The sequence below is a fragment of the Patiria miniata genome, unplaced genomic scaffold (genome assembly GCF_015706575.1).
Source record: "Patiria miniata isolate m_02_andy unplaced genomic scaffold, ASM1570657v1 HiC_scaffold_29, whole genome shotgun sequence".
NCBI lineage: Eukaryota > Metazoa > Echinodermata > Asteroidea > Valvatida > Asterinidae > Patiria > Patiria miniata.
This window is the reverse complement of record NW_024037068.1, coordinates 15,944,088-16,016,176: the sequence shown is the minus strand read 5'-3', so window position 1 is coordinate 16,016,176 and position 72,089 is coordinate 15,944,088. Positions and strand designations below refer to the sequence as shown.

The following is a 72,089-nucleotide window of genomic DNA, read 5'->3' as shown; positions in this document are numbered from 1 at the left end:
TACATAATAGTAACAATCATTGTTCAACAGAATTTATATATTTTTGTGTTCTATAAGACTCGGGCGAATTATGGTCATAATGCAAGGGTGGGCCTAGAGCCAAATATTAGGGGGGGGGGGGCGATACACGAATCCAAATTGGGGACCTCTCGGGAATTGGGTTACGCTATTGTCCTCTATTGTTCATTGTCCCCTATTGAATGCAGACCACCACCACCACCTGCATCCGCGCCCGTGGGTGGCCGTCTATGGGGTGACCTATGCAATTGCTAATGTCAAAAAAATAAACATCAAAATATTTTTCACGCGTTGGAACTGTCCGTGTACGTTGGGACACAAAATATATACATATGGGTTGGATAAAGATAATCCATCAAGCCTTTCTAATGAATAATGGAGTAATATTTTGTTCAAGTCATTTTCAAAGGAATTGACAAGCAGTAACTCTGGGGCACTGTTACGTGTTTCTATAGAAATACAACGGCATTCATTTATCAAGCTTACATGGACAATGGGTGGTACTTATTCCAGTCATTTTCGAGCCCTTGGGGTAAATTAACAATTTTTAGGCTGTGGCCGTGCTTCTATTTATAATAGCATTACAACGGCATTAATACAGCAACCTTCCTGAATGATAGGATGTTATTTTTTTCAAGTCATTTTCCCAGCTATTGGGGCGAACTAACAATTCAGAGGTTGTTGGACGTGTTTCTATAGCATTACAACGACATTCATACATCCACCTTAATGAATAATGGAATTGTTATTATTTCTTTCCAGACCTTTTCAGTGCAATGTGGGCAAACTAACAATTTTGTGGATGTGGCCGTATTCCGTCGCGTATTGAATGATGATTTTAGGACCCAAATTTAGCACCGAAAATTAACGTGTTAATCACACGAACACGGTAATTTGTCAATTTATACCAGACCATCACAAGACCATCACAAGACCATCGCAAGACCAACACAAGACCAACACAAGACCAATGCAAGACCTCAGGGCACAAGCTATTCAAATGAATTGCAGCAAAGGCATTCCTTTGTTATTTTTCGTGCCCTGTTACTTGTGGCTGGTAATATGAATTGTCTTGTGCTTGCTCTACAATTGGTCTTGTGTCTGGTCTTGTGATGGTCTCGAGTACAGCACTGCTTGTGCACACGTCTATGGGAATACCTCCCAAAGCTATCATTTCACGTAATGATAGGATAAAACCACTCGGCATATGACTCAGGCGTACTTCATGCAATATTTGATTTCATCCTTCTCAGTAATTTTGACAGCAAAGACAATTAATTACCCTCTCTTTCGGTTTCCATCTGCAGTCAGATTAAACATTCATAGCGTCGTTTGTTCCTTGGTAAAGGTTGATTGGAGTTTTCAATTAGCACCGGAACATCATAATGATTATCATTTTATTCACTAGAATGGCAATTGTTGCTTTCTATAAACTCAGGCGAATGATGGTCCTGAATCAAGGGCGGGCCTAGAGCTAAATATCGGATGGGGGGTGGGCACGTGACCAACTGGCATGGGGCTTGACCACATGGGGCCCTGTATGCCCTTTCTTTCGTCATGTTATCAGTATTTCACCAATCCATTTATGGAAGGAAAGGGGATCAATAGCATCGATTAAATAATATATTCACTACTCCTCTGTTGTATTTATTTGATTTGTTTGGTTTTTATTAGACCTTTTTTTAAACTCGGGACGTGCGAGTTAATCAAGGGCATTCCCTCGAACATCAGTTACTTAGCACAGACACTTGCTAAGTTCCAATATAATCAAGATACTGCAGAAGAAAACAATGCAATTTGCTCAACAGCTGGACTGACCTACGTCTTGTAACGTTCATAGCGGCATACAATTTGACCGCAAATGTTCTAGTAGTCTGGTTCCCAGACCAAAAATCAATGTAGAAGTGCAAGGCGAAATCGCATGCATTCATGTGTCACATCCTCAAGCGAGATCTCACAAGCAAGGGGAAGGGTGTCCTTTGCAAAAACATAAGGTTCATGACAAGTTAGAGCGTCAAGTCTATGTACTGTAACGGCGGTGCCGGTGCCAAGACCAACACAAGACCAACGCAAGACCTCAGGGCACAAGCTATTCAAATGAATTGCAGCAAAGGCATTCCTTTGTTATTTTTCGTGCCCTGTTACTTGTGGCTGGTAATATGAATTGTCTTGTGCTTGCTCTACAATTGGTCTTGTGTCTGGTCTTGTGATTGTCTCGAGTACAGCACTGCTTGTGCACACGTCTATGGGAATACCTCCCAAAGCTATCATTTCACGTAATGATAGGATAAAACCACTCGGCATATGACTCAGGCGTACTTCATGCAATATTTGATTTCATCCTTCTCAGTTATTTTGACAGCAAAGACAATTAATTACCCTCTCTTTCGGTTTCCATCTGCAGTCAGATTAAACATTCATAGCGTCGTTTGTTCCTTGGTAAAGGTTGATTGGAGTTTTCAATTAGCACCGGAACATCATAATGATTATCATTTTATTCACTAGAATGGCAATTGTTGCTTTCTATAAAACTCAGGCGAATGATGGTCCTGAATCAAGGGCGGGCCTAGAGCTAAATATCGGATGGGGGGGGGGGCACGTGACCAACTGGCCTGGGGCTTGACCACATGGGGCCCTGTATGCCCTTTCTTTCGTCATGTTATCAGTATTTCACCAATCCATTTATGGAAGGAAAGGGGATCAATAGCATCGATTAAATAATATATTCACTACTCCTCTGTTGTATTTATTTGATTTGTTTGGTTTTTATTAGAAACTACTTGGTTGGGAGAGGCATGGCCCAGGGCGCCCTCGTCCCCCCCCCCTCCCCGATCCACCTTTGTCCAGGATCATGGTTAATAAAAAGAAACCTGATTAGTTTGTATACAAATCCTGAGCAAAATTGTTAGAAATGGCAGATAATTATTTGGTCTATGACCGCTTGTGCATACATTGGGATCTTTATTTTCATCCATGTTTGATGCAAACACGCTCTATGAATGTAAGAACTACTTTTGTGTACCTTTTGTTCCCAGATAAATCGCAAGGTACCCTTAACAGTGTGCTAACAAAATCAGCAAGTTTTAAGTATAATTCCAGTCTTGAAGGCTGTGATAGATCTTACAAATTCTGCTAACCAAGGAATGTTCCAACTGTGTTCCCAATTGTGTGATTACAGAGCTAAAAATAAATTTACTAATTCCTAGAAGCGTGCAAACCTTAGTTACAAAATGTATGCATGCGCACACACACAAATTCTATGCCCACCCGTGAAACATACCAACCGTTACCATGGTATTTTCTGTTTTTATTTATTTTACGCTAAACAGTCTCATCATGGGCCTTCATGACTTGTGTTAAGATTTGGGCAAGCTCTGATTGGACGGTGTTTGACAGTGTCACGCGTCGAGATGTGTGACGATTGGTCAGTTGGCAAGGCTGTCATGCGCGCGCATGAAAATTCGGGTGAAAGCACTTCTAGTAATACGTCATGCTAAGGTAGATTGGAAACCGTGTGTTGTCGCAGTACCATAATACATTCGTTACATCGAGCAGGTGCGTGAACGAAAGACTTTGAGTTCTATGCTCCGACGTACCGACAGTTTAGTTGGGGTCCTCAGTTTTTACGTTGGAAAAAATCCCGATTTCTATTTTGATTTTGTTCGCTTATATATCGTATACATGTTGACTACCTGAACTGGTATCTAATTCAGCATTATGGACTGATAAACCTTTTGTGAAGATGTCATCAACTCCACGACGCCTCTCTTTTCTTGCACTATCTACCTGTCTGTTGGTCGTTGGTACCCACGCAAGCTGCAGTCCGTGCCCGTTCCAGTGGATGTCATTTGGGGACCACTGCTACCGGTTGTTTCTTGAAAGACTTCCTTGGGCGGATGCTGAGAACTACTGTCAGCAATTGTCATCCAGTCGATTCGGGCATGCGCACCTTGTCACAATCAATAGTGAAGCGGAGCAGCAGTTCTTGGTTAAGTATGTTGAAGATACTCGGGTTTCCTATTTGTGGATAGGACTGAGTGAATCTCCGCGGAGCGATGGGTATACTAAGTGGTACCAACCAGGCGAACCGTCTTCAAGCTACGATTGTGTGTTAAGTTATCGGCCTCATGGGTGGTCGTGGTCAACCCATGATTGCACTCATTGGCATTACTTTATGTGCAAACTCTAGAAACAGTTACTATAAAGCAATGCAATGGACTCAATTAATATCAAGACTTACGCATCAATTAACGTTCAATTAAATGGAGCACAGACGTTGTGTGACAGCTTCTGGATTGAACTACATGCCGAACATTGTGAAAGCAAGACCGATACGTCAGGACAAGACGGCCTACAAGTGGTGCACGCGAGATTTACTCTACGGCTGCAGTTCACCGATAGCGGACGCCCTATACAAGATATGACCTTTTTCCGGATTACCTTATCTGGGCTTTTAGTGGCGCTCTTCATGTTTACTGACGGCGTATGTAACAATTGAGTGATGACTTCTTAGACAAAATGGTAAGACAACATGAGAAATAAGACAGGAATTCGAGAAAATAACCTTTTCGCGCTCCAGGAAGACTGCCCTTATAATAGACATGAAATTGGTTGGTGTATATTTTAGCGAAATCAGATTGGGCGATATTGTAAGAACACTGTTTAATCAAATCCACTTTATAGAATTATTGGAGTTTTTCCAAGTAAGATAGTGGCATTGTGCGCAAGTTGGAGGTGTTACGATTTCCCACTCAGCTGGCCCGCACCCGTAACTTCACGATGCATCGTAAGTTACGATGAGTTTCGTGAAATCGACGTCTGGCTCGGATACATTGATATGGAGAGGGAGACGTGCTTCGTGTAGAGTGACGGCTCTGGTGTCGACTTCACGCGATGGGCAAGCGATCAGCCTGACAGCGGAAGAGGGAAAGGCCAAGACTTTGTTGCTATAAGACAAGAATACACCTGCAGGTTGAGTCGTCATTTCATTTGTGAACTACTGAAAAGTAGGAAGGTCGTTCCTTGTATCTGCATTTGCCCTTTTGACATAGGGCGAAAGAAATAGGAGGTCGCAAATCTGTGGGACAATGTCGGTAAATTACAAAAACGTTTATTAACTACATATAACGCCCTCCTATTATGTCCATCATATTTCGAAAAGGCTAATGGAATTAAAAGCAGAGTGAGTATGGATTCATCGCTTGAAATCTAAAGCTTTACTCGCGTTTAGGTTATTGTGTGTCAACGTTTGGAAGTTACAGCTAAAACGTTAAAAAGTGTTCACAAATGTTATTGGTTCTCGACGTTTGGAGAGTGAATACCAACTTTAAAAGGCAATAAACTCGCGTTGGGTTTCATCTAAGTAACGGTCGGTTTAGTGCACATCAACGTTATTAACACGTGCTGAGTTATTGCTTCTCAGTGTTCGTACCTATTTTAGTACGTGTGTTGTGATGAAGACGTGCGGCCGTTTTTATATACTGCATTTTTTAAGTACCAGGAATGGACTAGATTGTAGCGTTCACTTTTACTGATAGCTCCACGGCAGAAATAGAAAAATGACCTGGACAAGTGACTCAGAGAAGTGTCAGTCTGACCCAAAAGTGAGTCAGGTCATATCGGACCCGGATTCTAGGTCGAAATAGACCCTGGACATATAAGAGTGTGTTACATGACGTTTGATGATAACCAGATTGTGTTCACTTTAAGATTCAATATTTTTAAAACGGGCTGGCTATTGCTTAAGCCCAAGAACATTGTTAGAAGGAAATGTTCAATTCATCACACACTGATATCAAATGATTCAAACAGTGTCACGAGATTTGTAACTAGCACTGTATGCCGTTAAAGCACATTTGATTTTTTTTCACCAGAAATAACACGTAAATAATTAACATATCCATTGGTCGGACGAAAAGGGCTTGTTACGCCCTTTGTGTTGCGTTTCTTTTCACGATGTGCTTTGTCAAACATTGAGGTATTGAAACAGGTTTTATCCACTTAAGGGAAATTTAAGTTTGCAATGTTTGCTTTGTATTTTAGCTCACAAGATGATTTTCAAAGTTTGGGATGTTCAAAGTTTGTGATTTGAAAAAAGAACATTTATACAGATAGTAAAGTTTTGAATTTAACCAATTTTAAGGGAAATGTATCATAATTGTCATTTCAATGTTTGGTTAAAATAGTTGGCAATGAAATTAAAAAGAAACAAATTTAATTGAATAAAATAAGTTAGATTGTAGCATTCGGTAACTTTGGATGCATCCTGCAAATATTTGGAAAATGTGTTAGCTAAACTGAAAAATGATGGCACCTTTTAACTTTTAATAGAAATAGCATTGATTCAGAAGGTTTTACATATTCAAGTAGTTTGAAGCGATTGTGTAAAGTTAGAGAATGTTTCAATCCTGTTCATGCATGTAACCAATACTCTAAAATGCGTTTACTCAAAATATATATATTTAAAAATATATATAGCGACAACACATTCGGTCAGTTTGCAAACTCATGTGAAATATTGTACATTTCGTAAAAGTGCATAATGTTCTACCTGTCGCACTGTGAAGATTCAAAACATTCATTGCACCAATTATTTGCAAAATGTTTAAAATTGAAAAAAGAAATTGACTGGAACTTGATTTGAACCTGCAACATCCGGATTGCTGTTTCGGTGCTCTACCAACTGAGCTATCCAGCCCTGTGTTGGCGGTTCCCCCTTTGTCAATGTCTTTGTTCAAAGGGCGCTAGTAAGAAGCCATAAACCCACATGGGTATTACTTTAGCCGTCCGTTTACTTTTCAATGCATTACTGAGTGAAATATTTTGAAAAAAAGAAATACATAGCTGTCACAGTGTGAACTTTGATATGTATTTCCTATTAAAGGTGAGGGTGTAGTTTAAAGAAAGTTTACCCATTTTGAGGGACATTTATTATATTTGACATTTTCGGTGTTTATCATAATTTCAAGTTTGAAAGTTGAAATGTATTGTGTATTCAAGGAGACGGCGTAGTTTAAAGAAATTTTACCCATTTTAAGGGACATTTATTATATTTGACATTTTCGGTGTTTATCATAATTTCAAGATTAAAAGGTGAAATGTGCTGTGTATTCAAGAAAAAGGCGTAGTTTAAAGACTTTTGACCCATTTTAAGGGACATTTATTATATTAGACATGTTCAATGTTTATCGTAATTTCAAGATTGAAAGTTGAAATGTATTGTGTATTCAATGAGACGGCGTAGTTTAATACATTTTACCCATTTTAAGGGACATTAATTATATTTGATATTTTCAGTGTATTTCGTAATTTCAAGTGACGGTTAACATGTGCACAATAGATAGTGAAATTTTAAACAAATTGCGTCAGCACACAAGTGACATTTCTTTTTTTAATCCTCTAATTATAGTTAGCGCAGTTTGTTAAGATTTTACTAAAATGCAGTGAATTTCTTTCTGAGAGACGATTCATGTATATCATAACAATTTCAATTCAGCAAAGTTTCAAATCTTAATCATTTGGCAAAGACATGGATTGAAATTTATCGAAGTTAAAAGACATTTGATTAGTTTTCAGAGAAATTCACTTCACTTACCATGAGAACGAATGATTAGTGACTATACCATAATTTTCAAGTTACTAAATACACATAATTATGTTTCTTTTTAAAATTGTTATCACCTGTCCTGCCCGATAAATAGACCTCCCACACAGTGGCATGTTGGAGGGCAGTGAGTGTGTTCTGCGAAGGTATGAGCATACCAATATAACAATTCAGCCCTCCAACATGGCTGCCATGCATACGGTCTATTTTACCAGGCGTCAATTTGGAGTGCATTCCTAATCGCCCAGCAGTTAAGTTAAGGTACATTCAACAACAAAAATAACCAATTTGTGATAGTGATTGTTACCTCTTCATCAGTTTAAAAGTTCTTTTTAATAAAAATTACACTGGTAGTTTAAATTTTGAAGACTGTTTTTTATTTCACCTTCATAATTCTAATGTTATACAGGTTTTTCCACTAACTTTAACACTTGTAAACTTTAAATTCCGTGGAAGGAGTCTTTAAGTTCGTCCCTGAGCGAAGTTCCCAAAATCGGAATTACTAATGGAACCCGACCTCGATCTGAACGAAATCAAAGTATCTTTCCACGTAATTAAATGATACGAGTGTTTAAGTAACTAGGCAAACCTATGGCAACAAACGTTTCAAAGTTAACCCGTTATTGCAGGTTGGTGTATGCAAAATGTACTGTTGTTTCCGCAGAAGCTTGTATAATCAGTCAGTGTAAAAAAAATTGAAAACAGTTTCAAAAACAACTCTACATATATTGTTACATACAATTTTTGCGAAGTATTTGATTTATTTGGGGGGTTTTTTTGGGGGGGGAACTAAAATTTGGTATTTTATGGGAAACCTGGGCTCGTTTTGGGGTCAATTTTCCAGAGACAGACTTACCGACCGACCGACCGACCGACCGACCACGAAGTGACAAGTAGAAGCTCCTGCCAGAGCTTAGAAACACACTCGTCATAATCCGACTTCAGTAAGATAGTCCCAACACTACCACAATCTTGAGTCCAATGGCGAATCCAGATTGGGGACATGCTACTACTCTCTCACCACCACCCCCCTCCCAAAAAAAAATAAACCTGAGGAGTGAATAAGACTGTTGTACTCATCCGTAAGCAGCAAAACAAGGTAAACATATTTCCTTTCCCGCCCCCCCCCCCAAAAAAAAACACAATGCTGCGTCCGCCGACAATCCTTCCATGTCCATCTTTGTGGTGTCATTAGTGTAATTTTTTTCCGGAGTCCATGGAAGTGATGCGTACCTACAAATTCGAAAGACCGAGGCTATACAAACAGTAATCGGTGTCAAATAAAAGTGTAGATCAAAAGGGCTGAAATTGCATTGAGCAGCGGCGATTTCTTGTCAACATTGGGGGACCAGCAGCCTGAGAAATTAAACAAGCAAGAGTGGGGGACGGACACCGTCTGACTATAGAGGTCGCTGTTCAAAGATGTGATAATGCACAAAAAGTAGTATTCGCGTTTACTACCATTATTTTCGTGAAAAGGCGTTTATGCACAACAACATATTTAACAGCTGTAACACTATTATGGAAACCACAGTGGAAATTTAGGCAGTGCTAATATTGATCTTGATTCCCTTTCATGTTCTACTTGCCGTTAGTTACGCTCACAAAGTAACCGGCATACACGCCCAATTCCGTTCTATAATTGGTTACATGTTGGACATAAACTTGATGGTTTGAAATTAAAAAAAGGAAGAGTGGAAGCCGTGCACATGACTGCAAGCTCGTATTTCCGTAAAATTCGGATGAAATTAGGCCTTACAATTGCTCTATTTTGCAATGAGGCGCAGGCATCTCATTCCAAAATGGCGATGGGCTACAGTACTACTTTTAAAGGTGATGATCTTTCGATGGATTGTTCTCCCAAAAGCCACTGGTTAACACCAAAAAATTGAACAGAAAATGAAATATGATGAAATAAGCTATAATTTGATGTGTGTCTCAAACACCTTGGAGAGTTGTGAGTCCCTGAATTTCGGAAGTGGGTGTTTCCATCACTTGGGTTTCTATGGCAGTTTATTTACTGTCTGCAGACACGTGACTTTCTTCGTGAATCTGATTGGTCAACATCAATATTGCGTCCAGTGAAATCGAAGTGCTGCCCGCACACCTCTCCGTTGACATCGGATCCAGTGAAATCGGATGCGAAAGAATCATACGTGTTTACGGTCAGATCGGTCCGAATTTTCAGCGCACACCTCAGTTTAATTATTATGATGGCCCGATGATCCGATGAACCGGTAAAATAGGAAAGGCGAGTGCCGGGTTTATCCCACAAATGCCTACAAGTTTTTGCAAATGTTTCGGGACCCTACGCTGTGTAGACATCTATTGTTCACATTTCTAGACATACTGGAATTTGTATCCTTGTTGAGTCATTTCTTTGTTCTCGTGTACTAAAGTTTTTGAGTTTGAAAGTGAAGTTTCAAAATGATGCTATTTTAACCAGAATTAATTTCCTGGGCCAAAATAAGGAACTTAATATCCCTTACATAAAAAAATCAATTGGCGACTAATCGACACACCTTGAAAATTCCTAGTTTTTGAGTAAAATCAATATATCTATTTTGTGATAACCTTGTGGAGACGAATTCACCGATAGGAATTGCCCTGACGAGACGTGTCCAATCTTTTGTTCCCTATTGTGCACAAGTCTCCAGAGGGTACCGTGTAACAGATCACGCTTGCTCACACCCACACACAGTGCACTTTATTGTATTGCGGTGATATCACTAATTGGGTAATCATCTTTAGGCGCGCTTCGGGCAATATTTCTTTTCACCGTTCTCAATTATCGAGATTGGGCCTTCATACTAAGCTCTGCTGGTTTGATAACGAGGACAATTAATGACTCTCTCGTTCGATCTCCATCTACATTAGATTGATTAACTTCCATGACGTAGGTTGTTCCTTATTGACAAGCCTGATATCCGTGATCACTCGCGAAACATACCAACCGTTACCATGGGATTTTCTGTTGTAGATTTTTACGCTAAAATATTGTGAGGATTTGGGCAAGGTCAGTTTGGACGACGATTGACAGTGCCACGCGTGAACGCGTAAAAGGATTGGTCTGTTGGCAAGGCTATAATGCGCGCGCATGGAAATTTAGGTGAAAGCACTTCTAGGTAATACGTCATGCTAAGGTGTGGCAGATTGGAAACCGTGTGATATCGCAGAACCAAAGTCCATTCGCTTCCTCGGGTCCGTTTTATTTGGCAGGTTCGTGAATGAAATACTTTGAGTATTATGCTCCGATGTACCTACAGTTTCACTGAGCTTCCCACATTTTATCTTGGATAAATATCCCGTACCCTCTTTGGATTTGTTCGCTTATATGCTGTGTACATGTTGACTACATGAACTGGTTTCTAATTCAGCATTATGGACTGATAAACCTTTTGTGAAGATGTCACCAACTCTACCACGCCTCGCTTTTCTTGCACTATCTACCTTTCTGTCAATCGTTGGTACCCACGCCAGCTGCAGTCCGTGCCCGTTCCAGTGGATGTCATTTGGGGACCACTGCTACCGGTTGGTTCTTGAACGACTTCCTTGGGCGGATGCTGAGTACTTCTGTCAGCAGTTGCCACCCCGTCGATTCGGGCATGCGCACCTTGTGTCGATCAACAGTGAAGCGGAGCAGCAGTTCTTGGCTGAGTATGTTGAAGAGACCCAGCAAGTATATGTTTACGCTTGGTGGATGGGACTGAACGATATTGAACGCGAGGATGTGTTCGTCTGGAGTGAATCTTTGCAGAGCCCTGGGTATACTAAGTGGATTCCACCCCTCTCTAATGAAGACAGCAGCTACGATTGTGTTTACAGTCATCGGTCTCGAGGGTGGGCATGGCGCACCTATCCTTGCACTTATCATCGGTACTTTATATGCGAACTCGAGAAACCGTAACTATAAAGCAGTGCGATCGACTCATTTAAAATCAAGACTTTCTGAAGGTGAGTTTCCCCATTAAACGCATCATTTAACCTTCAATAAACGCTGTGTATGATAGAAACTACATGCCGAAATTTACATGCACTTCCGGTATTATCTTTAAAAAGACGACCTAGTGGTGTAGGCCCTACATGCAGTTTACTCTACGTGAATTCACCGATGGTGGGAGCCCTATAGCACCAAATTGTGTCTATTTCTGGATCACCGTCCTGAGCACTGTTCTTCTGGCGGGGGGGGGGGGGGGGGCAGCTGGAACCATCTGTCCATGGGGGCGCTGTTCAAAACCACGATTATGCACACAAAGGGCCAATAAATGGTGCTTTTCAGGGCGATACATGTGCGAAAATCTGAAAAAAGGCACCCAAAACGGCGGATGCCACAAAAAAGGGCACCACTTCTTTTTTTAAAAGAGTACTTGTTCAGAAAAAAAGGCACTTCTTAAAAAAAGGGCACTCTTTACAAATTATTGGGGGTAAGCCCGTTGTAAAAAGGGCATTTGAATGGAAAAGGCAGTCTTTACAAAATAGTTGGGATTTGGGGGGGAGGGTCAATACCCCCTCCCCCCCCCCCCTCGCTGGATTATGCGAACCTATGTTCTGCATGACTGACCGAAAACAGTACAATGTCATCTCCCCATTTTTGTATTATGAGACATGCAGACATAATAGGCCCTTGACAGCACATCAAAGTCGCTAAACTTCTCCCTCCGGGGAGAGCTAGAGTTAGTTATTGTGTAGGTTAAGTTGCGAACGTTCGATATCAGTTTTCATCCTAGCGAGAATTAGGGTTAGTCGACAGAGTAGTATTTCAGATCCAGTCTATCTCCTGTCAAGGTCGGTTGCCTCGCTGGTAACAATAGCCGCGAGCGTCATAACTCATAGCGAGGAACCAGGACCAAGGAGTATTATGCACATTTTTACCAAATATTGACTAGAAAAATTCGCATGTTGATATTAGTGCGCAGGTGTAAGTTACGTCACCAGCAAACGACTTATCCTAGATCAAACTTGTTGAGGTAGGTTGAGGACTTCCTTACGCTTTCTTACGAGAGGCCCCAAATGTGATTGTTATCAACACTGAACTTGACTTATTTAAGTGGCCAAATCCTACCGCCTTACCACGACATTACCTTTACAGTAGGTGGCGCATGTTTACTGGTGTCGTCTATAAAAACTGAGTGATGAAGACAAACTGGTGAGGCAACCAGATGAAATAAACCGAGAATTTGAAAACAAAAATGCTTTGCCTGAGGATCCTCATCAAAACATCCAGCATGTTAGCGATATCAGAGTGAGCGATATTGAATTAGAGAAAACTGTTTATAAACCAAATACACCTTAAAAAATCCCCCCAAAATCGGAGTATTTCAAAATGGGACGGTGGACTGTGCCCCGATAGGAGGTGTTACAAACTCACACTACAGCTGACCCGTACCCGTAAACACTCGAAGCATCGTTCAACAGATCTGGATAGCTCATTGGATGTTCGAAAGTGCAGTCCGCCGTATGACCACTCCCATCATAATAATAATGGAATTGTTAGAACTACAAAATCAAATAAAAAGGCGACAGATTTTGCTCATCGCAGCTGCATTAGGGCGACACGCCTTATTGAGGCGACAGATTCGTGTCGCCCTATTGTTAAAACGACCTTAGGACGAGGAATTTTAATGTCGCAGGCCAAAACATAAGTATACCGAATTGCGGGGAGGCAGGATGAGGTCAACCTGGGTTAGGTGACATTTTAGCTTTGTGCACAAGTGCTTTTTTAGTACTAGTAACAAATATTTGACCTATTCATCACATTTGAAATTGAATGTTTTCCTTTTCAATGAATAGATTTATCTTTGATTCGACAGAGTAAATTATGTTTAATGTTTCATTATACTTACGACGAGTGAAAAGATCCACAAGTCTTGATGTTCACACGCGCGATCTAAAACCGTACCGGCCTCGCGCGGGGTTGATGTGGAGTTGACGTATCTGCGGAGGAAGCCGTAAACACCTTTATTAAATGGCAGCTAAGCGATCAATAAGTGGTGAAATCATGTTACTCTTGCGCAAAGTGATATATCCAATGCCTTATTTTTAATGAAAGCATGCACTTCCACCTTTCAACCGTTACTGGTTTTTTTTTTTATTATTCCATTCTCGATTTTACCTATTATTTTTAAGGATCGAAAGAAATTTTGACCACTTTTTTTTTAAAATACACGTTTTACCAACGCCCCCCCCCCTGCACACACAAACAATTAAAAAAAACCTCTATACGCAACTGCTTACGCGTGTACATGTTCAAGCAGATTGCATGAGGATCGATTCAGCTGCCAGCAACCTTTACTCTGATTCAAGTTCAATCTTTTTACCGGTTCTTTCATTATCACAGCTCCTTGGAGCTAATTAACTTTAACTATCAGATCGCAGACCACATTTCAAAGCGATTAACGGCAGGCCTTGGAAAATCATAAATATTGACGAAAGTCTGCTGTGGAAAGTGGATACAATGAGAAGGATGAGACGCGTGCAGGGATGAGACAATCGTCACTTTTCACGTCTAACCCCCCCCCCCCCCTAATCAAAATGGCCTTGCTATGTTACGCGTGTACATATACAAGTAGAATGCATTTATGATCGATTCGGCTGCCAAACAACCGCTACTCTGCTTCACGTTCAATCTTTGTTACCGGTTCTTTCATTACAACAGCCTCGTGGATAATTACTTTTTGTCAGAGCGAAGACCCCATTTCAAACCAATGAACGGCAGGCCTTCGCAAGTCATACAATGATGGACAGAACGAACAGGGGGTTCGCATTCGTCTCTTTCATGATACTAAACTCGCTAGGTATTTAATGCTTCTTTTCATTGATCTTCATGTTGTCTTTTGAGCAAGCATTGGTGTCGGCGCGGCGTCGGTAAGCTACCGACTCTCAGATCTAAAGTGGGGAAGCGGTATTAAGTAAGTCTGAGTAAACACCTGCGCTGCCTGTTTGAATTTTCGGAGCTCGTCTGCGTGCCTCCACTTCAAGAACACAAAACGCAGTTCAAGTCGTAGGCCAGAGCACCATTTTTTTACACAGCGAAACACCTCAATGTGGTCGTAGAAGACAACATTTTTGCAATATTCACCCAAAGCTTGCATGGAAATAATTTGAGGTATTCTCGACCAAGCAGTCGTTCGGATGGTTGAATTTTCATCTCTCAAGTACGGAGTCCTTTTCGGTAATCTTCGCTTATTTCGTTTTCTTTTCACTCCTTACACTCGACAGCTGCCGGGCAGAACATTGCATCCCATGCCCTAGCTCTGGGTAGCATTCGACGGAGATTGCTACCGACTGGTCACTGAAAAGTTGCCCTGGAAGCTGAAAACTACTGTCGGGAATTGTCCAACTCTGATTGGTTTCCAGCGCACCTTGTATCCATCAACAGCTTAGAAGAACAGCAATTTATAGTGGAGCTTTTTAAAGCTTTTTATCCATTGGAAGAATTGCCTTCTATAAAGGCCTGGCTCGGATACAACGATATGGAGAGGGAGACGCGCTTCGTGTGGAGTGCCAGCTCTGGTGCCACCTTCACGCGATGGGCAAGCGATCAGCCTGACAACGGAAGAGGGAAAGGCCAAGACTGTGTTGCTATAAGACAAGAATACAATTGGAAATGGGATAATATGACTTGCAGGTTTGGTCGTCATTTCATAACTGAAAATGCCAAATGGTCGTAAATAGGACGATCGTTCCTTGTATCTGCATTTGCCCCTTTGACATGGCGAACGAAATAGGAGGCCGCAAATCTTGGAGTGGGCCAATTTGAGTAAATTACAAAAACGTTCATTGACTACAAATAACGCCCTCCTGTTGTGTCCACCATATCTCAAATAGGCTAATGGAATTAAAAGCAGAGTGAGTATGGCTCCATCGCTTAAAAAAAATAGCTCGCAATATGTTAATGTGTGTCAATACGTTTGAAAGTTGCAACTAAAACGTTAAAATTAGCTCACAATTGGTTATTATTTTTAAGGGGTTTCCAGGGGTTCTCGGATAGCGAAATATTACTGCCATATATCACTAATCAGTCGCACTCTTATAAAAGTCCTGGGTCAGATTCAACTCAGATTCCGAGTCAAATTTGACCTGGCACTATTCTGGGTCAAAATCAGAATTGTTTGTGTAAAAAGACTCTTTTCTAGGGCCATTTAACTAACAAGTTTTCGTGACTTTTTTCCGGGCTAAATGACCCGGACAAGTGACTCAGAGAAGTGTCAGTCTGACCCAGAAGTGAGTCAGGTCATATCGGACCCGGATTCTAGGTCGAATCTGACCTGGACATTTAAGAGTGTGTTAATAAGAGCCAGATTGTGTTCACTGTCAGATTCAATAAGTTTCAAAAGCGGCTGGCTAAGGTGCTTAAGCCCAGGGATATTGTTAGGGGCAATGTTGATTTCATCACATACTGACATCAACGACTCAAACAGTGCAGCGAGATTTGTAACTAACACCTTATGAAATAACAGGTAAATAATTAACATTGGTCCGACAAAAAGGGCTTCTTTTGCCCTTTGTGTTGTATTTGCATGCATTTTGTTTTCCTTTTCACGATGTGCTTTGTCAAACATTGAGATATTGAAACAGGTTTTATCCGATTAAAAGGACATTTAAATAAGCAATGTTTGCTTTTTAGTATAGCTAATAAGATGATTGTGATTTTCTCAGTTATCATATCGTCTGTTGTGTTTATCGATGCCAACTTGGAGAATCGGTCTTAAAAGTGCATCGGCTTAAAAATTGAATATTAAAAAGAAATAGTATAGAGATATACAGTTTTGAATTTTACCCATTTTAAGGGAAATTTTACGTGATTGTCATTTCAATATATAGTTAATATAGTTTGCAAGAAATTGTAAAAAATGCATGTTAAATATATTATAATTAGGTTAGAATTGTTGAATTCAGAAATGTCTGATTCATCCTGCAAAAGTCTCATAAATTGTTATCTGTAAGAAAATGCAAAAATAATTAAATCTATTACGTTTAAAGCATTGATTGAGAAGATTTTACATATTCAATTAGTTTGAAACGACAGTGCGAAGTTAGAGAATGTTTCAATTCTTTTTATTCCTGTAACCAATAATTATTTTTAAATGAGTCAACTAAATATATCTAAAAAAAAAAGAAAAAATACACATAGCGACCACACAGATTTAGTCAGTTTGCAAACTTATGTGAAATATTGTACAGTTTGTAAAAGTGCATTGTTCTATCTGTGGCATTGTGAAGATCTGAAACATTCGTTGCACCAATTATTTTAAGTTGAAAAATGAAATTCACTAGAACTTGGTTTGAACCTGCAACCTCCGGATTGCTGTTCCGGTGCTCTACCAACTGAGCTATCCAGCCCTGTGTTGGCTGTTTCCCCCTTTGTCAATGTCCTTGTTCAAGGGGCGCTAGTAAGAAGCCATACACCCATATTACTTTAGCCGTCTGTTTACTTTTCAATGCATAACTGAGTGAAATTTTTTTTTTTTTTTTAAAGCAGCTGTCATAGATTGAACTTTGAAAATGTATTTCCTATTAAAGGTGAGGGTGTAGTTTAAAGAAAGTTTACCCATTTTGAGGACATTTATTATATTTGACATTTTCGATGTTTATCATAATTCGAATATTGAAAGTTGAAATGTATTGTGTATTCAAGGAGACGGTGTAGTTTAAAGACTTTTACCCATTTTAAGGGATATTTATTATATTTGACATGCTCAATGTTTATCATAATTTCAAGATTAAAAGTTGAAATGTGCTGTGTATTCAAGAAAAAGGCGTAGTTTAAAGACTTTTGACCCATTTTAAGGGACATTTATTATATTAGACATTTTCAATGTTTATCGTAATTTCAAGATTGAAAGTTGAAATGTATTGTGTGTTCAATGAGACGGCGTAGTTTAAGACATTTTACCCATTTTAAGGGACATTAATTATATTTGATATTTTCAGTGTATTTCGTAATTTCAAGTGACGGTTAACATGTGCACAATAGATAGTGGAATTTTAAACAAATTGCGTCAGCACACAAGTGACATTTGTTTTTTTAATCCTCTAATTATAGTTAGCGCAATTCGTTAAGATTTTACTAAAATGCAGTGAATTTCTTTCTGAGAGACGATTCATGTATATCATAACAATTTCAATTCAGCAAAGTTTCAAATCTTAATCATTTGGCAAAGACATGGATTGAAATTTATCGAAGTTAAAAGACATTTGATTAGTTTTCAGAGAAATTCACTTCACCTACCATGAGAACGAATGATTAGTGACTATACCATAATTTTAAAGTTACTAAATACACATAATTATGTTTCTTTTTAAAATTGTTATCACCTGTCCTGCCCGATAAATAGACCTCCCACACAGTGGCATATTGGAGGGCAGTGCGTGTGTTCTGTCAAGGTATGAGCATACCAATATAACAAATCAGCCCTCCAACATGGCTGCCATGCATACGGTATATTTTACCAGGCGTCAATTTTGAGTGCATTCCTAATCGCCTAGCAGTTAAGTTAAGGTACATTCAACAAAAAAATAACCAATTTATGATAGTGATTGTTACCTCTTCATCAGTTTAAAAGTTCTTTTTAATAAAAATAACACTGGTAGTTTCAATTTTGAAGACTGTTTTTTTTTTACCTTTATAATTATAATGGTATACAGGGATTCCCACTTACTAACAATTGTAAAATTTAAATTCCGTGGAAGGGTCTTTAAGTTCGTTCCTGAGCGAAGTTCCCAAAATCGGAATTACCAATGGAACCCAACGACGATCTGAAAGACATTAAAGTATCTTTTCATGTTATTAAATAATACAAGTGTTTAAGTAACTAGGCAAATCTTTGGCAACAAAAGTTTGAAACTTAACCCGTTATTGCAGGTCGGTGTATGTAAAATGTTCTGTTGTTTCCGCAGAAGCTTGTATAAGCAGTCAGTGTAAAAAAAATGGGAAAATTATATTGTTGAAGTTTATATATTTTGTGTTGTGTTAAAATAGTTTCATTTTCAAATTTTAAAAATATAATTCGCAATTGTACCGACGCTTACGTTATACTAAGATGACACATCAGTTTGTCGCGCTACATTTCATCAGACGCTTTTGTGGGTAATTGACGTATCGCCGTTTGCGAGTTAGCCACGCCCCTTAGACAACCCTATGGAATTTTTGTGCACTTAATTTTGTTTGTCTCAGATTTTGCACGTTCCGCATTCATTTGTATATCATGTAATTGAACGATATTTCACAAGCTGCGTTGACGCGATTCTAAGTCGATTCTACAGCGATAGGTCAACTTCACGAAGAGTTACATTCAATATTTGCATAGTATTTATTTATTGATTTATTTATTTATTTATTGTGAAAACTGACATTTGTTTTTTTTATGGGAAACTTGGGCTCGTTTGGGGGTAAATTTTTCCGGAGCCCACGGAAGTGATGGTACCTAAAAATTCGAAAGACCGAGGCTATTCAAGCAGTAACCGGTGTCAAATAAAAGTGTAGATCAACAGGGCTGTAATTGCAATGAGTAGCGGTGATTTCTTGTCAACGTTGGGGGACCAGCAGCCTGGGAAATTATACAAGCAAGAGTGGGGAGGGACACCGTCTGAAAATAGAGGTCGCTGCTCAAAGATGTGATAATGTACAAAAAGTATTATTCGCGTTTACTCTCATTATTTCCGTAAAAAGGCGTTTATGCACATCAACATATTTAACAGCTATAACTCTATTTGGGAAACCACAGTGCAAATTTAGCCCGTGCCAATATTGATCTTGATTCCCTTTCATGTTCTACTTGCCGTTAGTTACGCACACAAAGCAAGGGCGGATCCAGAAGACAATTTTTTGGGGGGCCAAAAAAACATTTGGTCCCCCCAAAAAGTGGGTCAAAAAATTACGGCGTGGGGTTCGGGGCCCGCTTAACCCTAAAAGGGCCGGGGGGGGCGGAATCCGCCCCCCCCCCCTCAACATTTTCCGCGATAGCTTCTAAAAAAAAATTTTTCGCGACCCGAGCTATTATGACTTTTTAGCCTTGAGCTTTGCGCATCTTTTGATACCAAAAACATAAAAATCGGACCACGGGTTTGCACGTAGCGAAAAATTTTCCGGCGCTACGCGCCGTGAAAACTGAATTTTCACATATAGGTCGTGTACACCGAGCAGAATTGGCATTCATACATATGAATAATTAATTAGCCATACTTCCAAAACCCTTTGACCTATAGTCATGAAATTTCTTGGGCATGTTGAGGAAGAGTTGTTCTATGCATGTAGTGAGTTTCAAAAATTTTCGTCACTCGATGGCCGAGATCTTAGGGGGGGGGCGGAATCCGCCCCCCCCCCGGCTGAGAGATGGTCAAAATAACCCGGCCCCTTTAGGGTTAAGGGCCCCTAAATTTTTTTGATTCTAGATGCTCTGTGGTGCGATCTGAGGCAATTTCTGACCACTTTTACCAATGTTTTTTTTTAGGAAAAGATGGTGGTGTAGTCATTGCCTGCCTTTATTGCGACGTCACATAAAAAATAAAAAAAATAAAAAATCGTTTTTTGGGGGGCCATGGCCCCCTTTGGCCTCCCCCTGGATCCGCCCTTGACACAAAGTAACCGGCATACACGCCAAATTCCGTTCTATAATTGGTTACATGTGGGACATGAACTTGATGGTTTGAAAATAAAAAAAAAGGAAGAGTGAAAGCCGTGCACATGACTGCAAGCTCGTATTTCCGTGAAATTCGGATGAAATTAGGCCTTACAATTGCTCTATTTTGCAATGGAGCGCAGGCATCTAATTCCAAAATGGCGATGGGCTACAGTACTACTTTTAAAGGTGATGATCTTTCGATGGATTGTTCTCCCAAAATCCACTGGTTAACATCAAAAAAAAAATGAACAGAAAATGAAATATGATGAAATAAGCTATAATTTGATGTGTGTCTCAAACACCTTGGAGAGTTGGCAGTCCCTGAATTTCGGAAGTGGGTGTTTCTATCACTTGGGTTTCTATGGCAGTTTATTTACTGTCTGCAGACACGTGACTTTCTTCGTGAATCTGATTGGTCAACATCAATATTGCGTCCAGTGAAATTGAAGTGCTGCCCGCACACCTCTCCGTTGACATCGGATCCAGTGAAATCGGATGCGAAAGAATCATACGTGTTTACGGTCAGATCGGTCCGAATTTTCAGCGCACACCTCAGTTTAATTATTATGATGGCCCGATGATCCGATGAACCGGTAAAATAGGAAAGGCGAGTGCCGGGTTTATCCCACAAATGCCTACAAGTTTTTGCAAATGTTTCGGGACCCTACGCTGTGTAGACATTTATTGTTCACAACTCCAGACATACTGGAATGTGTATCCTTGTGGAGTCATTCCTTTGTTCTCGTGTACTAAAGTTTTCGAGTTTTAAAGTGAGGTTTCAAATTGATCCTATTTTAACAATAATTAATTTCCTAGGCCAAAATTAGGACTTAATATCCCTTACGTAAAAAAAATTCAATTGGCGACTAATCGACACACCTTGAAAATTCCTAGTTTTTGAGTAAAGTCAATATATCTATTTCGTGATAACCTTGTGGAGACGAATTCACCGATAGGAATTGCCCGGACGAGACGTGTCCAATCTTTTGTTCCCTATTGTGCACGTGTCTCCAGAGGGTACCGTGTAACAGATTACGTTTGCTCACACCCACACACATTGTGCACTTTATTGTATAGCGGTGATATCACTAATTGGTTAATCATCTTTAAGCGCGCTTCGAGCAATATTTCTTTTCACCGTTCTCAATTATCGAGATTGGGGCTTTATACTAAGCTCTGCTGGTTTGATAACGAGGACAGTTAATGACCCTCTCGATCGGTTTCCATTTACAGTAAGATTAATTAACTTCCATGGCGTCGGTTGTTCCTTATTAACAGGCCCAATATCCATGCTTACTCGTGAAACATACCAACAGTAACCATGGGCTTTTCTGTTGTAGATTTTTACGCATAACAATTAGATTTGGGCAAGGTCAGTTTGGGCGTTGATTGAGAGTGCCAAGCGTGGAGTATGAGGATTAGTTAGTTAGCAAGGCTGTAATGCGCGCGCATTACAGCCTTTCAGGTGAAAGCACTTCTAGTTGATACGTCATGCTAAGGTGTGGTAGATTAGAAACCGTGTGTTATCGCAGAACCAAAGTACATTCGCTTCCTCGGGTCCGTTTTATTTGGCAGGTTCGTGAATGAAATACTTTGAGTATTATGCTCTGACGTACCTACAGTTTCACTGCAGGTTTCCACATTTTATCTTGGATAAATATCCCGGTCCCTGTTTGGATTTGTTCGCTTATATGCTGTGTATATGTTGACTACATAAACTGGTTTCTAATTCAGCATTATGGACCGATAAACCTTTTGTGAAGATGTCACCAACTCTACGACGACTCTCTTTTCTTGCACTATCTACCTTTCTGTCGATCGTTGGTACCCACGCCAGCTGCAGTCCGTGCCCGTTCCAGTGGATGTCATTTGGGGACCATTGCTACCGGTTGGTTCTTGAACATCTTACTTGGGCGGATGCCGAGAACTACTGTCAGCAGTTGCCACCCCGTCGATTCGGGCATGCGCACCTTGTCACGATCAACAGTGAAGCGGAGCAGCAGTTCTTGGTTAAGTATGTTGAAGATACCCAGCAAGTAACCTATTGGTGGATGGGATTGAACGATATTGAACGCGAGGGAGTGTACGTCTGGAGTGAATCTTTGCAGAGCCCTGGGTACACTAAGTGGATTCCAAGCTACCCACATTTAGGCGGCAGCCACGATTGTGTTGCCAGTCATCGGTCTCACGGGTGGGCATGGTTCAACCATCCTTGCACTGCTCATTGGTTCTTTATGTGCGAACTCGGGAAACCGTAACTATAAAGCAGTGCGATCGACTCATTTAAAATCAAGACTTTCTGGAGGTGAGTTCCCACATATTAAACGCATCATTTAACCTTCAATAAACGCTGTGTGACGGCTTTATGATAGAAACTTCATGCCGAAATTGTAAAAGCACTACGAGTATTATCTTAAAAAAGACGACCTAGTGGTACATTCCCTACATGAAGTTAATTCTAAGTCAATTCACCGATGGAGGGAGCCCTATACCGTATTACCGAATTATGTCTATTTTTGGATCACCTGATCACTGTTCTTCTGCATGACTGACCAAAAACAGTATATTGTCATCTCCCCAGTTCTTTTACTATGAGACATGCAGACATAGAAAGCCCATCAAAAGCGCTTAACATCTCCCTCCAGCTAGAGCTAGAGCTAGCTATTGTGAAGGTTCAGTTACGAACGTTCGACATCAGTTTTCATCCTAGCGAGAATTATGGTTAGTCGACAGAGTAGTTAGGTCGAGTATTCAGAACCAGCCTATCGCCTTTCAAGGTTGGTCGCCTCGCTGGTAACAATAGCCGCGCGCATCATAACGCATAGCAGGGAGCCAGGCAAAGAAGTGTTGTGCACGTTTTGACCAACTTTTGACTAGAAACATGCGCATGTTGATATTAGTGCGCAGGTGTAAGTTACGTCACCAACAAACGACTTATCCTAGATCAAACTTGTTGAGATAGGTTGAGGCCCCCAATGTGAGTGTTATCAAAACTGAACTCGACACATTTAAGTGGCCAAATCCTACCGCCTTATTACGACATAAGCTTTGCAGTAGCTGGCGCATGTTTACCGGTGTCGTCTATGAAAAGTGAGTGATGAAGACAAACCGGCGAGTCAACCAGATGAATTGAACCGAGAATTTGAAAAGAAAAATACTTTGCCCAAGGGATCCGCATCAAAACATCCCGCATGTAAAGACTACTTGGTTGGATTTTATGTTAGCGATATCAGAGTGAGCGATATAGTATTAGAGAAAACTGTTCAACAAAATGCACCTTCAAAAAAAAAATCGGAGTATTTCAAAATGGGGAAGTGGAATGTGCCCCGATAGGAGGTGTTACAAACTCACACTACAGCTGACCCGTACCCGTAAACACTCGAAACATTGTTCAAAAGATCTGGATATCTCATTGGATGTTCGAAACTGCAGTCCGCCGTATGACCACTCCCATCATAATAATAATGGAATTGTTAGAACTACAAAATCAAATAAAAAGGCGACAGATTTTGCTCATCGCGTCTGCATTAGGGCGACACGCCTTACTGGGGCGACAAATTCGTGTCGCCCTATTGTTAAAACGACCTTAGGACGAGGAATGTTACTGTCGCAAACCATCTAGATCGATTCCTTGTGGTCCAAAACATAAGTACACCGAAATTCGTGGAGGCAGGATAAGGTAAACCAGGATTAGGTGACATTTTAACTTTGTTCACAAGTGCTATTTTATAGCATTAGTAATAAATATTTGACCTATACTTCACATTTAAAATTGAATGTTTTCCTTTGCAATGAAAAGATTTATTTTTGATTCGACAGAGTAAATTATGTTTAATGTTTCATTATACTTATGACGAGTGAAAAGATCCACAAGTCTTGATGTTCACACGCGCGATCTAAAACCGTACCGGCCTCGCGCGGGGTTGATGTGGAGTTGACATTTTTGCGGACGAAGCCGTTTAAGCACCTTAATTAATTGGCAGCTAAGCGATCAATGAGCAGTAAAATTATATACGCAACTGCTCATGCGTGTACATGTTCAAGCAGATTGCATGAGGATCGATTCGGCTGCCAGCAACCCTTACTCTGATTCAAGTTCAATCTTTTTACCGGTTCTTTCATTATCACAGCTCCTTGGAACTAATTAACTTTAATTGTCAGATCGCAGACCACATTTCAAAGCGATTAACGGCAGGCCTTGGAAAATCATAAAATATTGACGAAAGTCTGCTGTGGAAAGTGGATACAATGAGAAGGATGAGACGCGTGCAGGGATGAGACGATTGTCACTTTTCACGTCTAACCCCCCCCCCCCCCCCCCCCCCCCCCCCGCCTCTAATCAAAATGGCCTTGCTATGTTACGCGTGTACATATACAAGTAAAATGCATTGTGATCGATTCGGCTGCAAAACAACCGTCACTCTGCTTCACGTTCAATCTTTCTTACCGGTTCTTTCATCACAACAGCCCCGTGGATAATTACTTTAATTGTCAGATCGAAGACCACATTTCAAAGCGATGAACAACAGGCCTTCGCAAGTCATACAATGATGGACAGAACGAACGGGGAGGGGGTCGCATTCGTCTCTTTCATGATACTAAACTCGCTAGGTATTAACGCTTCTTTTAATTGATCTACCTGTAGTCTTTTGAGCAAGCAGTACGTGGTGTCGGCGAGGCGTCAGTAAGCTACTGACTCTTAGATCTGAAGTGGGGAAGCGGTATTGAGCTAGTCTGAGTAAACACCTGCGCTGCCTGTTTGAATTTTCGGAACTCGTCTGCGTGCCTCCACTTCAAGAAAACAAAACGCAGTTCAAGTCGTAGGCCAGAGTACCATTTATTTACACAGCGAAACACCTCAATGTGGTCGTTACAGAAGACTACATTTTTGCAATCTTCACCCAAAGCTTGCATGAAAATAATTTGAGGTATTCTCGACCATGCAGTGGTTCGGCTGGTTGAATTTTCATCTGGCAAGTACGGCGTCCTTTTCGGTAATCTTCGCTTATTTCGTTTTCTTTTCATTCCTTACACTCGACAGCGGCCGGGAAGAACATTGCATCCCTTGCCCTAAGCGCTGGGTAGCATTCGGCGGAGATTGCTACCGACTGGTCACTGAAAAGTTGCCCTGGGTTGAAGCTGAAAACTACTGTCGGGAATTGTCCAACTCTGATTGGTTTCCAGCGCACCTTGTGTCCATCAACAGCTTAGAAGAACAGCAGTTTATAGTGGAGCTTTTGAAAGCTTCTTATCTATTGCAAGAATTGCCTTCTGTAAAGGCCTGGCTCGGATACAACGATATGGAGAGGGAGACGCGCTTCGTTTGGAGTGCCAGCTCTGGTGCCAACTTCACGCGATGGGCAAGCGATCAGCCTGACAACGGAAGAGGGAAAGGCCAAGACTGTGTTGCTATAAGACAAGAATACAATTGGAAATGGGATGATATGACCTGCAGGTTCGGTCGTCATTTCATTTGTGAACTAAAAATGCTGAATGGTCGTAAGTAGGAAGATCGTTCCTTGTATCTGCATTTGCCCCTTTGACAAGGCGAACGCCATATGTCGGCGGTTCCCCTATATGTCAATGTCTTTGTTCAAGGGGCGTTAGTAAGAAACCATTTAACCCGTATGTGTATCATTTTAGCTGTTCGTTCACTGTTTGATACATTATTGATTGAACATTTTTAAAATAACACTACGTAGCTGACATAAAATGAAAGTTGAAAATGTTTTTCCTATTCAAGGAGAGGGCGTAGTTTGACATTTTCCTATTTTAAGGGATATTTATCTTATTTGACATTTTCAGTGTTCATCGTAATTTCAATTGACAGTGATTTGGACACAGTCATCAGTTTTAAGTCATTTTTTACTAACCAAAAATGAACACAACCGTTGCGACTCCACACTGCTAGTTTAAAGTTTTAAAGACCGTTTAAATTAACCTTCGTTATTATAATTTCATGCAGGTTTTCCCACTTACTTTAACATATATCATTTAAATTCCGCTATATTTTTAGTTTTATTTCCAGAACGGATTTCCCAATATCTACCCGATTTATAACGCTTCATTCGTGAAATACACTCCACCAAATATAAAATATATTGCTGTAAATTCGAAATGGAGTACGAAGGCACTCTGGGATGAAATAAAAGCATCTTTCTAGGACATCTAATGAAACGTTAAAGTAACTTGGAAATCCTATAGCTAAAACGTTCGATACTTGAACTGATATTGCAGGTCAGTGTAGGTAAAACAGTAATAAATTGTTTCCCCAATAGTGGGGCTGTTAAGGTCAAATATGTGATACAATTGTATCACTCAACAATTTCAAGAACAATTGTTATAAATAGTGTATGTAAAGGTCATTGACCTCTCAAAGGTCACCAGAGGTCAAATATGAAATGTCTCCACATCTCAAAATGTTCTTCATGGCATGAAGAACCAACGTGCGATGTTTCATGATTCAGTCACAAGGTGCACAATCGCACGTTTCACTCACAATTGGACGTATATAGCTGTCAGTGTACAATGAAATGTTGAAGTTTGTTCAATCTTTGTGTTGTGCTTAATGTTGTTCATTTTCAGGTTTTGAAACTATAATTCGCAATTTCACTGACGCTTGTATTAGAAAAAGGTGACACATCAACTTTTTGCGATTTTAATGAGACACTTTCAGCTCGAGCTTGAAACAAGCACAATCTCTCAAGCTTGTTTGAGAAGATTGCCTTTATATATTTTTGTTAAAAATGATTCGTGAACGTTAAAGAACCGTTTATCTTCAAACAAATCGCTTTTAAATGAATCCAAAATTTAAGTAACACAACAGAACACAACACAATACAACAGAACACAACAGAAACCAACAGAAAACAACAGAACACAACACAAGATAACACAACACAACAGAACCCAACATAACCCAACACAACTCCACACAACCCAACACAACAAAAGTATTTATATTTTAGGAGATCTTACCAAGTTGCTTTTGAGCGATATCTTTCTCCCTGAGGGCAATGTACTTGAATCCATCACCTGTGTCTAATGATTCCACAATAATCAGCGATTGTCATGTGTTTTTGGTTGGATGGCTGGATGATTGGCATTGCCTGTGTTACCATAACACAGGTATAACGAATGCCCTCAACAATAATGCACTCTGAATGGTTCAGCAACGTCAGACGAAGATACTAATTAGCAAGAAATTACCTTCAGCAAACCAAACGGGGAAAAAATACTTGAAACACCAAACAAATTAGATACTATCAAAACATTAGTTTCTCCAGTCCCAAGTATGAAAATGTGGAGTCAGATGCTTATTCCTTATGCATGAGCGCTGTGAGTCTAATTACTTTCTTAAGGTTTTCTGCGTATACCTGATTGTGCTGTACACTGAACCGGCTCTTTATTGCGATTTGTGAGGCGCTGATTGGACACTGATTGGCAGTATCACGCGCCGAGGCGTGTGGCGATTGGTCACTTGGCAAGGCTGCAATGAAAATTAACAGTTTCATGCGCGCATGAATATTATCATGAAAGCTCTTCTAGTTTATACGTTATATTAAGGTCTGGCATATTGGAAACCGTGTGTTTATCGCAGTACCAAAATCACATTCGCTTCATCAACGGACCCGTACATGGACGAGGCATATTTAGATTTATGCTTTTGAACTGCCGGTAGTTTAACCGAAGTTCCGGCTGTTATCTGCGATAACATTCCCATCCCCTTGTGTGATCTGATCGCTTATAGGCCGTGTATACTGCTTTGAAATAACGATGGACTGATAAACCTCTTCTGAAGATGTCACCAACTCTACGATGCCTCGCTTTTCTTGCTCTATCTACCTTTCTGTCGATCGTTGGTACCCACGCTAGCTGCAGTCCTTGCCCGTTCCAGTGGGTTTCATTTGGGGACCATTGCTACCGGTTGGTTCTTGAAAAACTTCCTTGGGTGGATGCTGAGAATTACTGTCAGCAATTGCCATCGAGTCGATTCGGGCATGCGCACCTAGTCACGATCAACAGTAAAGCGGAGGAGCAGTTCTTGGCTACTATCTGAATATACCCAGCAAGCAAGGTTGTACATTTGGTGGATAGGACTGAACGATATGGAACGCGAGGGTGTGTATGTCTGGAGTGCATCTTTGCAGAGTTCTTGGTATACTAATTGGAATACAAACCAACCTAATTCAGGCAGCAGGTCCAATTGTGTTTATACTTATCAATCTTGGGAATGGTACACATCTCTTTGCAGTAATTTGTTTTACTTTATGTGTGAGCTCCAGAAGCCGTAACTATAAACATCCGATCGACTCATTTACTAGCAAGACTTTCTGGAAGTGAGTTTTCCCCTAGCAAACGCATGAATAACTCTAAATAGAACCGACAACAAACGCTGTGTGACGGCTTCATGATAGAAGCTACATGAAAAATTTGCAAGTAAAGACAGGTTTGCATCAGTACAGAACGGCCCAAAGTGGTGCACACACAGTTTACTCTGCGGCTGCAAGTAACCGATAGCGGGCGTCCTGTACCAGATACAGGCAGCAATCATTTAGAAATTGTCTGAAATGTCAGAGAGTTCGCTGGATTTAGTCTGAATTGTGTGATTACAGAGCTAAAACCAAATTTACTAATTCCTAGAAGCGAACAAACCTTAGTTACAAAATGTATGCATGCGCACACACATAAAATTCTATGCCCACCGGTGAAACAAACCAACCGTTACCATGGTATTTTCTGTTATTTATTTATTTTACGCTAAACAGTCTCATTAGATGGGCCTTCATGACTTGTGTTAAGATTTGGGCAAGCTCTAATTGGACGGTGTTTGGCAGTGCCAAGCGTCGAGGTGTGTGACGATTGGTCAGTTGGCAAGGCTGTCATGCGCGCGCATGAAAACTCGGGTGAAAGCACTTCTAGTAATACGTCATGCTAGATTGGAAACCGTGTACCATAGTACATTCGTTACATCAAGCAGGTGCGTGAACGAAAGACTTTGAGTTCTATGCTCCGACGTACCGACAGTTTAGTTGGGGTCCTCAGTTTTTACGTTGGAAAAAATCCCGATTTCTATTTTGATTTTGTTCGCTTATATATCGTATACATGATGACTACCTGAACTGGTATCTAATTCAGCATTATGGACTGATAAACCCTTTGTGAAGATGTCGTCAACTCCACGACGCCTCTCTTTTCTTGCACTATCTACCTGTCTGTTGGTCGTTGGTACCCGCGCCAGCTGCAGTCCGTGCCCGTTCCAGTGGATGTCATTTGGGAACCATTGCTACCGGTTGGTTCTTGAATACCTTCGTTGGGCGGATGCTGAGAACTACTGTCAGCAGTTGCCACCCCGTCGATTCGGGCATGCGCACCTTGTCACGATCAACAGTGAAGCGGAGCAGCAGTTTTTGGTTAAGTATGTTGAAGATACCCAGCAAGTATATGTTAACCGTTGGTGGATGGGACTGAACGATATTGAACATGAGGGAGTGTACGTCTGGAGTGAATCTTCACAGAGCTCTGGATATACTAAGTGGTATTCAAGAGAACCAAATTCAGGCAGCAGCAGCCACGATTGTGTTTACAGTTATCGGTCTCACGGGTGGGCATGGCGCACCTATCCTTGCAATGCTCATTGGTACTTTATGTGCGAACTCGAGAAACCGTAACTATAAAGCAGTGCGATCGACTCGAACATCTAAAATCAAGACTTTCTGGAGGTGAGTTTCCACATATATTAAACGCATCATTTAAGCTTCAATAAACGCTGTTTGGCGGCTTCATGATAGAAACTACATGCCAAATTTAAAAAAAACACTACAGGTATTATCTTTAAAAAGAGGACCTAATGGTGTAGTCCCTACATGCAGTTAATTCTACGTCAATTCACCGATGGCGGGAACCCTATACCGTACTACCTAATTATGTCTATTCCTTGATCACCTGAGCACTGTTCTTCTGCATGACTGACCAAAAACAGTATAATGTCATCTTCCCAGTTCTTATATTATGAGACATGCAGACATAAAAAGCCCATCAAAAGCGCTAAACATGTCCCTCCAGCTAGAGCTAGAGCTAGTTATTGTGTAGGTTTCGTTGCGGACGTTCGACATCACTTTTCATCCTAGCGAGAATTATAGCTAGTCGACAGAATGGTTAAGTCGAGTATTCAGAACCAGCCTATTGCCTTTCAAGGTCGGTCGCCTCGCTAGTAACAATAGCCGCACGCATGATAACGCATAGCAGGGAGCCAGGTAAAAGAAGTGTTGTGCATGTTTTGACCAATTCTTGACAAGAAACATGCGCATGTTGATATTACTGCGCAGGTGTAAGTTACGTCACCAGCAAACGACTTATCCTAGATCAAACTTGTTGAGGTAGGTTGAGGACTTTCTTACGCTTTCTTACGAGAGGCCCAAAATGTAAGTCTTATCAACACTGAACTCGAGTAATTTAAGTGGCCAAATCCTACCGCCTTACCACGACATTACCTTTACAGTAGGTGGCGCATGTTTACCGATGTCGTCTATAAAAACTGAGTGATGAAGACAAACCGGTGAGTCAACCAGATGAAATGAACCGAGAATTTGAAAAGAAAAATGCTTTGCCTAAGGATCCTCATCAAAACATCCCGCATGTAAAGACTAATTGGTTGGATTTAACATAAGCGATATCAGAGTGAGCGATATTGAATGAGAGAAAACTGTTTAACCAAATACACCTTAAAAAAAATAATCGGAGTATTTCAAAATGGCAAAGTGGAATGTGCCCCGATAGGAGGTGTCACAAACTCACACTACAGCTGACCCGTACCCGTTAACACTCGAAACATCGTTCAAAAGATCTGGATATCTCATTGGATGTTCGAAACTGCAGTCCGCCGTATGACCACTCCCATCATAATAACAATGGAATTGTTAGAACTACAAAATCAAGTAAAAAGGCGACAGATTTTGCTCATCGCGGCTGCATTAGGGCGACACGCCTTATTGAGGCGACAAATTCGTGTCGCCCTATTGTTAAAATGACCTTAGGACGAGGAATTGTATCGTCGCAAACCATCTAGATCGATTCCTCGTGGTCCAAAACATAAGTACACCGAAATACGTCGAGGCAACATAAGGTAAACCTGGGTTGGGTGACATTTTAGCTTTGTTCACAAGTGCTATTTTAGCATTAGTAATAATTAGTTGACCAATTCATCACATTTGAAATTGAATGTTTTCCGTTTCAATGAATAGATATATCTTTCATTCGACAGAGTAAATTATGTTGAATGTTTCATTATACTTACGACGAGTAAAAAGATCCACAAGTCTTGATGTTCACTCGCGCGATCGAAAAGCGTACCGGCCTCGCGCGGGGTTGATGTGGAGTTGACATATCTGCGGAGGAAGCCGTTTGAGCACCTTTATTAATTGGCAGCTAAGCGATCAATAAGCAGTGAAATAATATCAAGTTACTCTCGTGCGAAGTGGTATATCCAATGCCTATTTTTTTTTAAATAAAAGCATGTACTTCCACCTTCCAACCTTCTTTTTTTTTATTCCATTCTCGATTTACTTATTTTAAGAATCAAAAGAAATGTTAACCACTTTTTTTTAAACATACTCGTCTCTCCCCCTCCCCCCTATATACGCAACTGCTCATGCGTGTACATGTTCAAGCAGATTGCATGAGGATCGATTCGGCTGCCAGCAACCTTTACTCTGATTCAAGTTCAATCTTTTTACCGGTTCTTTCATTATCACAGCTCCTTGGAACTAATTAACTTTAATTGTCAGATCGCAAACCATTTCAAAGCGATTAACGGCAGGCCTTGGAAAATCATAAATATTGACGAAAGTCTGCTGTGGAAAGTGAAAACGGTGAACAAGGATGAAACGAGTGCAGCGATGAGACGAGTGCCACTTTTCACGTCTAATCACCCCCCCCCCCCCCCCCATCAAAATGGCCGTGCTATGTTACGCGTGTACATATACAAGTAGAATGCATTATGATCGATTCGGCTGCCAAACAACCACTACTCTGCTTCACGTTCAATCTTTATTACCGGGTCTTTTATCATAACAACCCCGTGGATAATTGCTTAAATTGTCAGATCGCAGACCACATTTCAAAGCGATGAACGACAGTCCTTCGCAAGTCATACAATGATGGACAGAACGAACGGGGGGTTCGCATTCGTCTCCTGCTTGATCTAAATCTTTTGAGCAAGCAGTGGTGTCGGCGCGGCGTCGGTAAGCTACCGACTCTCGGATCTGAAGTGGGGAAGCGGTCTGAGTAAAAACCTGCGCTGTCTGTTTGCATTTCCGAAACTCATATGTGTGCCTCCACTTCAGGAAAATAAAACTAAGTTCAAGTCGTAGGCCACTGGACCATTTTTACACTGCGAACTCAATGTGGTTGTTACAGAAGACAACATTTCTGCAATCTTCGCCTCAAAGCTTGCTGGAATGAATTTTCATCTGGCAAGTACGGCGTCCTTTTCGGTAATCTTCGCTTATTTCGTTTTCTTTTCACTCCTTACACTCGACAGCGGCCGGGAAGAACATTGCATCCCTTGCCCTAAGCGCTGGGTAGCATTCGGCGGAGATTGCTACCGACTGGTCACTGAATATTTATAAGACACATGCATTATTTATTAGTTATATACTTACAGTCTACCTATGGTACAACGAATATGAACAATACACACGGACTACTGACACAAACACACATGTACAAATGTATACGTAATTTAAGCGTTAATTCGTGTTGCTAGGACAACGCTGACACCGTGGATAATTACTTTAATTGTCAGATCGAAGACCACATGTCAAACCGATGAACGGCAGGCCTTCGCAAGTCATACAATAATGAACAGAACGAACAGGGGTTCGCATTCGTCTCCTGCTATGCTTGATACTAAATCTTTTGAGCAAGCAGTGGTGTCGGCGCGGTGTCGGTAAGCTACTGACTCTCGGATCTGAAGTGGGGAAGCGGTATTGAGTTAGTCTGAGTAAAAACCTGCGCTGCCTGTTTGAATTTTCGAAATTCGTTTGTGTGCCTCCACTTCAGGAAAATAAAACGCAGTTCAAGTCGTAGGCCAGTGGACCATTTTTACACTGCAGAACACCTCAATCTGGTCGTTACAGAAGACACAATTTATGCAATCTTCACCTCAAAGCTTGCATGTAAATGATCTTGAGGTATTCTCCACCATGCGGTCGTTCGGCTGGATGAATTTTCATCTGTCAAGTACGACGTCCTTTTCGGTAATCTTCGCTTATTTCGTTTTCTTTTCACTCCTTACACTCGACAGTGGCCGGGCAGAACATTGCATCCCATGCCCTAAACTCTGGGTAGCATTCGACGGAGATTGCTACCGACTGGTCACTGAAAAGTTGCCCTGGGTTGAAGCTGAAAAGTACTGTCGGGAATTGTCCAACTCTGATTGGTTTCCATCGCACCTTGTGTCCATCAACAGCTTAGAAGAACAGCAATTTATAGTGGAGCTTTTGAAAGCTTCTTATCCATTGGAAAAATTGCCTTCTGTAAAGGCCTGGCTCGGATACAACGATATGGAGAGGGAGACGCGCTTCGTGTGGAGTGCCAGCTCTGGTGCCAACTTCACGCGATGGGCAAGAAATCAGCCTGACAACGGAGGAGGGAAAGGCCAAGACTGTGTTGCTATAATACAAGAAAACAACTGGAAATGGGATGATATGACCTGCAGGTTCGGTCGTCATTTTATTTGTGAACTAAAAATGCTGAATGGTCGTCAGTAGGAAGATCGTTTCTTGTATCTGCGTTTGCCCTTTTGACATGTGGCGATCGAAATAGGAGGCAGCAAATCTTGGAGTGGGCCAATTTGGGTAAATTACAAAAACGTTCATTGACAACAAATAACACCCTCCTATGTGTCCACCATATCTCAAAAAGGCTAATGGAATTAAAAGCAGAGTGAGTATGGCTCCATCGCTTAAAAATATAGCCGGCGTTATGTTTATGTGTGTCAACGTTTGAAAGTTGCAACTAAAACGGTAAAATTAGCTCACGATTGGTTATTATTTTTAAGGGGTTTTAAGGGTGTCTCGGATAGCGAAATATTACTGCCATATATCACTAATCAGTCTGCACTCTTAAAAGTCCTGGGTCAGATTCAACTCACAATCCGAGTCAAATTTGACCTGGCACTCTTCTGGATCAAAATCAGAAGTGTTTGTGTACAAAGACTCTTTTCTAGGGCCATTTAACTAACAAGTTTTCGTGACCTATTTTTCCGGACTAAATGATCCTGACAAGTGACTCAGAGAAGTGTCAGTCTGACCCAGAAGTGAGTCAGGTCATATCGGACCCGGATTCTAGGTCGAATCTGACCTGGACATTTAAGAGTGTGTTAATAAGAGCCAGATTGTGTTCACTGTCAGATTCAATAAGTTTCAAAAGCGGCTGGCTAAGGTGCTTATGCGCAGGAATATTGTTAGGGGCAATGTACATACTGACATCAAACGACTCAAACACTGTAGCGAGATTTGTAACTAACACCTTATAAAATAACAGGTAAATAATTAACATTGGTCCGACAAAAAGGGCTTCTTGTGCCCTTTGTGTTGTATTTGCATCTGTTTTGTTTTTCTTTTCACGATGTGCTTTGTCAAACATTGAGATATTAAAACAGGTTTTATCCAATTAAAGGGACATTTTAATAAGCAATGTTTGCTTTTTAGTATAGCTAATAAGATGATTGTGATTTTCTCAGTTATCATATTGTCTGTTATGTTTATCGATGCCAACCTGGAGAATCGGTCTTAAAAGTGCATTGGCTTAAAAATTGAATATTAAAAAGAAATAGTATAGATATATAATGTTTTGAATTTTACCCATTTTAAGGGAAATTTTACGTGATTGTCATTTCAATGTATAGTTGTATTGTTATCTGTAAGAAAATGCAAAAATAATTAAATCTATTACGTTGAAAGCATTGATTGAGAAGATTTTACATATTCAATTAGTTTGAAACGACAGTGCGAAGTTAGAGAATGTTTCAATTCTTTTTATGCCTGTAACCAATAAATATTCTAAAATGAGTTAATTCAATATTTTTCAAACAAATATACATAGCGGCCACACAGATTTGGTCACTTTGCAAACTTATGTGAAATATTGTACAGTTTGTAAAAGTGCATTGTTCTATCTGTTGCATTGTGAAGATCTAAAACATTCTTGCACCAATTATTTTGCAAAATTTTTACAGTTGAAAAAAGAAATTGACTGGAACTTGGTTTGAACCTGCAACCTCCGGATTGCTGTTCCGTTGCTCTACCAACTGAGCTATCCAGCCCTGTGTTGGCGGTTCCCCCCTTTGTCAATGTCTTTGTTCATAGGGCGCTAGTAAGAAGTCATAAACCCACATGGGTATTACTTTAGCCGTCCGTTTACTTTTCAATGCATTACTGAGTGAAATATTTTGAAAAAAAGAAATACATAACTGTCACAGTGTGAACTTTGAAATGTATTTCCTATTAAAGGTGAGGGTGTAGTTTAAAGAAAGTTTACCCATTTTGAGGGACATTTATTATATTTGACATTTTCGGTGTTTATCATAATTTCAAGTTTGAAAGTTGAAATGTATTGTGTATTCAAGGAGACGGCGTAGTTTAAAGAAATTTTACCCATTTTAAGGGACATTTATTATATTTGACATTTTCGGTGTTTATCATAATTTCAAGATTAAAAAGTGAAATGTGCTGTGTATTCAAGAAAAAGGCGTAGTTTAAAGACTTTTGACCCATTTTAAGGGACATTTATTATATTAGACATGTTCAATGTTTATCGTAATTTCAAGATTGAAAGTTGAAATGTATTGTGTATTCAATGAGACGGCGTAGTTTAAGACATTTTACCCATTTTAAGGGACATTAATTATATTTGATATTTTCAGTGTATTTCGTAATTTCAAGTGACGGTTAACATGTGCACAATAGATAGTGAAATTTTAAACAAATTGCGTCAGCACACAAGTGACATTTCTTTTTTTAATCCTCTAATTATAGTTAGCGCAGTTTGTTAAGATTTTACTAAAATGCAGTGAATTTCTTTCTGAGAGACGATTCATGTATATCATAACAATTTCAATTCAGCAAAGTTTCAAATCTTAATCATTTGGCAAAGACATGGATTGAAATTTATCGAAGTTAAAAGACATTTGATTAGTTTTCAGAGAAATTCACTTCACTTACCATGAGAACGAATGATTAGTGGCTATACCATAATTCTAAAGTTACTAAATACACATAATTATGTTTCTTTTTCAAATTGTTATCACCTGTCCTGCCCGATAAATAGATCTCCCACACAGCGGCATATTGGAGGGCAGTGCGTGTGTTCTGTCAAGGTATGAGCATACCAGTATAACAAATCAGCCCTCCAACATAGCTGCCATGCATACGGCATATTTTACCAGGCGTCAATTTTGAGTGCATTCCTAATCGCCCAGCAGTAAAGTTAAGGTACTTTCAACAACAACAACAACAAATTATGATAGTGATTGCTACCTTTTCATCAGTTTTAACGTTCTTTTTAGTAAAAAATAACACTGATAGTTTAAATTTTGAAGACTGTTTTTATTTTACCTTTATAATTATAATGGTATACAAGTTTTCCCACTTACTTTAACACTTGTAAAATTTAAATTCCGTGGAAGGAGTCTTTAAGTTCGTTCCTGAACGAAGTTCTCAAAATCGGAATTATCAATGGACCCCAACGACGATCTGAACGAAATTAGAGTCTCTTTTCATGTAATTCAATGATACAAGTGTTTAAGTAAGTAGGCAAACCTATGGCAACAAAAGTTTGAATGTTAACCCGTTATTGCAGATCGGTGTATGTAAAATGTTCTGTTGTTCGAAATATTATATTGTTGAAGTTTATTTATAGTGTGTTGTGTTAAAATAGTGTTCATTTTCAAATTTAAAAAATATAATTCGCAATTGTACCGACGCTTACGTTATACTAAGATGACACATCAGTTTGTCGCGCTACATTTCATCAGACGCTTTTGTGGGTAATTGACGTATCGCCGTTTACGAGTTAGCCACGCCCCTTAGACAACCCTATGGAATTTTTGTGCACTTAATTTTGTTTGTCTCAGATTTTGCACGTTCCGCTTTCATTTGTATATCATGTAATTGAACGATATTTCACAAGCTGCGTTGACGCGATTCTAAGGCGATTCTACAGCGATAGGTCAACTTCACGAAGAGTTACCTTCAATATTTGCATAGTATCTATTTATTGATTTATTTATTTATTTATTTATTGTGAAAACGGAAATTTGTTTTTTTTATGGGAAACTTGGGCTTGTTTGGGGGTAAATTTTCCGGAGCCCACGGAAGTGATGGTACCTAAAAATTCGAAAGACCGAGGCTATTTAAGCAGTAACCGATGTCAAATAAAAGTGTAGATCAACAGGGCTGTAATTGCAATGAGTAGCGGCGATTTCTTGTCAACGTTGGAGGACCAGCAGCCTGGGAAATAAGACAATCAGGAGAGGGGGAGGGACACCGTCTGACTATAGAGGTCGCTGTTCAAAGATGTGATAATGCACAAAAAGTAGTATTCGCGTTTACTACCATTATTTCCGTGAAAAGGCGTTTATGCACATCAACATATTTAACAGCTATAACTCTATTTGGGAAACCACAGTGCAAATTTAGCCCGTGCCAATATTGATCTTGATTCCCTTTCATGTTCTACTTGCCGTTAGTTACGCACACAAAGCAAGGGCGGATCCAGAAGACAATTTTTGGGGGGGGGGGGCCAAAAAAAAATTTGGTCCCCCCAAAAAGTGGGTCAAAAAATTACGGCGTGGGGTTCGGGGCCCGCTTAAGGGCCCCTAAATTTTTTTTGATTCTAGATGCTCTGTGGTGCGATCTGAGGCAATTTCTGACCACTTTTACCAATGTTTTTTTCAGGAAAAGATGGTGGTGTAGTCATTGCCTGCCTTTATTGCGACGACACATAAAAATAAAAAAAAATGGTTTCGTTTTGGGGGGGGGGGGGGGGGGCATGGCCCCCTTTGGCCTCCCCCTGGATCCGCCCTTGACACAAAGTAACCGGCATACACGCCAAATTCCGTTCTATAATTGGTTACATGTGGGACATGAACTTGATGGTTTGAAAATAAAAAAAAGGAAGAGTGAAAGCCGTGCACATGACTGCAAGCTCGTATTTCCGTGAAATTCGGATGAAATTAGGCCTTACAATTGCAATGGAGCGCAGGCATCTAATTCTAAAATGGCGATGGGCTACAGTACTACTTTTAAAGGTGATGATCTTTCGATGGATTGTTCTCCCAAAATCCACTGGTTAACATCAAAAAAAATGAACAGAAAATGAAATATGATGAAATAAGCTATAATTTGATGTGTGTCTCAAACACCTTGGAGAGTTGTGAGTCCCTGAATTTCGGAAGTGGGTGTTTCTATCACTTGGGTTTCTATGGCAGTTTATTTACTGTCTGCAGACACGTGACTTTCTTCGTGAATCTGATTGGTCAACATCAATATTGCGTCCAGTGAAATCGAAGTGCTGCCCGTACACCTCTCCGTTGATATCGGATCCAGTGAAATCGGATGCGAAAGAATCATTCGTGTTTACGGTCAGATCGGTCCGAATTTTCAGCGCACACCTCAGTTTAATTATATGATGGCCCGATGATCGGATGAACCGGTAAAATAGGAAAGGCGAGTGGCGGGTTTATCCCACAAATGTTTTTGCAAATGTCTCGGGACCCTACGCTGCGTAGACATCTATTGTTCACAACTCCAGACATACTGGAATGTGTATCCTTGCGGAGTCATTTCTTTGTTATCGTGTACTAAAGTTTTCGAGTTTGAAAGTGAAGTTTCAAAATGTTGCTATTTTAACCAGAATTAACTTCCTGGGCCAAAATTAGGACTTATTATCCCTTACATAAAAAAAATTCAATTGGCGACTAATCGACACACGGTAAATTCCTAGTTTTTGAGTAAAATCAATATATCTATTTCGTGATAACCTTGTGGAGACTAAAATTGCCCTGACGCGACGTGTACAATCTTTTGTTCCCTATTGTGCACATGTCTCCAGAGGGTACCGTGTAACAGATCACACATGCTCACACCCACACACATTGTGCACTTTATTGTATAGCGGTGATATCACTAATTGGTTAATCGTCTTTAAGCGCGCTTCGGGCAACATTTCTTTTCACCGTTCTCAATTATTGAGATTGGGGCTTTATACTAAGCTCTGCTGGTATGATAACGAGGACAGTTAATGACCCTCTCGGTCGGTTTCCATTTACAGTAAGATTAATTAACTTCCATGACGTCGGTTGTTCCTTATTAACAGGCCCAATATCCATGCTTACTCGTGAAACATACCAACAGTAACCATGGGCTTTTCTGTTGTAGATTTTTACGCTTAACAATTGGATTTGGGCAAGGTCAGTTTGGGCGTTGATTGACAGTGCCAAGCGTGGAGGAGTATGAGGATTAGTTAGTTAGTTGGCAAGGCTGTTATGCGCGCGTATGAACATTGAGGTGAAAGCACTTCTAGTTGATACGTCATGCTAAGGTGTGGCAGATTGGAAACCGTGTGTTATCGCAGAACCAAAGTACATTCGCTTCCTCGGGCCCGTTTTATTTGACAGGTTCGTGAATGAAATACTTTGAGTATTATGCTCCGACGTACCTACAGTTTCATTGAGGTTCCCACATTTTATTTTGGATTAATATTCCGGTCCCTCTTTGGATTTGTTTGCTTATATGCTGAGAAAATGTTGACTACTTGAACTAGCCTCTAATTCTACATCTTGAGTGAAGATGTCACCAACTGTACGGCGCCTCTCTTTTCTCGTCCTGTCTACCTTTCTGTCGATTGTTGGTACCTACGCCAGCTGCAGTCCATGCCCGTTCCAGTGGATGTCATTTGGGGACCACTGCTACCGGTTGGTTCTTGAAAAACTTCCTTGGGCGGATGCTGAGAACTACTGTCAGCAGTTGCCACCCCGTCGATTCGGGCATGCGCACCTTGTCACGATCAACAGTGAAGCGGAGCAGCAGTTCTTGGCCAAGTATGTTGAAGATACCCAGCAAGTACGTGTTCACTATTGGTGGATGGGACTGAACGATATTGAACGCGAGGGTGTGTTTGTCTGGAGTGAATCTTTGCAGAGTTCTGGGTATACTAATTGGTATACCAACCAACCTAAGTCAGAGAGCAGCTACGATTGTGTTAACAGTCATCGGTCTTACGGGTGGACATGGCGCACCAAACCTTGCACTCAGCCTCGGTACTTTATCTGCGAACTCGAGAAACCCTAACTATAAAGCAGTGCGATCGACTCATTTAAAATCAAGACTTTCTGGAGGTGAGTTCCCACATATTAAACGCATCATTTAACCTTCAATAAACGCTGTGTGGCGGCTTTATGATAGAAACTTCATGCCGAAATTGTAAAAGCACTACGAGTATTATCTTAAAAAAGACGACCTAGTGGTACATTCCCTACATGAAGTTAATTCTAAGTCAATTCACCGATGGAGGGAGCCCTATACCGTATTACCGAATTATGTCTATTTTTGGATCACCTGAGCACTGTTCTTCTGCATGACTGACCAAAAACAGTATATTGTCATCTCCCCAGTTCTTTTACTATGAGACATGCAGACATAGAATGCCCATCAAAAGCGCTTAACATCTCCCTCCAGCTAGAGCTAGAGCTAGTTATTTTGTAGGTTCAGTTACGAACGTTCGACATCAGTTTTCATCCTAGCGAGAATTATGGTTAGTCGACAGAGTAGTTAGGTCGAGTATTCAGAACCAGCCTATCGCCTTTCAAGGTTGGTCGCCTCGCTGGTAACAATAGCCGCGCGCATCATAACGCATAGCAGGGAGCCAGGACAAAGAAGTGTTGTGCACGTTTTGACCAACTTTTGACTAGAAACATGCGCATGTTGATATTAGTGCGCAGGTGTAAGTTACGTCACCAACAAACGACTTATCCTAGATCAAACTTGTTGAGATAGGTTGAGGACTTTCTTACGCTTTCTTACAAGAGGCCCCCAATGTGAGTGTTATCAAAACTGAACTCGACACATTTAAGTGGCCAAATCCTACCGCCTTATTACGACATTAGCTTTGCAGTAGCTGGCGCATGTTTACCGTTGTCGTCTATGAAAAGTGAGTGATGAAGACAAACCGGCGAGTCAACCAGATGAAATGAACCGAGAATTTGAAAAGAAAAATACTTTGCCCAAGGGATCCGCATCAAAACATCCCGCATGTAAAGACTACTTGGTTGGATTTTATGTTAGCGATATCAGAGTGAGCGATATAGTATGAGAGAAAACTGTTCAACAAAATGCACCTTCAAAAAAACAAATCGGAGTATTTCAAAATGGGGAAGTGGAATGTGCCCCGATAGGAGGTGTTACAAACTCACACTACAGCTGACCCGTACCCGTAAACACTCGAAACATCGTTCAAAAGATCTGGATAGCTCACTGGATGTTCGAAACTGCAGTCCGCCGTATTACCACTCCCATAATAATAATAATGGAATTGTTAGAACTACAAAATCAAATAAAAAGGCGTCAGATTTTGCTCATCGCGGCTGCATTAGGGCGACACGCCTGATTGTAGCGACAAATTCGTGTCGTTCTATCGTTGAAACGACCTTAGGACGAGGAATTTTAATGTTGGAAACCATCTAGATCGATTCCTTGTGGTCCAAAACATAAGTAAATCAAAATTCGTGGAGGCAGGATAAGGTAAACCTGGGTTAGGTGACATTTTAGCTTTGTGCACAAGTGCTATTTTAGCATTAGTAATAATTATTTGACCAATTCATCACATTTAAAATTGAATGTTTTCCGTTTCAATAAATAGATTTATCTTTGATTCGACAGAGTAAATTATGTTTAATGTTTCATTTTACTTACGACGAGTGAAAAGATCCACAAGTCTTGGTTTTCACACGCGCGATCGAAAACCGTACCGGCCTCGCGCGGGGTTGATGTGGAGTTGACATTACTGCGGAGGAAGCCGTTTAAGCACCTTTATTAAATGGCAGCTAAGAGATCAATAAGTGGTGAAATTATATCATGTTACTCTTGCGCGAAGTGATATGTCCAATGCCTATTTTTTAATGAAACCATGCACTTCCACCTTTCAAACGTTACTATGTTTTTTTATTCCATTCTCGATTTTACCTTTTTTAAGGATCGAAAGAATTTTGACCAAAAAAAAACTCTATACGCAACTGCTCACGCGTGTACATGTTCAAGCAGATTGCATGAGGATCGATTCGGCTGCCAGCAACCCTTACTCTGATTCAAGTTCAATCTTTTTACCGGTTCTTTCATTATCACAGCTCCTTGGAACTAATTAACTTTAATTGTCAGATCGCAGACCACATTTCAAATCGATTAACGGCAGGCCTTGGAAAATCATAAAATATTGACGAAAGTCTGATATGGAAAGTGGATACAATGAGAAGGATGAGACGCGTGCAGGGATGAGACGATTGTCACTTTTCACGTCTAACCCCCCCCCCCCCGCCTCTAATCAAAATGGCCTTGCTATGTTACGCGTGTACATATACAAGTAGAATGCATTATGATCGATTCGGCTGCCAAACAACCGCCACTCTGCTTCACGTTTAATCTTTGTTACCGGTTCTTTCATCACAACAGCCCCGTGGATAATTACTTTAATTGTCAGAGCGAAGACCACATTTCAAACTAATGAATGGCAGGCCTTTGCAAGTCATACAATGATCGACAGAACGAACAGGGGGTTCGCATTCGTCATTCGCTTTCATGATACTAAACGCACTAGGTATTTAACGCTTCTTTTAATTGATCTACATGTAGTCTTTTGAGCAAGCAGTGGTGTAGGCGCGGCGTCGGTACGCTACTGACTCTCAGATCTAAAGTGGGGAAGCGGTATTAATTAAGTCTGGGTAAACACCTGCGCTGCCTGTTTGAATTTCTGGATCTCGTCTGCGTGCCTCCACTTCAAGAAAACAAAACGCAGTTCAAGTCGTAGGCCAGAGTACCATTTTTTTACACAGCTCAATGTGGTCGTTACAGAAGACAACATTTTTACAATCTTCACCCAAAGCTTGCATGGAAATAATTTGAGGTATTCTCGACCATGCAGTCGTTCGGCTGGTTGAATTTTCATCTGGCAAGTACGGCGTCCTTTTCGGTAATATTCGCTTATTTCGTTTTCTTTTCACTCCTTACACTCGACAGCGGCCGGGCAGAACATTGCATGCCTTGCCCTAAGCGCTGGGTAGCATTCGACGGAGATTGCTACCGACTGGTCACTGAAAAGTTGCCCTGGGTTGAAGCTGAAAAGTACTGTCGGGAATTGTCCAACTCTGATTGGTTTCCAGCGCACCTTGTGTCCATCAACAGCTTAGAAGAACAGCAGTTTATAGTGGAGCTTTTGAAAGCTTCTTATCCATTGGAAGAATTGCCCTCTGTCAAGGCCTGGCTCGGATACAACGATATGGAGAGGGAGACGCGCTTCGTGTGGAGTGCCGGCTCTGGTGCCAACTTCACGCGATGGGCAAGCGATCAGCCTGACAACGGAAGAGGGAAAGGCCAAGACTGTGTTGCTATAGGACAAGAATACAATTGGAAATGGGATGATATGACCTGCAGGTTCGGTCGTCATTTCATTTGTGAACTAAAAATGCTGAATGGTCGTAAGTAGAAAGATCGTTCCATGTATCTGCATTTGGCCCTTTGACATGGCGAACGAAATAGGAGGCCGCAAATTTTGAAGTGGGTTAGTTTGTGTAAATTACACTGCCAAATATCGCTAATCAGTCTGCACTCTTAAAGGTTATTTGAGCTACATATTTAAAGTGGTACAAAGACATTGACTTGAGCGGGGTTTGAACCTGCGACCTCCGCTGCGGTCTCTATACAACTGAGCTATCCAGCCATATGTCGGCGGTTCCCCTGTTTGTCAATGTCTTTGTTCGAGGGGCGTTAGTAAAAACCATTTAACCCGTATGTGTATCATTTTAGCTGTTCGTTCACTGTTTGATACATTATTGATTGAACATTTTTAAAATAACAATACGTAGCTGACATAAAATGAAATTTGAAAATGTTTTTCCTATTCAAGGAGAGGACGTAGTTTGAAGACATTTTCCCATTTTAAGAGATATTTATCATATTTGACATTTTCAGTGTTCATCGTAATTTCAATTGACAGTGATTTGGACACATCAGTTTTAAGTTATTTTTTATTAAACAAAAATGAACACAACCGTTGCGACTCCACACTGCTAGTTTAAAGACCGTTTTAATTAACCTTCATTATTATAATTTCATGTAGGTTTTCTCACTTACTTTAACATATATCATTTAAATTCCGCTATATTTTTAGTTTTATCTCCAGAACGAATTTCCCAACATCTACCCGATTTATTACGCTACATTCGTGAAATACACTTCACCAAATATGAAATATATTGCTCTTAATTAGAAATGGAGTACGACGGCATTCTGGGATGAAATGAAAGTATCTTTCTAGGACATCTAATGAAACGTTAAAGTAACTTGGAAATCCTATAGCTAAAACGTTCGATACTTGAACTGAAATTGCAGGTCAATGTAGGAAAAACAGTAATAAATTGTTTCCCCAATATAGTGGGGCTGTTAAGGTCAAATATGTGATACAATTGTATCACTCAACAATTTCAAGAACAATTGTTATAAATAGTGTATGTAAAGGTCATTGACCTCTCAAAGGTCACCAGAGGTCAAATATGAAATGTCTCCACATCTGAAAATGTTCTTCATGGCATGAAGAACCAACGTGCGATGTTTCATGATTCAGTCACAAAGTGCACAATCGCACGTATCACTCACAAGTGGACGTATATAGCTGTCAGTGTACAATGAAATGTTGGAGTTTGTTCAATCTTTGTGTTGTGCTTAATGTTGTTCATTTTCAGGTTTTGAAACTATAATTCGCAATTTCACTGACGCTTGTATTAGAAAAAGATGACACATCAACTTTTCGCGATTTTAAAGAGACACTTTCAGCTCGAGCTTGAAACAAGCGCAATCTCTCAAGCTTGTTTGAGAAGATTGTCTTTATACATTTTTGTTAAAAATCATTCGTGAACGTTAAAGAACCGTTTATCTTCAAACAAATCGCTTGTAAATAAATCCAAAATTTAAGTAACACAACAGAACACAACAGAACACAATAGAACACAACAGTACACAACAGAAACCAACAGAAAACAACAGAACACAACACAACACAACAGAACACTACAGAACAGAGCACAACACAACACAAAACAACACAAAACAAAACAACACAACACAACACAACACAACACAACACAACAGAAACCAACAGAACACAACAAAGCAGAACCCAACACAATCCAACACAACACAACACAACACAAGTAAATATATTTTAGGAGATGTTACCAAGTTGCTTTTGAGCGATATCTTTCTCCCTGAGGGCTATGTATACTTGAATCCATCACCTGTGTCTAATGATTCCACAATAATCAGCGATTGTCAATTTTTTGTGGTTGTATTGGCTAGATGATTGGCATTGCCTGTGTTAACTACGAACCTTTTGGACCATAACGAATGCCCTCCGAACAATAATGCACTCTGAATGGTTCAGCAACGTCAGACAGAGATACTAATTAGCAAGAAATTACCTTCAGCCAACCAAACGGGGAAAAGAAATACTTGAAACACCAAACATATCACATACTATCAACAAATTGGTTTCTCCAGTCCTGCGTGTGAAAAAATGGAGTCAGTTTATTGAATGCAGCAACCAATTAGCAATCCAGATGGTTATTTTTGAGCAGAGAGTAATGCAATATGAAACAAAAAACAGACCAAAGGTGGAAAGCGACAAAGAATTGATTATTCAGACTTGTTTTCCAAAGAGCGCATGCGTGGTGTTGACCAATCATAAATGCAGATCACGTCTGTCCATGTATCCCGGGGTTCTGGATGTAGAAAGACGCGAGATACGAAAAATGAAAGTATTTGGAGACGGTATATTCGCATCGGCTTTAGGCGTTTTTGTGCAATATTATGTTTCTATCCGTTCGCGGTTATTGAGATGAGGCCTTATAGACTCTTTGTATGAGCCTTCATTTGTTAGGATTTGGGCAAGCTCTGGGCCCAATTTCTTGTCTCTGCTTTGCGTTACCGAAAAATCCCTGCTTACTTATAGCAGAAAAGTCCGTGCTTACGGTAAGCGTATTTCTCGCGTTAGGATTTGTAAGGATTTGGGCAAGCTCTGGGCCCAATTTCTTGTCTCTGCTTAGCGTTACCGAAAAATCCCTGCTTACTATAGCAGAAAATTCCGTGCTTACGATAAGCGTATTTCTCGCGTTAGTAAGGAATGTTTGCTTCTGCGCATGCGTATATCCCGTAACTAAGGATTCTGCGCTTATGGGTTAGCACAGACTTGTTCTGCTAGCGCGGTAAGCACACAATTTGTGGGCGTCAGCGCAGAATTATGTGGTTAGCAGATCAGAGCCAAGAAATTGGGAACTGCTTGACCGGTGATTGGCAGTGCACGCGCCGAGGCGTGTGGTGATTGGTCACTTGGCAAGGCTGTGATGCGCGCGCATGAACATTAAGGTGAACGCAGGTTAAACGTCATTTAAGGTGTGGCAAATTGGAAACCGCATGATATCGCAGTACTAAAGTAGATTCGCTTCATTGGGACAGTTCGTGAACGAAAGACATTGAGTTCTCGGGGTGCTAGTTTAAGGGGTGTTTTAGTCAGACGCTATAAACCGGTAGACCCTATGTGTAATATACTTCAGATGTTCACTTTTTAATGTATTATTGAGTGACATACTTTGATTGAAAGTTGAAATGAATTGTATATTTAAGAAGACGGCGTTGTTAAAAGATATTTTACCCAGTTTAAGGGATATTTATTGTATGTCATTTTCAGTGTTTATCCTAATTTCAAAATTGAAAGTTGAAATGTATTGTGTATTTACGTCGTACTTTAAAGACATTTACCCATTTTAAGGGATATTCGACATTTTCAGTAGTTATCATAATTTCAAGTCACAATTAAAATGTACACGAGTCACGATAGATAGTTGAATTGTAAACAAATTGCGTCAACTCACAAGTGAAAATAGATTTCGTATATCGTATAATTATAGTTAGTACAGCCGTTAAACTTTTGCTTAAATTCGGTGAATTTTATTCTGAGAGACAATAGCATAACATGTTCATGTTAGAAATGTTTCAAATCTTTATTAATGGGCGTAATATCATTGATTGAAAATAATCAAGGTTTGAAGACAGAGATTAAAAGTGGAATGTCTATTTAAGGAGACGGCGTAGTTGAAAGACTTGTTACCCATTTCAAGGGATATTTGTTATATTTCACATTTTTAGTGTTAATTATTAGTTAAAGGTATTTTACCCATGTCAAGGGGCATTAATTATATTAAATTGTCAGTGTTTTTATGGTATAAGATTGATAGTGGATTGAAAAAAAAATTGTCCTCAACTATGTTGTATCGTTTAATTATAGTTATCGCAGCTTGTTAACAATTTGCATACATTCGGTAAATATCATTCAGAGAGACATTTTAATGTATATATAGCACAACAGTTCCAAGTTAGAAAAGATTCCAAACCGAGTGATGAGTTTAATAATTGATTTGAAAATGATTGGGTTTGAAACATTTGAATATTTTCTGGGAAGGGTAATATACACTTGCCAAAAGAACGAATGATAAGCGACTAAGCCATGATTTACAAATTACAAAATATAAATGTATGTTTCATTTGTGAATTTACTATACCTGTCTTGCCCAATAAATAGATCTCACAAACAGAGGCCATATTGGAGGGCAGTGCCTTTGTTCTGCCAAGATGAGAATACCTATGTAACAAATCAACCCTCTAAAATGGCTGCTGTGCATACGGTCAATTATACGTCAATGTTTAATTTGCCCAGCATTGAAGTTAAGGTTTATTCACCCCCCCCAAAAAAAAAAATTCTTGAAAGTGAATGTAAAATTTTCAACAGGTTTAAAGTTGAAAATTTGCTTAATAAGCAAACATTATCCCAACCGTTTCGCCATAACACTGCCAGTTTCAATGTTATAGACTGGTTTCATTGACCTTTATGATCATAATGCAATATTGAGTTTCACACTCTCGTGAATAGTACCATTTGTGAGATAATTAGTGTCAGAAAGTATACCTTTGGGGGACATGTCTATATGGGGAAACATAAAGTGTCTCCCTAACGCCTCAGCTCCTATTCAGAGGCAGCATTTCTCCGTCGCAAATAGGCTCGTGGTCGAGGTGGTATAGGGCCTAAACACCAAAAACTCTGGCGGTATAGGGAGAATTGGGGTTAGGGGTAAAAAACAGTCTACGAGAATGTCTCTATGAGGGAACTATTTTCAGTGATATTGCTTACTCTAACACATATCATTTAGATGCCGTGGAAAGACACTTTAATTTGTTCCAGAACGATTTTTTTTTCAATTCTGGGCGATTTAGAGCGCAACATTCATGAATAATTCACATGAATAATTCACCAAATATGAAGTATATTGGTGTAAATTCGAAATCGGAATTACCAATGGAGCCCTACAGCGTTCTGGGCCAAAATCAAAATATATTTCCATGGAATATGAATGTTACAAGTTTTAAAGTGACTGAGAAAACATATGGCAACACAAATCGATAGTTGACAAGTTATTGCATGTCACTGGATGTCAAATACTAAACGGTTCCACAGAAGCTTGTATATCGCCGTGAGTGTAAAAAATAAAATGAAAACATTCAATTGTGAAAGTTTGTTCATTTTTGTGCTGTGTTCAAATAAGAATATAATTCGCAGTTATTTTAGTGACACATCAGATTATCGCGATGCTTTCTTTTTCTTCATTAGACACTTTCGTGGTTAATGGAGCTGAAAGTGCGTCAACTTGTCTTTGAGCTTCCGGATTTTGTCTTTGAGCGTCCTATGGGCCTTTTACAAGGGGTTGCCCTTTCTCTTACTAAATTTTTGACACAATGATTTCTAATCACAAGGCGTTCCACAAGAAAAAAAAAGAGAAATCATTTGGAGATGGGTAAAAACGAAATTTACTGACGACCTTCTGATTTCCGTACCTAGGTCTCCTTGCTCGATCACGGTTGTTTTAACCTGCGTGAGAACGAAAATGATAACGACGCAAAGAGTTACATACCTACATCCAATGGATTTAAAATTTTGTCAGGCTTGTTTTAATAAAGTCTTTATAAACGGTCATTTTAGATTTGTTTGTAACTGCGAATTAGTCCTTTAAGTTAACTCAAAAGACATTTTAGTCTCCCATTTTCTGAAGTAATCAATGTACCAAAAATAATTTTAAAAACTCTGACTTTTACACGCAGAAATTCCTATTCGAGGGGTCCGGACGCGAGCCATCAGGGGAAAACATCTAGGCTCTATACTTGCAGCACTTTTATTGGGGTTAATGGGTTCGTCATCTCTTTCTGTGTGTTTGCTGGTTAAAATTTAACTGCGCAAATATGGGGGTTTTTACCAATGGGCGAACGTAACTGAGGGTTGGTGTTGATTTGGTGCCTCCACACTCCAAGACATTGTGTTGTCCATCCCTCTTGTGCCCTATCTCCCGCCCAGTATTTGGGGAAGGAAAATTGATCTTTTCATGGTTAAAATCCAAAGAGCCTACCCCTTCCCCCTCCCCCGGCTGAAAATTTTCTGGTCCCAAACTACATCCGCGTACATGGTTGTTTAGCGCCCTCTGCGATACTTTTTTGATACGTACGCAGGTATATCATTATTTGTTTCCCTCACGTTTCGGCGAGCAGTGCGATAGCTCAGTCGATACAGGGTCGTGATTTTGCACCGCGATGTTGCGGTTCCAATCACCGTTTTGTACCCGATTTTGTTCTTTTCTTTTCTAACCTGAGGCCTCGGAGGATTTTGTTTTAAAGGGAAATAATGCCCGAATTTCATTACGTGCGGATTCATTTTTTTTTCTAATTTTATATTTTATTCTCATGTTTTTAGAAAAGTAAAGTGTAAACGCCATAGCGCACACCCATATGCGGATGTCGTTCAGGAGAAAAAAAAATCGACCCCGGCTCTTGCGTGGTACAAACGTTCAAACCAGGGGCTATAGATTGTGGTTCCGGCTCCTTTTCTTTGTCATATCGGCACGAGGTGCAAGCATAAAGTGCATGCACAGGCTGCATCCGAATCAGTTGGCTAGAGCTAGGTCTAGGTCTGCGCCCATTGAAAATACGCGGGGACGCGCTGACAATAGACGTAGCCATAGCTCTGGAAGCCCCTTTCGGACACGGCCTGACTGGTCAGGGGCGTGGCGTGACTGATTTGAATGGGTTGTAACAAAAAAATTGCCGGCAGACCCTCTGTGCTGAAAGGTGGGCAGGAAGTTTTTTTTCTGACTATTGGAGGCGCTGTTCAAGCAGACGATCGTGGACATTTATATTGGACAATAGTTGGCGCTCTTCGTGGCGGCATTTTCGGCAATAGACACACAATTTCGAAGACAATACAACGATTGTGTCGACAAAACACAATCAATGGATGGGGGTGACACCCCCTTGTCAAGCGACACCCGTGGGACAGGTTCTTGTTCTGTATTGTGATCAAATGTATTTACTGACCGAGGCTCTAAATGCCAACTGAGAGAAACTATTCCAGAAGTGTCTACCATGTACCACCTACCCCAATTAGGTCTGTATTCCGTCTCTCGAAAAAAATCGTGGTTCGCCAACAAAGTAACGCTAAAAACGACAGAGGTCCTAGAAGTTGACAAGAGTGTATGTCTTAAATAATATCACTGCAACAGTGCTCTTAATTGTCCGGAATATACATGGACCAATTTAATGATAAAAAATACTAATAAAAAAATGCTCTATAGTTTTCATATAGAGGTTTCATAGAGTAGGAAATCTGTCCAACAAGAAGTCCAACTGTGAAATTGTGATAATCTCTGCAAAAGTCCTAAGGTTCGCTAGTTATGGTCAAACGCAATTAAGAAACTTCTTGGTGTTGGCTCCTGTCTGTACATCAGCACGATAGAGAATAATTTCATCCCTAACGCACGCCAACAGAGACACCCACACGCACTACGACGTTTTTGCCTGCAATATTGTCCCTCCTTTCTTTGTACTTAGGAAAACCTCCCATATGTTTTGTACACGAATCCAAATTGGGGACCTCTCGGGAATTGGGGACGCTATTGTCCTCTATTGTTCAACGTCCCAAGTTGAATGCAGACCACCACCACCACCACCAGCATCCGTGCCCGTGGATAGCCTTCTATGGGGTGACCTATGCAATTGGTAAATGTCAAAATATAAATATCAAAATATTTTTCACGCGTATCGAACTTTCCGTGTACGTTGAGACACAAAATAGATGAGATAGAATATACATATGGGTTGGGTACAGATAATCCATCAAGCTTTATAATGAATAATGGAGTGGTAATTTGTTTCAGTCATTTTCAAAGAAATTGGAAAAAAAGGTAATTCTGCGGCACTGTTACGTGTTTCTATAACATTACAACGGCATTCATTTATAAAGCTTGCATGAATAATGGATGGTGATTGTTCCAGTCATTTTCGAGCACTTGGGGCAAATTAACAATTCGGAGGTTGTGGCCGTGCTTCTATAGTATTGCAACATTCATACGTCAACCTTAATGTATACTAGAATTGTATTTTTATTTCAGTCATTTTCCGAACAATTGGAGCAATTTAACAATTCTTAGGCTGTGGCCGTGCTTCTAAAGCATTACAACGGCATTCATACACGAACCTTACTGAATAATAGAATGGTATTTTTTTCCAGTCATTTTCTGAGCGATTGGGGCAAATTAACAATTATGAGCCTATTGAGGTTTTTTCCATAACATTACAATGGCATTCATCCATCAAGCTAAATGAAAAATGGAATTGTAATTTTTCCCAGTCATTTTCTGAGCGATTTGGGTAAATTAACAATTTTGAGGCTGTGACTGAACATGTTTATATAATGCAAATACGCATAGCGACAACATAGATTTGGTCAGTTTGCAAGCTTGTGTAAAAATTGTACATTTCGTAAAAGTGCATCAGTTTGAAACATTATTAAAACTATTATTTAAGTTAACCATTTCAAGTTAAACAAAGACGTTGACTGAAGCTTAGTTTGAACCAGCGGCCTCCGGATTGCCGTTCCGGTGCTCTACCAACTGAGCTATCCAGCTAGTTGGGTAGGAAGAAGGGGGGTATCGTGCACCCTCGGAAATCAATTTCTTATCACCGTCTCTAGCTCAGAAATAAAATGCGTAGAAAAATTCAAAAAATGTCCCACGTATTGTTTTTATGCAAATTAGTGCCGCCATTACCGAAAAATCAATTTTCACTATATCTTAGCCAATATTGTGGATAACTGAACAAATTAAGTGTCTAAACCCATGTTTTCAAGGTCAGAGATCACAATAAAACTATTCTGGAAGTGACCACGTGTGTCTGTGGCATAGAAAAATGCAAAATAATGCCGCTTATACCGGAAAATCATGTTTTTGGCATATATCGGCCAATATGGCACATAACTACACAAGTAAGGTGTATAAACCCATGTTTTGAGGGTCGGGTATCATTAGAAGACCACTCACGAAGTAACTACGTGTGTCCTGGGCAGGTAATAATGTAAATTCTATAGTGCCGATTAATCAGAAATGTGATTTTTTTGCCACAATCTTAGCCAATATTGCAGCTACATGTTGACAGATGGGTTTTTGATAAGCAGTAATGATGAAAGTTGATCTTATAGTGGAGCTGCTAAGAGAAAAATCGTGCACTCTGTGGTAAAAGCATGAAATTCGGCAGGTGGGGTCAAAATAGGCTAAAAATCATTTTAAGATCGGGACCCATCCTGGATCTTGCACATTTTGGGGGCGGAGCTTGATTTTTCAAAAAAAGGGGGTGCAAACAATACAACTCATGCAAACTGTATTTAACATCAAATTTCCTTTTTTTTTTACGCTTTGAAATAAACTTAAACATGAAATAAGACATTCTAGCATTCTAACACCTGTTAATTTTCCACCCATTTTGTGGGCGTGGTCTAAATGGTAAAAGAGGCGGTATATATTAGCAGTTTGGTTCTAATATGGAAAACATCATTCAGTTTGGTGGTAAAATTCTGCAAATTGGCATGTCAAATTGAAATGGGCGAACATAATTTTTAGAGGTGAACGCATCTTGGATCTTGCCCATTTTGGGGGCAGAGCTTGATTGTTCAAAAAGGGGAGTGCAAAAAAAAAGAAAACTCAGAAAACTGTATTTTACATTCACTTTGTAAATTCTAACATTTTAACGTTTTATTTTCACCCTTTTGCGGGCGTGGCCTAAATATGTAAAGAGGCGGTACATTAGAGCAGCTTGATTCAAACGAGGGAAAATCATCTTTTTTGCTAGTAAAAATTTTGTCAGCGTGATAACTTGAGATATACTTTACATATGAACTTCAAATTTGGTTTGTAGATTGTCCTTGGCAATCCTAAGAAGCCTTTTGCATTTGGGGCCAAAAGGTCAAGGGTCAAGGTCGCAGTGGCTAAAACAAAAGAAATTTTGTCAGCGCGATAATTGAGAAATACTTTACATGTGAACTTCAAATTTGGTTTGTGGATCGTTCTTAGTCATAGGTTTATCGTATTGGGGGTCGAAAGGTCAAGGGTCAAGGTCACAGTGGCTAAAACAATAGAAATCTTGTATTTATTCTGAGATCATAGGGTTTAGGGATTAATTCATATAAAACCTACACAAACGTGTTTGCTTAATTTTCATTCATACAGCGAGTAAATGCTTCAAAATTGGAAGTACCAGTAAAAGCAAATGCCATGTTTCATTCATACGAACATGGTATCATTTGTACTTTATGAACTTTGTTAATATTAATTTTTCGCGATTAACATATAATAAATGCTGTAGCTTTTGCGTAGAATTATTTGCTTTATAATTTCAAGGTTGCCCCAACTCAGCCTTGTGAATGACAAGTGCATATTTGAAATCTGAAGCATTTACTCCTTTATATTCATACGAAACGTACAGATGGGAGTAATGCAAATGCTAGTTTTTATTCAAACGAACTACCATATGGTATTATTTGTACTTTTTTGCGATTAACATTAATAAATGCAGTAATTTTTGCGCATAATTATGTGCTTTTATATTTTCAAGGTAGACCCAACCCAACCTTGAAATATGACAAGTAAATATTTAAAATTTGTAGCATTTACTCCTTTTAATTCATAAGAAACGAAGTAAACGCTTATAGTGTAGCAAAAGCTAAAAGGTAAAAGTAATTATTTTCAGAATTTAGCAAATGGTTTTTAGTAAAAGTGTTTGCTTAATTTTCATTCACACTGATGCGAGTAAATGCTTCGAAAGTGGTAGAAAAAGCAAATGCCATGCTTTATTCATACAAACATATGGCATCATTTGTACTTTATGAACTTTAATAAATGCAGTAGTTTTTGTGCAGAATTATTTTGCTTTATAATTTCAAGGTTGCCCTAACCCAGCCTTGTAAATGACAAGTGCATATTTGAAATCTGAAGCATTTACTCCTGTTTATTCATACAAAACGAAGAAAACGATTATTAGGCCAAAAAAGGCTCTGGTTTCTGGTATGCGCGCGCGTCGCCATAGCCATGCGTGTCGGCAATGTAAGATGATGTCTTTCAATGTAAGATGATGTCTCAAACCACCAAACTCACTGGTTCGACTGGAATCCTGCTGCTGCACAATTTTAACGTCATATTTCTCATAAAGTTATTTCTCATGTCTAAGTTTATTTCAACCATGAAGAACAAAGGAAAATGGATGTTAAATACAGTTTTTCTGAGTTTTTTATTTTTTGCACTCCCCTTTTTGAAAAATCAAGCTCCGCCCCCAAAAAATTGTGCAAGTTCCAAGATGTGTTCACCTCTTTAAATTATTTTCAGCCCATTTTAACTAGACCTGCCAATTTTCAGGATTTTACTACCAAACCGAATAATGTTTTCTGTATTAGAACCAAACTGCTAATATATACCGCCTCTTTTGTACATTTAGGCCACGCCCACAAAATGGGTGAAAATTAACTGGTGTTCGAAAGCTAGAATGTTATATTTTATGTTTAAGTTTATTTCAAACCATAGAAAAACAAGGAAAATGGATGTTTCATACAGTTTTCATGAGTTTGTATTGTTTGCACCCCCTTTTAAAAAAAGTCAAGCTCCGCCCCCAAAATGGGCAAGATCCAGGATGGGTCCCGATCTTAAAATGAATTCTAGCCCATTGGGACCCCACCTGCCGAATTTCATGCTTTTACCACAAAGTGCACGATTTGGGCCAAAAATGGACCTAAGCAGCTCCATTATTAAGCCATCATATTCAAAATAAACTGTAATATTGGCTGAAATTGAAAAAAAATATATTGGCACCTGAGACGGAGTTGACTTGGGACCGAGTTGACCCCGACTGAGTTGGTTTCGAGTCAACTCGGTCCCAAATCAAGTCAGTTCGAGTCAACTCGGTCCCAAGTCAACTCGGTATAAGGTTAACTCAGTCTCAGTTCAACTCGGTCCCATGTCAACTCGGTCCCAATTCAACTCGGTCCCATATCAACTTGCTTGAGAAAAAATGCTCTAGCAAGGTACTGGGAGCGATTATCAAACTGCGCCATGTTAGGGCACGTGCCATGTTAGGGAACATTAACAATACGCGTTAAAGTGGTTGCGTCATAAACCGCTGAGGTAAAACCTTGCCGAGGTCACGCGTTCCACACAAACCTGGCCATATATAGCGGCGCCCACAAAATAACGGCATCGTTAAGGCCAGGATTGTGTGGAACCGAACACGTGACCTCAGTTAGGCGTGACATCAGCGGTGTATGACGCAACCACTTAAACGCGCATTGCTGATGTACCCTAACATGGCACAGCCCCTAGCATGGCCCAATTTGATGTTAGCCCCTAAAGTGCCTTGTTAGAGCATTTTATCCATCAAGTTGACTTGGGACCGAGTTGACTTGGGACCGAGCTGACACCGGGACCGAGTTCGCATGGGACCCAGTTCACCTTGGACGAACGTAGTTGACTTGCGACCGAGTTCACTCGAATTGCGAACCGACTTGGTACATGGTTTGGGACAAAAGACTTGGGTTAGGCTACCAAACTCGGTCCCAAACCAACTCGGTCTCAAGTCAACTCGGTCTCAGGTGCCAAAAAAATAGATGGAGAAAATGTCTGCAATTTGATTCACAGAACGTGATCTGTCTTTTTTGTGTGTATGTATTTTCCGTGGTTAACATTTTGATTTTATTTAGTTGGTTTAATCATTTATTTCGAGGTCGTACCAGTTGTACAGCTCTTACTTGAAGCAACGTGTTTCCCCGAAAATTCCTGCCGCTGCAAGTTGCTTGCAGCCCGCTGCACTAGCGCTACACAGTGCAGTCACGCGCGCTAATACCGTGCGATATATGCCCATCGTCAGTAGCGTTCTGCATACCTACATTTTTCGATATTTTTAAGAATCATCGACCTGAAATACAGTTTAGATTAATTTAAGACAAGGTTTATCACATTTTAAGGGTCATTTTCGATAGCTTTCGTGGCGCAAATTTAAATAAATCAGACCCCGGTACACAATACTATGTGTTTTCTATAGCAATCGCGGTGCGGCGAACCCCATTCAATCCCGCAATGCACTGCGGTAAACATCGTGTGACGTATTAGTACATAGGGTTATTAAAGAAGCGGTTCCTCTAGGGGGTCAACTCAACCTTGTCCCCAGTGCTTTCTTTATTCCCAAGCACGTTTCCAATAGTAAGCCCTGGATAGGAAACTTTCTTCCTGTATCCTGATTCGATACCTGTATCCTGATTCGTGTTCTTGGTGCTGTTATTCACAACGTGCAGTACGTGTTTTCGTGATTATTCGTCCACGCCTTCTCGAAAATATTCATTTCCTTTCCAATTTGTTAATATTAAATATGAAATGTGATACTGCATGTTGTCTCGTTAAGATCGTAACAGTTTAATTAAAATAAAATCGTGTTTACGTAACTCACACCATGCTTGCGCTGCGACGAATTGATTCTGTTTTTACGCCAGACACTGCATACAAAAACAAACGCACAAATAAAGCACAGGCAGGCACCAGACAATTCCTCATGTGCATACGTGTTCAAAAATCTTGCACATGGAAATGATCCAATACCAGGGTGAGAGAGCAGGTAGTGGTGGGCACGTACTGCTCGACACCCTGGGGACAAGGAAGGGGTCAACTTTATCTTAAGCCCGATTTTTACTTCACGCGAATGCGGATGCGAAGCGAATTTGACGTCATGGCGCATTCGCTGCGAAATTTGCTCCAGTTGAAATACATGTATGTTCAACTTTTACGAATTCGCAGCGCCAATCATTACCAGCACACTTTCAAAAAATATGGTTCGGCCACCTTTCTATGCAAAGCCGCACTGGCTCAAGGTTTGTGCGTAAACCTTATCAGTCGGACGATCACACTCAATTGACTTCGGCAAAACTGCAAGTCCCATTAACCGGACCGTGATTCTAATGATACTTGCCAGACGTCACAAATTCGCGTTCGCTTTCGCTTTCGCGCCGAGTATGAACCGGGCTTTAAGTAAAACGATGATCAACATGTCCGCTTTCATTTTCTTTTCATGTTTTGGTGGGTTGATCATTGACTTTTCCAATTCTCAGCCAAAGAAGACCTTCCCTACGAATTCGCCCTTCCCAGCGCCCTGTTTAAGGAAAGTAGTACGAGCGAACGTTTTAACTTGGATTGTGCAGTTACTAAATACATCAGAAACTATAATTCCAATAATCAAGTAAGTGCATACAAAAACAACGCAATTGCTCAACAGCTAAACTGACCTACGACGTTCATAGCGACATGTAATTGTGCGAAAATGTTCTACCAGTCTGGTTCCCAGACCAAAAGATTCTGACTATTCTGATAAATCCTAGGTCTGGCAGCCGCCATATGGCTTTCTGAATAACAGCAGTTTTGGATTTTTTTTCTTATGCTGGTAACTTGATGAATAATTATAAGAAAAAAAAGTACAACTATTTTGTTAGGCGCCAAGGTAGTTTGCATATTATTTCAGTCTGTAATTATCCGTCTACCATCTGTCAGGAGCTGTATACGAAATTTTCGTTTTATGACCTACGACATTCATAGCGACATGTAATTGTGCGAAAATGTTCTACCAGTCTGGTTCCCAGACCAAACGATTCTGACTATTCTGATAAATCCTAGGTCTGGCAGCCGCCACGGCTATCTGAATAACAACAGTTTTGGATTTGTTTTCTTATGCGGGTAACTTGATGAATAATTATATTTTGTTAGGCGCCAAGGTAGTTTGCATATTATTTCAGTCGGTAATTATCTGTCTACCATCTGTCAGGAGTTGTATACGAAATTTTCGTTTTATAACCAAATTTTAGTATTTCCATAATTTATGCAAGAATCAGTAGTGCACAAAGCGTGGCTTCACGATACCTGCATTATTCAAGGAATACAAAATAGTTGGGGTTTTTTTCAAGAATTTATACGCGACTAATTTTTACAACAATTCGAAGGACACAATTTTAACCATGGGACCAGTACTGACGTATGGCTGGCACTTGGGCATGTAGGATTTTTTGTCATTCAGTTATTATTATTTTTATTATTTGTTTATAATTTTGGAACTTATAATCTTTACAAATTACGGGGGAATGGCAAAACACACTCAATGCATTAATGTTGATATCGTACCATCCTTCAAATTAAAATACACTAAAACAACATAGGAACATGTTCGACATCAATTAATTTAGTACATGCGATTTTTGAAAGATATCCACAGCAATTATGTATGGCTGCTAGATCTGAGAATACCCTTTGTTTTAGTGGATCGCTCCTGCGGCCAAGTGGTTAAAAAGCATGCGTGAGATATCCAGTCCCATTCGTACCAGTTGCACCCAATATTCACCACTTATAAACTATATACCAGACTTTGCTGCAAGACACACATTCTGAGGAAAATGCATGCCACTACTTTTGTGTTTTGTGGATTGGTGGCAGCGGTGGGATTCTATGCTGCGGACGCACAATACTGCTGTTATCCAACACCATTTATGGTAGAAATTGGTAAGTGTGGAATCTGTAAATTAGGAAAGATAATGTCAGTTTTGACTTTTGTTGAAAAATTAGCAAAAATGTCGGTGTTCAGAGTATTAACGAAATAGCCTTCTATGAACCGTTTGAAAGGCAAATTATGAACTGGTTAGGACCTACATTGGATTAGTGTTAACATTTTATTTGGGGTTGCAACGTCGAGTAAATAAGTACATTAAGTAAAGTATCAGTTTAGGGCAAATGTGACTGCAATGTGATGCTAACAGACATGTCTCTCTTCACTTTCTAGTGAGTGAGGCATAGTCCAATAACTATTGTTCCTCTTCTTATTACTTGTTTTTAATGTGGGATGGTCTGTTGAAACAAGCACTTTAGCTATCCCCTTGGGATACTGTGCTTGCTTTGCTTAATGTGAGCATGTCATAAAAAAATCCAATTGAAACTAACGTAGGTGTTCAGACTAGGGTTTATAATTATCGTGATGATTTCGCAAAGTGGCATTGCTGGTCCAAACTTTAAAACCATTTGATTTCGCTACACTTTGTTTGGACAACTTAGTTTGTATTTATTTATTTTAAATGCCAGTTTCTTGGCCTCGTGCGAACGCACCTTAAATCTTCCTTTGAATGGACGTTTTAAGGGTGAACGACAAACTGTGCAGCGTTCTGCCGTGTTTCATGAAGGCAAATTTGTTTTGCACCCGCAGGAATGCGAACCGTTTACCATACATGTATATCAATGGACCGATCCAGTAAGCACCGCCCCAAGGTGTTCTGACCAATCACATCCGTGATTTATGCCCGACGTGCGTGCACAAAAGTCCGACATGCGTGCACGCGCGTATGATGCGCGCGGCAGGAAAATGCAGTGTGGCATTGGAGAGGAGCACGTGTTAATTTGCCCACGTGCGCACTGGGCGGAGCTTACTGGAGAGGTCCATTATAACGATGTCTATTTACCCCTTTCCAAGTGTCTGGCGTCACGATCAGGGGCAACGAGACTCTAACAGAGGTTGGCGTCTTTGGTCGGGATACCGATATGTTCGCTTCAGACAGAACCTACACAAATGTCATTACAGGTGTCAAGACACGAGAACGTTTCATTCAAGAGTTTAATGCCGTATGTTACAGTCGTTCAGACCACATTTTATTAACTTTTATTTGCCAAAACATACTTTAAAGTTGAGAGGAGAATGGATTTTATTTTTAAACCTTGTGTTTTAAAGTTCATTGTTAACTTTTTTTTCTTCTGACGCTAAGCTATTGAACTCACATCTCCTCCATAAATCTGCACCCACTTTGCTCTCACCCTTTTGCAGATTCCACGCTTTTGTGGCGCATGTTAGATGATTTCATAGATAGTATTATTTACTTGAGGAAAAGTTGCTGTTGTCATGAAGTTTCCATGTTAAAGTTTCGCAATGTTTTGCAAATTTCAGAAATGAAATGTTGGTCCTTTCGGTTGTTTTTTAATCACAATTTTGTGAACGTAATACCTTGAATAAAGCAGAAATCTCAGTATTTTGACCCGTAGCATTTGTATGAATTAAAGACCCGCGAAACTACTGTGCCACTCAGAAACAACTGTTAAGCTATGTTTGTTTGTTTTTTTAATTTAATCCTAGGCATATCCGACTGCTAAAACGTGGACAATCTTCAACGACACCGAATGTTATATACATGATTCGCCGGTGGCGTTACACGCCTGCATGCCTGGTAAACTAGCCACTGTTTTCGCTTCGCATACATAAAGTTTGAGGAAGACACAAATCTGCGTATTGTTTTCTCCGTTTGTTTAGATACTATTGTGGGTTTGGGGGCTCAAATTCCATTGTTTGGTTCCTGAGAGGCCAGCCAACAATCCTGACTTACTGACTGATTGATTGATTGATTGACTGACTGTCACTTATAAATTAAACTTGCTTACGTCTTAACCCCAATAAATGAGCTAAAATCGGCTATAGTGTGTACGCATAATAAATGTGTACAAAATAATAATCATATTTGAGTGCGCTCTGAGGCCAGCTTGAATATCCTTGCATTGTCTTGTTAAGTAAGTATTCAGTCTCCTTTTATTGTACAGGGTGAGTAAACACAAAAGAAACCCTAATGCCCCCCCCCCCCTTTTAAAGGCGTTTGTCTTCGAAATTTCATAGCTGGAAAAGTATATGGGCGATTTGAATGATCCTTTCACTAAATGAAAGCTTTGTTGCTTGGGTTTTTATACGCTGGATCAAGAAAGCGCTATATACATGCAAAATTTCCCTTTTTTAAATAAGGGGCACCATTTGGGTTTCTTTTTTTTAATCAACCTGTAGACTAGAGACATAATTAACAAAATCACTGTGCTTTTTTTTGCATCAGATGCTCCGTATACCAAGTTGGAGCCATTTACCTACGGCAACGGGAAATTGACTGTCGACCGATACCAGAGGTTAACTCCATCGTCGGACTACACAGTGTCTTTCACCCAAAACTGCGAAGTGACTAATGCCTGGAAGGTGCAGACCTGGGAAGATGGTGAGTGAAAGAAAGTAATTAACAGGCATTTCTTCTCTGACTTATACCAAATTACGGTCTAAATGTTTCGGGTTAATTGAAACGGTTAAGACCCCCGTCACACTTATTCGGAATCAGCATGAATCAAGCAGAACCAGCCGGAATGAAGCATTTTCAAAATTCGTGCCACATTCGGGAGGAAATTTCAAATTGACCAAGCTTTGTAAGAATGCCGTTCAAATACTTAGAATGCGCTTCGAACCCGCCTCAATGATTCTTGCACATTCCCGGTGTATTAGCTCTCGAATCGAATGCAGCTCGAATGTAGTTGGAACACAGTAGGAATACTTAGAATGCTGTTAGAATGCAGTCAGAATATTTAGAATGCACTTCGATTGCTGCCCGAATACCGCTCGAAGTCTGGTTGGAAGGTACATGCCTCGAATGCTGTACGAATTCACCTCGAATGCAGTCAGAACGCTCCCGAAATGGCCACTGAATATGGTTGGGACGTCCAAGAATTCAAACAGAATGCAGCTCGAATATTTAGAATGTACTTTGAATGGTCCCCAATAGGATATAAAATGCTGCCGAATCTAGCATTTTCATCAGTCTCAGCCCAACTATCACAGACTGATGTTCCAGTGGCAGCTGGCCGCGTTTTTATGCGATTCGGCGTTGTTCTGAATTACGTCCGGACTCATTCGAGTGCCAATCGGGACGTTCCGACTGCATTCGAGCCGCATTCGAGCGGCAATCGAAAGATTCTGACGGCATTCGAAGGCATTCCAGCTGAATTCTCTTAATATCGAAATAGATTCCGACAGCAATCGAGATGCATTCGAGGTGCATTCCGGCTCATTCGAGGCGCATTCGGGACATTCTGGCAGGATTTGAAGTGGCTTGGCCTTTCGATTCTCCCTCGAATGCGATCAGAATGTTTCGAATGCTGTTGGAATGCCGTAAGAATATTTAGAATGCAGTCAGAGTGCAGTTAGAATACACTTCGAATGCCCTTCGATTTTTCTCCACTTCGAATGCACCTCGAAAGCTTTGAGCATGAGCAAAACATATACGTTTCGTTAAAATAGGGAAAATAGGCCTGGCTACGTGCATTTTAAAAGTTGTAACACTAGTGTTTGCAGTATATGTCAATCTTTTTAAGCGAATATTAATAAGGTTCCTATCCAGTGTGGTGTGCAGTAAAACTTTGCAGAATAGCCTCCTTGACGGGTTATTAATATATAAAAAATCACCCTTTTTGCTGGCTTCCATTGGCCGATACCGAGACCCACGCAAGTCACGCCGAGTGACGCTTATGAATATGCTAATATGTACGTCATTGTTGTCCCAAAATTGGCCAAGCATGCAAGTCAATCTGAAAAACCACGCTCGTGAGTTCGGTCCGAAAAAAAAATCCAAACTCTGAGTAATAGTGGTGTTGAGAGGTGGTGTTGGGGGTGGCGACGAGGGCCGTAATTTATCTGTTCATTATTAATACGCCTACTTTGTTCTGACAAAGTGCATTACAATAAAACAGTTCTTCATTATTTGTTTAGGTTATGTACTGGCGTACATGCGTATTTACGGCAACTTCCGTGACGTGTCGAGCTCCAGTGAATTCGATGACTTATTCAGACGACCAGACATCTGCCCCGAAGACGTAAGAACCAGTTTTATTTTCCTTCGGGCAAAGACACTCCCCTTTAAAATTCCATGAAATTTAGTTTGACACACTTTTTATTCATTTCCAGCTCCCTGAAGTGTTTGGTAGGAGCGGCGATACTGTCCAAAATGAAGAAAAGATCAAGCAACTCCTTTATGAGGCTGATCAGTTTCTGCCGTGATGCGCCTGGTCACTGCAGAACACGTTCTGAGAGATCAAACTTTTTTTGTGTTTTACGATTAATTTTTTCAAATTTTAATTTATTCGTTTATCAATCTTAATCTGCCACCTTGTCAATTGGAGTTTAATACACATACTGTTACATACCTGCAGTCTTTTGGTACCAAAACAATACGGCAAGAACCGTTTAAACCGCACTGTCATTCAATTTGCACGAGTCGGAAGCTGCTTCATGTTTGGTTAAAGGCCAATTTTGGGGTTAGCACGGAATTGTTCTGCTGGCGCGGTATGAAAAGCACAAAATTTGTGGTCGTAAGCGCAGAATTCTGTGGTTAGCAGATCAAATCCAAGGAATGGGCCCTGCTTGAACGGTGATTGGCAGTGCCACACACGCCGAGGTGAGTGGTGATTGGTCACTTGGCAAGTTGTGATGCGCTAGTCTGGTCCCCAGACCAAAAGATTCTGACTAATACAATGTATTACAATTTACGTCGCGTGACTAAAACGGGAGGAATTCCTCCTTTTTCCGAAAATTTCCGAAGTTTGCCGAAGTCGTTTGGTCGACAATCGGATAGCGCCCGAGTATTTCCGAGTATATAATATAGATTTAATTAACTGCTAATTGCTTATTAATTTTATTTGAAATGAGTTGATAATATATATTGATTGTTTTCATTAAAAAAACTTGAAATTCAACGACGATTTTGTGCATCAAATATACTCGGATCGTACGGGGGAACTTTTTGCTGCGTCATGTACAATTTTGAATTTGACGACCGTTACCGAGATTTTCCAAAACTCGGTCTTCATTCGGCTCCGCCTGCTAACAGTGCTATTTAGTTCCCTAGTTTTGAAGATTCCAGATCAACATTAGTCAATGTTATCTTACATATACATCAAACTGTATTATCACAACTGTATGATATTACGAAGCAAGTGATTTATTTAAAAATTTGATCAGAACATTAAAAGCTACAAGTAATAAAGCGAAATCGGAAACAAAGCCGCGCTTTAAAAAAGGGTCATCAATGTTGTCGTGTTTATTTTTAGCCACGGAGGCTGCCTAACCTACAATTTAAGACGTGAGCGTCGGGAATAATTGTCAGGTCTGGGAACCAGACTAGACGGTAAACGCACTTAGGTAAAACGTCATTTAAGGTGTGGCAAATTGGAAACCGCATGATATCGCAGTACTAAAGTAGATTCGCTTCATTGGGACAATTTGTGAACGAAAGATATTGAGTTCTCGGGGTGCTAGTTAAGGGGTGTTTTAGTCACACGCTATAAACCCGTAGGCCCTATGTGTAATATACTTTAGATGTTCACTTTTTAATGTATTATTGAGTGACATACTTTGATTGAAAGTTGAAATGAATTGTATGTTTAAAAAGACGGCGTTGTTAAAAGATATTTTACCCAGTTTAAGGGATATATATTGTATGTCATTTTAAGTGTTTATCCTAATTTCAAGATTGAAAGTTGAAATGTACTGTGTATTTAAGAAGACGGCGTTGTTAAAGATATTTTACCCATTTTACGGGATACTTATTGTAATCGACGTTTTCAGTGTTTATCCTAATTTCAAGATAGAAAGTTGAAATGTATTGTGTATTTAAGGAGACGTCGTACTTTAAAGACATTTACCCATTTTAAGGGATATTCGACATTTTCAGTAGTTATAATTTCAAGTCACATTTAAAATGTACACGAGTCACGATAGATAGTTAAATTGTAAACAAATTGCGTCAGCTCACACAAGAAAATAGATTTCTTATATCTTATTATAGGTTTTCCCGGACAATTTCGGAAAATGTGTACACGAATTTGTAAAAGAAGCATTCGTTTTCGTGCGAAATAGAATGAACGTTCCAAATTTCTTTTTCTATTTAACAAATGATAATTCTTTTTCCGTGAAAGTGCATTCAGTCGTAAAAAATCAGCGTACGATTTCCTGAATGTGCACTTCATTTAGTGTATTGACATTTCATTTTAGCGCGAAATCGAAGGCACATCCGCAATCCTGTTTTCCTTTTAATTTATCATCAATCTTTTTCGCTAAATGTGCAGCCGATTTCCCTCGCAGTGTTATTTAACGTATGCCTGGTCAAGCATTGGAATTCATTTATGTGTTAAAGTAACAGTTGAGGAATGGTTGATTGAATGATTACATTTTTGAATATTCAAAAAGTCCCCATGCAGATCCCATGCAGATCCCATGTAAGTGATGTGTCCCTTTACCGTCTCAATAATATGGCTACAAGATTATTTCGAGTGATTTCATATGGGTCATATTAATATCATTTTCACATTTCATTTGCCTACATTTCACATAGGCCTTTGTGTATATAAAAACAAACACATTTATGATCAATAAGGCATATATCGATTAATTAATGAATCATTAATTAATGAATCAAAGTTGTATCATGATTTGTATAGGCCTGTATAATTTATTGAAATTGAATGCAGAAAATGCGAATTTAAATTGTAACAAATGATAACAAATGTTCAATTCAGCCTGTGTCACAATAGACAATCGATTTTCTGCGAATCGGATTGCACATCCGTAATAATCGGCAACGCATCCGTCAAAAAGAAAGCCTTATCACGTATTTGTAATCCCTTAAATGAAACATTATGCACATTCATCTATTTGAATGATGCAAAATGAAATCCAATGCTAGTTATTGCCAAAATGAAACCAGGATGTACGTCGTTCTCAAACTCGGCACCGAATTGAATTTATGTTTTACAAATTCAAACGCACATTTTCCGAAATTGTTTGGGAAAACCTATATTAATGTTAGTACTGCCGTTAAACTTTGCTTTAATTCGGTGAATTTTATTCTGAGAGACAATTTAATGTATAGCATAACATTTTCATGTAAGAAATGTTTCAAATCTTTATTAATGGGCATAATATCATTGATTGAAAATAATCAAGGTTTGAAGACAGAGATTGAAAGTGGAAGGTCTATTTAAGGAGACGGCGTAGTCGAACTACTTGTTACCCATTTCAAGGGATATTTGTTATATTTTACATTTTTAGTGTTAATTATTAGTTAAAGGTATTTTACGCATTTCAAGGGGAATTTATGATTATTAAATTGTCAGTGTTTTCATGGTGTAAGATTGATAGCGGATTAAAAAAAAAGTCTTTAACTATCAAATGATGTTGTATCGATTAATTATAGTTATCGCAGCCTGTTAACAATTTGCACACATTCGGTGTATTGCATTTCATTCAGTGAGTCACTTTAATGTTTATATAGCACAACAGTTCTCTGTTAGAAAAGATTCCAAACCGAATGATGAGTTTAATAATTGATTTGAAAATGATTGAGGTTTGAAGAAATTTGAATACTTCCAAGGAAGGGCACTATACACTTGCCAAAAGAACGAATGATAAGTGACTAAGCCATGATTTACAAATTACAAAATATAAAATGTATGTTTCATTTGTGAATTTACTAAACCTGTCTTGCCCAATAAATAGATCTCACAAACAGAGGCCATATTGGAGGGCAGTGCCTTTGTTCTGCCAAGATGAGAATACCTATGTAACAAATCAGCCCTCTAAGATGGCTGCTGTGCATACGGTCTATTATACATCAATTTCTAATTTGCCCAGCAGTGAAGTTAAAGAGAATATAGAACATTTGCAAACATCGGAAAACAAAAACTACCCTTTTTTTACGAAAAACCTTCCTAGGATGTTGGTAAATGACAGTTTAAAGCATCCTGTAAAATTATGGCACCAGGTGTGAAGTCATTTTCAAGAAAATTGGTATTTTGTAAAAATTTCCAACGGTGGTCGGCCGACCACCGTAGGAAAAACCTGACTATTTCTCAACTACTGCTCCAATTTACCATTTTTGTTCAGTCCAAATTTTGTTTGCTATTGGTTACATGTTCATAAACGGGTGCAGGCCAGCTAGAGTGTTTCCATTACCTTACAATTTTCTGGCATCTATAAATTGATCCATTTCACCTTTAGTGGAGTCAGGGAACCAGACTCCTCGAACATTTTTGTTTTTCTTAGTTTTTACAGCATTTTCGAACACAAAACTTCAAACATGTCAGTGTAACAATATTTGATTTATTATACTAACCCCTCAAATAGTTCATTTCTGAAAATTACAACAATTGCCAATGATGTACATTCCCTTTAAGGTTTATTCACCCCCCCCCCCCATCAAAAAAAAAATTCTTGAAAGTGAATGTAAAATTGTCATCAGGTTTAAAGTCTTTTTAATTGGCAAACATTATCCCAACCGTTTCGCCCCAACACTGCCAGTTTCAATGTTGTAGAATGAATTCATTAACCTTCATGATTATAATGCAAAGTTGGTTTTCACAATCTCTTGAATAGTACCATTTGGGAGATACCTGAGCGTCAGAAAGTATACCTTTGGAGGACATGTCTAATTAGGGAAACATTCATTGTCTCCCTAACGCCTCAGCCCCTATTCTGAGGCAACATTTCTCCTTCGCAAATAGGCCCGGGACTATTGCTCGTGGTCAAGGTGGTATAAACACCAACATCTCTGGCGGTATAGGGAACATAGGGGTTAGGGGTACAAACAAGTCTACGAGAATGTCTCTCTGAGGGTACTACTTTCAGTGATATTACTTACTCTAACACATATCATTTAGATTCCGTGGAAAGACACTTTAATTTGTTCCAGAACGAATTTCCTCAATTCTGGGTGATTTAGAGCGCAACATTCATGAATAATTCACCAAATATGAAGTATATTGGTGTAAATTCAACAGCGTTCTGGGCCAAAATCAAAATATATTTCCATGGAATATGAATGTTACAAGTTTTAAAGTAACTGAGAAAACATATGGCAACAAAAATCGATAGTTGACACGTTTTTGCATGTCACTGGATGTCACATACTAAACTGTTCCACAGAAGCTTGTTATATCGCCGTGAGTGTAAAAATAAAATGAAAAAATTCAATTGTTAAAGTTTGTTCATTTTTGTGCTGTGTTCAAATTAGAATATAATTCGCAGTTATTTTAGTGACACATCATATTATCGCAATGCTTTCTTTTTCTTCATCAGACACTTTCGTGGTTAATGGAGCCTGAAAGTGCGTCAACTTGTCTTTGAGCTTCCGGATTTTGTCTTTGAGCGTCCTGTGGGCCTTTTACAAGGGGTTGCCCTTTCTCTTACTAAATTTTTGACACAATGATTTCTAATCACAAGGCGTTCCACAAGAAAAAAAAAGAGAAATCATTTGGAGATGGGTAAAAACGAAATTTACTGACGACCTTCTGATTTCCGTACCTAGGTCTCCTTGCTGGATCACGGTTGTTTTAACTTGCGTGAGAACGAAAATGATAACGACGCAAAGAGTTACATACCTACATCCAATGGATTTAAAATTTTGTCAGGCTTGTTTTAATAAAGTCTTTATAAACGGTCATTTTAGATTTGTTTGTAACTGCGAATTAGTCCTTTAAGTTAACTCAAAAGACATTTTAGTCTCCATTTTTCTTAGGTACTCAATGTACCAAAAAATAATTTTAAAAACTCTGACTTTTACACGCAAACATTCCTATTCGAGGGGTCTGTAAGCGTGCCATAAGGGGTTAACGTTTAGGCTCTATACTTGCACTTTTATTGGGGTTAATGGGTACGTCATCTCTTTCTGTGTGTTTGCTGGTTAAAATTTAACTGCGCAAATATGGGGGTTTTTACCAATGGGCGAACGTAACTGAGGGTTGGTGTTGATTTGGTGCCTCCACACTCTAAGACATTGTGTTGTCCATCCCTCTTGTGCCCTATCTCCCGCCCAGTATTTGGGGAAGAAAAATTGATCTTTTCATGGTTAAAATCCAAAGAGCCTACCCCTTCCCCCTCCCCCGGCTGCAAATGTTCTGGTCCCAAACTACATCCGCGTACATGGTTGTTTAGCGCCCTCTGCGATACTTTTTTGATACGTACGCAGGTATATCATTATTTGTTTCCCTCACGTTTCGGCGAGCAGTGCGATAGCTCAGTCGATACAGGGTCGTGATTTTGCACCGCGATGTTGCGGTTCCAATCACCGTTTTGTACCCGATTTTGTTCTTTTCTTTTCTAACCTGAGGCCTCGGAGGATTTTGTTTTAAAGGGAAATAATGCCCGAATTTCATTACGTGCGGATTCATTTTTTTTTTCTAATTTTATATTTTATTCTCATGTTTTTAGAAAAGTAAAGTCTAAACGCCATAGCGCACACCCATATGCGGATGTCGTTCAGGAGGGAAAAAAAATCGACCCCGGCTCTTGTGTGGTACAAACGTTCAAACCAGGGGCTATAGATTGTGGTTCCGGCTCCTTCTCTTTGTCATATCGGCACGAGGCGCAAGCATAAAGTGCATGCACAGGCTGCATCCGAATCAGTTGGCTAGAGCTAGGTCTAGGTCTGCGCCCATTGAAAATACGCGGGGACGCGCTGACAATAGACGTAGCCATAGCTCTGGAAGCACCTTGCGGACACAGCCTCAGACTGGTCAGGGGCGTGGCGTGACTGATTTGAATGGGTTGTAACAAAAAAATTGCCGGCAGACCCTCTGTGCTGAAAGGTGGGCAGGAAGGTTTTTTCTGACTATTGGAGGCGCTGTTCAAGCAGACGATCGTGGACATTTATATTGGACAATAGTTGGCGCTCTTCGTGGCGGCATTTTTGGCAACAAACACACGATTTCGAAGACAATACAACGATTGTGTCGACAAACACAATTAATGGATGGGGGTGACACTCCCTTGTCAAGCGACACCCTTGAGGCAGGTTCTTGTTCTGCATTGTGATCAAATGTATTTACTGACCGAGGCTCTAAATGCCAACTGAGAGAAACTATTCCAGAAGTGTCTACCATGTACCACCCACCCCAATTAGGTCTGTATTCCGTCCCTCGAAAAAAATCGTGGTTCGCCAACAAAGTTACGCTAAGATCGACAGAGGGCCCAGAAATTGACAAGAGTGTATGCATTAAATAATATCACTGCAACAGCGCTCTTAATTGTCTGGATATACATGGACCATTTAATGATAAAAAATACTAATAAAAAAAAATGCTGTATAGTTTTCATATAGAGGTTTCATAGAGTAGGAAATCTGTCCAACAAGAAGTCCAACTGTGAAATTGTGATAATCTCTGCAAAAGTCCTAAGGTTCGCTAGTTATGGTCAAACGCAATTAAGAAACTTCTTGGTGTTGGCTCCTGTACATCATCACGATAGAGAATAATTTCATCCCTCCTCCACGCCAACAGAGACACCCACACGCACAACGACGTTTTTTGCCTGCAATATTGTCCCTCCTTTGTTTGTACTTAGGAAGACCTCCCATATGTTTTGTACACGAATCCAAATTGGGGACCTCTCTGGAATTGGGGACGCTATTGTCCTCTATTGTTCAACGTCCCAAATTGAATGCAGACCAGCACCACCACCACCAGCATCCGTGCCCGTGGGTGGCCGTCTATGGGGTGACCTATGCAATTGGTAAATGTCAAAATATAAATATCAAAATATTTTTCACGCGTATCGAACTGTCCGTGTACGTTGAGACACAAAATAGATGAGATAGAATATACAGATGGGTTGGGTACAGATGATCCATCAAGCTTTTATAATGAATAATGGAGTGGTAATTTTTTTTTCAGTCATTTTCAAAGAAATTGGAAAAAAAGGTAATTCTGCGGCACTGGTACGTGTTTCTATAACATTACAACGGCATTCATTTATAAAGCTTGCATGAATATTGGATGGTGATTGTTCCAGTCGATTTCGAGCACTTGGGGCAAATTAACAATTCGGAGGTTGTGGCCGTGCTTCTATGGTATTGCAACATTCATACATCAACCTTAATTATACTAGAATTGTATTTTTTGTTCAGTCATTTTCCGAACAATTGGAGCAAATTAACAATTCTTAGGCTGTGGCCGTGCTTCTAAAGCATTACAACGGCATTAATACAGCAACCTTCCTGAATGATAGGATGTTATTTTTTTTCAAGTCATTTTCCCAGCTATTGGGGCGAACTAACAATTCAGAGGCTGTTGGCCGTGTTTCTATATAGCATTACAACGACATTCATACATCCACCTTAATGAATAATGGAATTGTTATTATTTCTTTCCAGACATTTTCAGTGCAATGTGGGCAAACTAACAATTTTGAGGATGTGGCCGTATTCCGTGGCGTATTGAATGATGATTTTAGGACCCAAATTGGGCACCGAAA

General features: G+C 39.9%; 4 protein-coding genes across 4 annotated transcripts; all 4 read left to right on the top strand.

Annotated features, from left to right (window-relative positions):
• The first annotated feature begins 14,843 nt into the window (after window positions 1-14,843).
• On the top strand, window positions 14,844-26,289 carry LOC119735209 (echinoidin-like). Its single transcript, XM_038208914.1, has 2 exons — window positions 14,844-15,248; window positions 25,286-26,289. Exons 1-2 carry the CDS (start codon window positions 15,094-15,096, stop codon window positions 25,749-25,751), a joined length of 621 nt encoding a protein of 206 aa, XP_038064842.1. The 5' UTR covers window positions 14,844-15,093; the 3' UTR covers window positions 25,752-26,289.
• Window positions 26,290-29,727: 3,438 nt separating this feature from the next.
• On the top strand, window positions 29,728-34,401 carry LOC119735208 (echinoidin-like). The gene is made up of 2 exons (XM_038208913.1): window positions 29,728-29,966; window positions 33,551-34,401. Exons 1-2 carry the CDS (start codon window positions 29,728-29,730, stop codon window positions 34,014-34,016), a joined length of 705 nt encoding a protein of 234 aa, XP_038064841.1. The 3' UTR covers window positions 34,017-34,401.
• An 8,931-nt stretch (window positions 34,402-43,332) lies between these two features.
• Window positions 43,333-44,200, top strand: LOC119736031 (echinoidin-like). The gene has a single exon (XM_038210019.1). The coding sequence runs from the start codon at window positions 43,435-43,437 to the stop codon at window positions 43,999-44,001; it is 567 nt and encodes a 188-aa protein (XP_038065947.1). The 5' UTR covers window positions 43,333-43,434; the 3' UTR covers window positions 44,002-44,200.
• A 16,930-nt stretch (window positions 44,201-61,130) lies between these two features.
• Window positions 61,131-64,289, top strand: LOC119736208. Its single transcript, XM_038210241.1, has 4 exons — window positions 61,131-61,215; window positions 61,864-62,019; window positions 63,558-63,661; window positions 63,753-64,289. Exons 1-4 carry the CDS (start codon window positions 61,209-61,211, stop codon window positions 63,843-63,845), a joined length of 360 nt encoding a protein of 119 aa, XP_038066169.1. The 5' UTR covers window positions 61,131-61,208; the 3' UTR covers window positions 63,846-64,289.
• Window positions 64,290-72,089: the final 7,800 nt, after the last annotated feature.

Coding starts and splice junctions, on each gene's coding strand:
- LOC119735208 (XM_038208913.1), top strand. CDS start 29,728: ATGAGGGAGTGTACGTCTGGAGTGAATCTTCACAGAGCTCTGGATATA. Junction 29,967..33,550: donor AAAATCAAGACTTTCTGGAG/GTGAGTTTCCAC, acceptor TACACTCGACAG/TGGCCGGGCAGAACATTGCA.
- LOC119736208 (XM_038210241.1), top strand. Junction 62,020..63,557: donor GGTGCAGACCTGGGAAGATG/GTGAGTGAAAGA, acceptor TTATTTGTTTAG/GTTATGTACTGGCGTACATG. Junction 63,662..63,752: donor CAGACATCTGCCCCGAAGAC/GTAAGAACCAGT, acceptor ATTCATTTCCAG/CTCCCTGAAGTGTTTGGTAG.
- LOC119736031 (XM_038210019.1), top strand. CDS start 43,435: ATGCAGTCGTTCGGCTGGTTGAATTTTCATCTGGCAAGTACGGCGTCC.
- LOC119735209 (XM_038208914.1), top strand. CDS start 15,094: ATGGAGAGGGAGACGCGCTTCGTGTGGAGTGCCAGCTCTGGTGCCACC. Junction 15,249..25,285: donor TGGGATAATATGACTTGCAG/GTTTGGTCGTCA, acceptor TACACTCGACAG/CGGCCGGGAAGAACATTGCA.